Source organism: Miscanthus floridulus, chromosome 4 (genome assembly GCF_019320115.1).
Source record: "Miscanthus floridulus cultivar M001 chromosome 4, ASM1932011v1, whole genome shotgun sequence".
NCBI lineage: Eukaryota > Viridiplantae > Streptophyta > Magnoliopsida > Poales > Poaceae > Miscanthus > Miscanthus floridulus.
In genome coordinates, this window is record NC_089583.1 from 85,565,055 (window position 1) to 85,637,143 (window position 72,089).

General features: G+C 45.2%; 3 protein-coding genes and 1 pseudogene across 5 annotated transcripts; 3 read left to right on the forward strand and 1 right to left on the reverse strand.

Annotated features, from left to right (window-relative positions):
- Positions 1–7,835: 7,835 nt before the first annotated feature.
- LOC136549913 (protein MIZU-KUSSEI 1-like) lies at positions 7,836–9,004 on the forward strand. Its single transcript, XM_066541346.1, has one exon. The coding sequence runs from the start codon at positions 7,944–7,946 to the stop codon at positions 8,727–8,729; it is 786 nt and encodes a 261-aa protein (XP_066397443.1). The 5' UTR covers positions 7,836–7,943; the 3' UTR covers positions 8,730–9,004.
- Positions 9,005–17,590: 8,586 nt separating this feature from the next.
- Positions 17,591–22,015, forward strand: LOC136549912 (uncharacterized). Of its 3 annotated transcripts, none has more exons than XM_066541343.1 (2): positions 17,591–19,301; positions 20,932–22,015. In XM_066541343.1, exon 1 carries the CDS (start codon positions 17,669–17,671, stop codon positions 19,025–19,027), a length of 1,359 nt encoding a protein of 452 aa, XP_066397440.1. In that variant the 5' UTR covers positions 17,591–17,668; the 3' UTR covers positions 19,028–19,301; positions 20,932–22,015. The 3 variants fall into 3 exon arrangements, with proteins under 3 accessions (XP_066397440.1, XP_066397441.1, XP_066397442.1); XM_066541344.1 differs by lacking the exon at positions 20,932–22,015 and adding an exon at positions 20,171–20,523; XM_066541345.1 differs by lacking the exon at positions 20,932–22,015 and adding an exon at positions 19,967–20,157.
- A 1,998-nt stretch (positions 22,016–24,013) lies between these two features.
- Positions 24,014–25,076, forward strand: LOC136551947 (transcription factor bHLH106-like). Its single transcript, XM_066543472.1, has 2 exons — positions 24,014–24,324; positions 24,441–25,076. The coding sequence occupies exons 1-2, from the start codon at positions 24,142–24,144 to the stop codon at positions 24,939–24,941; spliced, it is 684 nt and encodes a 227-aa protein (XP_066399569.1). The 5' UTR covers positions 24,014–24,141; the 3' UTR covers positions 24,942–25,076.
- A 102-nt stretch (positions 25,077–25,178) lies between these two features.
- On the reverse strand, positions 25,179–28,760 carry LOC136551946 (beta carbonic anhydrase 5, chloroplastic-like; annotated as a pseudogene).
- Between the last annotated feature and the right edge of the window lie 43,329 nt (positions 28,761–72,089).

The following is a 72,089-nucleotide window of genomic DNA, read 5'->3' on the forward strand; positions in this document are numbered from 1 at the left end:
CATCAAGTTGTTGGCACTTAGTAGTAACATGTTCACAAGCTCAAGCAACACAAGTGGATCACAAATACTCAATGGAAAGATAGATCGAGACACACAATGTGTTTTACCGAACGTCGAAACCTACTCTCCGTTGAGGGGGCTGCGAGTGACCCAGCAAAGGTCAGCTCTAGAGGACCATGAAGGTCACTCTAGCAGGAGTATTTTTCAACTCCTTTTTCCTTCTTTCACTAGCTTGATTCCTTCCATTGTGGCGGTGGAATCGAACCGTTACAAACTTTCCGAGGCACACCACAATGTCTTGAGTGCTCTCCGACGACGCCTAACCATCTAGGACCAAAGAGTCAAGAGTAACAAATGCAAACCACAAGATCAACAATATGCACAAGTGTTTAAGGGTGGCTTGCTCTCAAATTTGAATCTCTCTTAACTCACAAGATGGATTTTGCAAGATTGAATCAATCACTCACTAAGAGAGGGTTGGAGAGTGTTCTCAAGGCTAAAAAACGTGTGAGAGAGTAAAATCAGCAGCCTCTAAAGGTGAAGGCTAAGGGGTATTTATAGCCCATTTGAAAAAAACTAGCCGTTATGTGACCATTGGGCAATATCGGACACGTCCGGTATGAATACCATATAGCCCCAACAGTCACTTTGTCAGTGACGCACGAGACGTCGAAACTCCCGAGGATCGCCGAAACTCCCGACCCCCGAAACTCCCGACTCACGTCGGAACTCCCGACGAGCCAAGCCGAGACAACGAAGGAATTGTTGTGACTGGGCAAACACCGGACACGTTCGGTATCCGGTATTGCCAGCCCAGCAGAAAAAAAAGTTAGCTCTTTTGTCTCTCAAACACTCAGATCTCACATGGGTTGACTTGAGCACTCATGAATGATTATCTATCAACATGATGCATCCCTCTTAATAGTACGACATACCTATTAACTCAAGATCAAATGAAAATGGAGTTTGAAGCACTTGAGTTGAATTGCCTTAAACCAAAACGCCATAGTCTTCAACCTTCATCAAGTGAAGGTGTTAACATGTTGATTTTGATTTTATCCTTGAGCATTGCCATCTTGAGCATTTGACTTGATTGTATTCAACATATGAGAGTTGCTTCAAAGATATCAAGTCATCCCTTTATAAAGTCATCTAGGATTTGATTCTTCACTTCAATATGACCAACATGATTTGATTGGTGCCTTGACTAAATACAAGTACTTGCTTTTTCACCATAGCTAGGTTCCTCGGTCATCAAGTCGTCGCTTGCTCTTCACCCTTGCTTAGTACCTCAAAGCCTTTCCTTGCTATCTTCACCATCTCAAGCCATCTAGTCACACTTGGTGTCGAATCATTCATTAAGTTCATTTGTATACTTGACTTTCATATAGCAAGCTTGAGACCATTCCATATGCAATCCTACTTGTCTCATTAATTATTTTTCAACGTGACTGCTTTCATATGAGTTATCGAAATCCCACAATGAATAAGCCTTACATGAATTACATTTGCATTGTTGTCTTGTGTTTGAACTAGATTGTTTCTAACAATATATTATTTTGGCTTTCATTAAATATATGTGAGATAACATATTTCCTGTTCACACTTAGCAAATGGGTTAGACCTTTAATCACGTTGTCATTCAATCATCCAAAACCCACTAAAGGGACAAACAGAAGTAAATATGGGACAAGAGACCCTGTTACTTTGCAAATATGCAGCTGCATTGCATACACATGTATTGTGCAACCAGTTTAAAAGGTAACACACATGCCATCACTGGTTTGCATTTCATGTTTCCTACCTTCTTTGTCAACAAATTTAACCGGCGCCGGCTAAAGGACAGGTTAGAAGGTAAATTCACATATAGTGTTGGATGATTTCACAGAAAGAAAAATTCACATATAGTGTTGGATGATTTCACACCCCAAGTAAACTCTTAACTACTAGCACATCTCGCTCAGATCACAAATCCGGGAGCATAGGAGCAGTCGATGGGAGATATCGAACTTGTGTACTCCAAAGAGGCATCAACCTTGAGCCCAGGTGTACCCCTCGCTCCAATCGCCGCAACAAGGCCAAGCGCAGAAGGGCTAGGCTCTTGCCGCCACTCGTATCTCGGCCCCTCTGCCGCAGCCGGCAATTTGGAGCAGCATTGAGTCCTTAGACCCACGCAGGAGACACCAGCCATAGGAAGACAGCGACTCTTGGCAGCCAAGCGCCGACGACCCCTTGGAAAACAGCCGGCGGCAAGGAGAGCTGATATCTGCCGCCGGTTTGGAGCAGTAGGCGGGCGGTGGCGGCCCTAGGGAGGCGCGTGGTGGTGGTAAGGGCGGCGGCGATGCGATTAGCGGCGACCCAGAGAGGTGGCGAGGGGGGCAGCGACCCTATCACCCTATGGAGGCGCGTGGTGGCAGTGATGGCGGCGGCGACGCGATTAGCGGTGACCGAGAGAGGCGGCAAGGCGGCGACCAGTGAGCCGCCGACCTGAGAGGTGGCGACGCAGGGAGCAGCAAGATCACGCGACCTAAGCAGCAGCAAGCCCCGTTCGTGGGATTGGGTTAGGGAGTTAGAGATTGTGTAAAGAGAGGAAAAGTACTAAATTGCCCTTAAACATAATTAATTAATTTTCTTAATTAATAGCAGCGGTAAATAATTTTCAAGAGAGGAACCACCAGTTTTTCTTTTTCTTTTTTTTGCGAAGGGAAAAGAGAATTATATTAAAACTTGGCACAACACATCCCAAATTACATGTGGAAAAATCTAAAATAAAAAAGGTATCAAAAACTCTATTGATAATAATATTTTACTTGGAATAGTTTAGGAACTTAAATTCTTAGATTTTGAAATTCCAAATTTTGAATTTTCAAACCATCGGCATCATTGCTTCGCTCGTCACCAACCTGGCGTCAACTCCGAGCCGCAGGCACGGACCACGGTAACTGCGAAAGGAAAGTTGTAAAGGCGGAAAGGGTCGATTGATACTACACTATCGTCCCTTCCATAATGGCGCACCACGAAGCTGTAGCATCGAGCAACAACTGAAAGCTGCTGGCAACAACGACATGAACACTGCACGCTCGCATCGCTATCTGCATGGTGCATGCCTCTCTCTCTCTCTCTCTCTCTCTCTCTCTCTCTCTCTCTCTCTCTCTCCAGAAGTTACAGTTGTGTTGCCAGGTACTGATTTTACGTGTATTTGTTCCAGAAAAAAAATCTGCTGCAAAAATCAAGAGGAAAGGAAGGCTCCTGGAAGCAGCGACGGGGGTCCAGTCCAGTGTTGCCCCAGTTGCTGCTCTGTCCACTACTGTTCCAATTCCAATCAGTGGTGTTGCGTGGACGCACGCAGCGGAAGCAAGGGCAGCCGGTTCTCAACGGTCCCGTCCGGGACGGCGGCCATGGGGCACGGCAAAAGCAGAAAATTCGAGTCTGCTAGTTCCATGATTTGACAATGTGATGCTACAGTGAATATGTGCTAATGGCGGATTACTTAGGCTTAATAAATTCGTCTCATAAATTAGTCGCCATCTATGTAATTAGTTTTATAATTAACTCATATTTAGTTCTCCTAAATAGCATCTGAACATCCGATGTGACATGGACTAAAATTTAGTACATGGAACCAAACACCCTCTAAGCGAGCCCACTGATGACAAGAGGGATCGAGCTACTAGGCAGCTAGAGCCTCTAGCTAGCCATACCTTGCATGCGGCGGCAGCGGTACCTGAAAACGACGCCGGGGCAGGCAGCTTCCCCAGGCCGTCGATTTTCAGCACCTGGGGCTGGATCAACCTGCGTGGGCGGGGCTCCCAAGGCGAGGCCGCGATCCCAACAAGCCAGGCAGAGGGCGGGGCATGCATGCGCTCGGCGCTCATTAAAAGAAGACCGCGAGGCAGAGGGCATGCACAGGACGGCAGATGCGCGGGGCGCCGGCCGGCCGGCACGAGCATATGCACGCACAGGACGCAGGCCCTTGGATGATGGACCGTGGACGAAGGGACTGGGAAGCAGGCACACGCAGCGTCACATGGCTGCTTCTTGGATGGACCAGCAGCTCGTGAATGATCGATCGCTCGTCGATTCGGTTTGGGTTTTGCTAGACGTGATCCGTCGCTTTCGCCCCTTCCCCGGCCTCACACCAAACATGGACCTCTCGCTGTCTTGCTGTGTTTCCTCATCGATCTCTGATCGATCTGATGCGTTTATATATCGGAAACCTATGCTCCATTGCCAGTTTAATATAAATTGTTGGGCAGCCTAACATAGCTACTAACATTGTTGAACTGCATGCGTTAATATGTTAGTCCTCGAGGATGAGATATAGTAGTGGCGGACCTAGGATTTTTGCATATGGTATGTCACACACAAAAATTTTCACAGGCAGTTCGGTAAAAACCTTTTACCAATCCGGTAAACAATTGTAAATTGACAACATAATTCGTTATGTAGGCACTTAATAACATAATAAATCTTAAATTTACCAAATTACAATATAAATATTTCAAATGCAATATTGATAGTTTGAAATAAAGACATAAAAGAGACTTAATCATCCAAGTTTTTAGTCGCTCTTTCTAAAGGACATGAGTGTCTCGATTATATCATATTCATCCACCTCTAAGAAAATATTCCGCTCAATAAACGTGACTTGAGATAGTGACATCTACATGAACAATTCCAATGAAATGTTCACATGGTCTTACCAATTTATTAACATAACGCAAGCAAAGAGTTAGTTGTTATTTTGTGTGATATGTCTTCTAATATTAATCTTGGGCAAACTAGGAACCGATCTCTAATCTAGTGATGAGTGATCTTGCCTAATCTCCCTGATAAACAAACAAATAATTATTGACAAACAATTATGTACGTAAATTTTTATCTGCAAAATTAGATGATTCAAACACAGCGCAGCAAGGCAACAAACCTGATGGCATGTGGCTTAGTCTACGACTCCGTGGCTCTACGCAATTGATTCGTTCCTCATGCCGTGAGACTGTTTTTTGGTTGACTAAAACAGTTTTAGCTCTGTCGAGAGAGCTGTTTTTTTGGGCTAAAGCCAAAAAAAAAAACCCCTACTTTATCGGTGAAGCTGAGTCATATAAGTTGACCCTGCTTATGCACGCTGTGAGGCACTGCTATTCACTTCGAGACGCAGGATATGTGGTTGCGAGGCACGGTTCGATCGAAGGAATGAATGAATATATAATGAGATGGATAGCCAATGAGGTAGCTTATGAGTCTTTATTACCAAAGCTAAGCTATAGTATGTATCTTGGTGGGGACCCAGCTAGGTCTGTAGGCACACCATTATACAGGAAAAGATGAGCTGAGGTGCCAAGAGTGATCGAGTATATGTATATAAATGTTTCCTCCTTTTTTCATTATTCATTATTATTGCATTTGATCAGGCTGGGACGCTGGGTATTTGTTGAACAGTGCAAAGTACGTATAATAAGCTGGCGATACCACAGAAGACACACCCAGCTGTTCTCGCCCGCTCGATCGGTCTCACTCTCACCATGCATGCATGGATGAATGGATCTATCTATCCTCCCCAACTGCAGGATCGAACACCAAGCTTAACAAACTGACAGCCCGAAACAACGTGCGCATCCTCGCACAGGCAGAGCTATCGATCCGTATCCATCCATGGAGAACAGAACACGCCATGTGCATGCGGCATGCACACCCAAACCCACAGCCGCGCCGGCCCAGTGGTACTCCCCCAACCCCAATAAATTTGGGCGTGTTTAGATGCGAAAATTTTTGGATTTTGGTTACTGTAGCATTTTCGTTTGTATTTAGAAAAAATTGTCCAATTATGGACTATTTAGGCTTAAAAGATTCGTCTCGTCAATTACGGGCAAACTGTGCAATTAGTTATTCTTTGTACCTACATTTAATGCTCCATGCATGTGCCGCAAGATTTGATGTGACGAAGAATCTTAAAAAATTTTGGATTTTGGCTTGCATCTAAACGAGGCCTTTGCCTGCTCACTGTACGGGAGAAAAGACTTGTCCCGCGGCGGACGTACGGCGCGCCGCCACGGATCGGCGAAGCCATATATCCGCGGCCTGTGCGTGATATCTGCATCACCCCGAGGCCCGAGCATGCTAAATCACTACGCAACGTGATGCCTCGCTAACAAAGCAACAGATCATCATCAAATTATTGTAGTACGTGAAGGGAATTATGCATGCATGATGTAGTTTCTGTGTACATTCCGTGCGTGATTTAACTATTAGGAGACACAATAAGCTATTTTCTTTAGTTTTACAAAATATACAGATCATACTTGATTTCAAATGTATGGATATATTTAAGTTGCAAATAGAGTACTTCATATATAGTTTAAGTGAAAATATGAACATCTTTTAAAGTACTCTATCGACTAATAATAATTTATAAAACACAGTACCTACTATAGGCTGCTTGAGATGAGGTGAACCGAACAGAGCCCATGACGGCAACATTCAGGGGCAATCTAGTATGAATGGAGGGACACTTGCCGAATGAGAAAAGCAACCATGTTCTTCTATCCTGCCAGCAGCACCCCAAGTGGCCCTTCGCCTCTCTTCGATCGTATCACCATCGATCCTATCGGCTATCGTCCTGACATCAACTTGAATGTCCTTGTTGATAACAAATCTCCATCGAAGTGTGTAGTAGTCCAACACGCAACCAGGCACTATATATATACTCCTACTACCATTCACAGTTTCTTAACATGACGTACGTGTTTCCATGCTTTACATGAGTTAACTCAAAATTTTCAGTGCGGTTGTGGCCTGTGGGTGGGGGAGAGGGGTTGTGAGGAAGTACTGCATGCATGCAACTAGCCAGCTTGAATTTTTTGACACGAAGAACACCGCATAATCCAGCCACTTCAGTCCTCCCCAGCCTTGGCTTCAGTGATAAGATAGAGTGAGATTCGTCAAATGGAAGCGGCTTGGGTTTGACATCATCATATATCATGGGACGAGAATAACTGTACTTTCGGAACAATTTCTTTTTATTTGGTCTACACCATCAGCACTGTCATTTATCTCCATATTCCAACCTATAGATATAGGTCATTTCAATTTTGTTCCAAGTCAAACTCTTTTAACTTTGGATCAAATTTACAGAAAAAATACACCAATATCTGTAGCATCAAATTAGTTTTGTTAGATTCACAATGAAATATTTCTTGACAATGCAATTCTTGGTATTGTAATACATTTTTGTGTAGAAGCTTAGTTAAAGAAAGAATATGACTTAGGGCATGTTTGGCATAGCTCACAACAGTTTCATAAGCTGTCGTGAGCTGTTTTTTTTTCGAACACTCATTTCCAAAACAGCTTTATAGGTGAAGCTGTTTTTCTCCTCCTCTCACAAAGATATAAGTTGGGATGAAGCTGAAAAAAGTAACTTATCCCAGCTTCATCTCCTATATTATAGTCATTCTATTCATTGTTCCATCATGTGAAGCTGTTTTGCCTGTTCCAAAACAACCCAGCTTCAACAAAAAAGTTGCTCATAAAGCTATTTTGCAAAAAAAAAACTTATACAGTGAAGCTAAGTTGTGCAAAACAGGGCCTTAGTACGTTTTGGAATGGAGGGAATACTGTACTTTTTAGTGAAGGCAGCTTTAGGCGGCACGGATGAAACTGTGGAAGTCTATTGTCAGGTGACACGCACATGATCCATCGTATAACAATCCAAAGCAAAGCAGAAGCAGGCAAATGATTATGGGTATCGATGTACCAAGCAAGTCCCAAACAGTCAATATATGAACAGCCGAACAACGACCATCCATCCAACTTCTTTCCCCGGCTCGTCGTTCCCGTGACGTAGTATGTCTATATATCCCCACCAGAGGCCCCTTTGCTTCAGAGAAAAGTAACAAGACTGTGCTGCGCAGCACCAGCACCAACTCGATTGATAATCTCCCTCTCCAATGCCGTCTTTCATCGACGGCCCCACTTTCCGGGCACTGCTCCGGCCGTCCACCAATGGGCGCCGGACGACCAAGATCTCCAACAGCGGTGGCGGCGGCGGCGGCAGCGGCGGCGGGATCTTCAAGATGTTCAAGCTCATGCCCATGCTCTCGTCCGGCTGCAAGATGGTGGCGCTGCTCGGCAAGCACAACAACCGGGCGCTGCTGGCCGACCACGCCACGACGGTGACGCTGTTCGGCCACCGCCGGGGCCGCGTGAGCCTGGCCATCCACGAGGACACGCGCGCGCCGCCGCTGTTCCTCATCGAGCTGCCCATGCTGACGAGCGCGCTGCACCGGGAGATCTCGTCGGGGACCGTCAAGCTGGCGCTCGAGAGCGACACCCGCAGCGCGCGCCGCCGGCTCGTGGAGGAGTACGTCTGGGCCGTCTACTGCAACGGCCGCAAGGCCGGGTACGCCATCCGGAGGAAGGAGGCCTCCGACGACGAGTGCCACGTGCTGCGCCTGCTGCGCGGCGTGTCCATGGGCGCCGGCGTGCTCCCGCCGCCGGCGGCAGGGCCACCCAAGAAGGAGGGCGGCGGCGGCGGCGTCGTGCCCGCGGGGGCGGGGCCCGACGGGGAGCTCACCTACGTGCGCGCCCGCGTCGAGCGCGTCGTCGGCTCCAAGGACTCGGAGGCCTTCTACATGATCAACCCCGAGGAGGGTGGAAACGGCGGCGACAATAATGGGGGTGGTGGAGGAGGCGGCGCGCCGGAGCTGAGCATTTTCCTAGTAAGGATGAAATGAGTAAACCATCATGCATATTACTACTGCTACAACATACATATATATAAATATATAATAGGGTACTACGTATATTGTTTTCACTTTGTGAATCTGAACATGCATATACACACACTCCTGTTGCACAGATGTGTTGTATGAAACTGATCGAGAGTGTGTATAGTTTGTAATCTAACTCATGTATATCTCCATGTTAGATAATCGATTTTGTGAATCCTGCTGGGATCAAATCCCGGAGTGCATATTGTTATTAGCGGAGTAATAAGAACATTATATGTTTTTACCATTTCCATTCTTTCTCGTTCTTTCTAACGAAATGTGGATGAACAAGAACCTGTTTGGATGGACTAGGACCAGTCCTATTAGCTCATATTTGAGGATTAATAGACTAATAACTAGTGCATGACCAGTGGACTAGCAATTAGTCTAGCTATTTTAGATACTTAAGAACTAAAAAATAGTCAACTAATTGCTAGTTCTATGATCCAAACATGACCTTCTTCACAAGCATAGTTGTACGTGATTTTGGCTATATAATTGTGATTTAAAAGAAGTGTTAGGGTCTGTCTTGTCATGGATCATGTGTACGTTACGTACTATATACCATAATAATTCTCTTTTAAGATGCATGTGGAATCTGGTAGCTAGGGGCAGTGGTCATAAGTTTGTAATAGCTAATCAGCTAGGCAGCCTTTGGCACTCTGGAGTACCTCTTCCTTCACCTTTTAAGTTTGGCACAAAGGCCAGGCAGCCTTTGGCAAACAATTTCATACGAATAAAATCTGTAGTATATATGAAAGAGAGTGATGCTTCATTGGATACACTGTTGATTTCTATGTTCAAAGAAACAAGTGCTCAAGCTTCATGTGTTCTAGAAAAGAGAATATAATGTAGATGCACCGCCGCTTTATCTTTGACACGTAACGATCTTCATCTTTATCCATTCACACAACTAGGTGATAAGATAATTAAAGTTTACATAAGCCAATATTCTCAAGCCATATGTGGCAGAACCGTTCAAAATAACACCCTTCCGGAGGCGCTCGTCTTCCACTAGACACTCAGCAGCTCGAAAGGGAGCTACATCGGACAGTTCCGTCGAGCACACCGCAAGGGAGAACTCGAAACAATCCACGTTTTACATCCAGAATCCAATAATGAGTACGAACTTATAATACTTAGTCCATTTCATACAACAAGAGTTCTTGCAAATTATTTATTACAATACCAGAATTCAAAGTGCGATAATTAAACAGCGAAATAAAAATAAACATATAGCGGAAACGATATAAGGATCCGTCTGTGCCCACCAGAAGAATCCTCCACATAAGAGCTACTCCTCAAGCTGCACCTACAACAGGGGTAAAATAAACCCTGAGTACACAATGTACTCGCAAGACTTACTCGACTAGTGGGAATAGTTTTTCGACTCCAAAGAGTATATGATATGTAATATGGGTTTGCTATTTTCTTTTTGTTTGTGAAAAGCATTACTAAAAGTTCATCCTTGCAGTCAAGTTTTATTAGCAGTCATGATTACTTCATTAGCTAATCATTCTAGGTAAGCACATGTTCTACTTTCAAGCAAGGGTTGAGCAATCAGAACCATTTTATCATCTTTTATCTTCCCGTTCTTACTATGGTGCTAGACCATAGCCAAGTCGTACCATCTTACGGAAACGGTGATTTGCGAACCAATGTATCCCAGCTAGGTACCCCAAAACACACGCCCCGTTTGTACCCTAGGCACAAATAAGACCAACCCATTCCACTACTGTCACGGGGTCCAGGTCTTCGTCTAAACTTGGACTCCAAGCCCCCACACTTGAGACCCGGTCTCAGTATAGTGCTTAGGCCTCCACATTTCTCCACCTCCAATTAGTAAGTCCGAAAAGAGCCAAAATCCACGATAAGAGCTTAACGAGTCTTTCCGTTCCCATAAGAAAGTATGTGCTCAGGATAATAAGTCTGTGACCTAACTACCATCCACAGCAACAGACGGTTCTTAATCGACACAAATAGGAAAAACAATGTAACCAAGCTAAGCCCCAATGACCGTGGGACATAACCTATTATACCCACCAATATTCATACAATATCCTTGCCCTGTCTTTATTTTTTCTTTCATCATTTTATCATGAGAGTAATTATAGTAATCACCTATTATGAGTAACGGTAGGTTACTCACGCTACCGAAAACCTAAACATAACAGCTACTCGAATTTGTACTAGTATGACTCATAGGACAATTATATCTATGCATGTGGTTTTCATAAAATTCCTATAACGTAAATGCACATCACATATATATATTCAGTGATTATAAAAAATAAGGGTTATGCGCCGGGGCTTGCCTTAGGCAGGCATGGTGTCAGCTGAGTCAGTCAGTTGCGGCTCCGGGACCTCCTACACGAGAATCTCCTCCTCGTACTCCTCGACGATCTTCTCGAACTCGTGATCATCGATGGTCACGATCTCTGCCAACTCGTTCTCTACATGCATGCGACGATGATGCAACACTTAGCATTTATGCCACAACAACTCTTAAAATAAGAATATACATACTAAGCTACTAAGTTAGCTCTAATGACTAAGATACTAAGCTAACTATCATCTTCATCAAGCAAAGTGTTGGGTTCAACTAACAAACACATAGCTTTACAAATCAAGGATATATCTTTATTTCTACTAATGATTTAATGTATATTGAAACAAAGAGCATTTAACTACCCTAATGCTTAGTCTATTCTAAAGCTACAAAAATTATAGTGAACACATAATAATACAATGAAGCTACCATAAAAATTTTAGGATTAAAGCTATTACCAATTTACCACAAAAATTCCTACAATATTTAATCTATTAATATTAAGCACTCTCAAATAATTTAATAGCTCCTGGTATCAATATGTATATATATGAAATAAATACACTAACAGATAGAGCATAATTTTAGAAATCTAACAATATTTATTTCACAATTTTTGGACACCTACATAATTTTATATGATTTATCAAAGATCAGCTAAAAATTAAATTAGAAAACTATTTCTAATTCCTTACGAAAAAAGAAAAATGAATTCTCTCACGTGGCCCACACGCACGGCCCACGCGACGCCGGCCCACGCGGAGACGGCCTGCGGCGGGGAAATCCCACGCGCGCCGATGACTTTGCAAAAGAGATCTCAAACTTCTCCTGAATTACGACTAAGTACTAACACTATTTCTCCCTCTCTCAAACCTTCTCACTTAACCCCCTGATTTTTCCCTAATTCACTCGCGCGCACCCCCGGCAACTCAGTGCATGGCAGCGCGACGAGTGGCGACACTGAGTGCCTATGTCGACCACCTGGTATCTACGCGGACACACCTAACGGGTCTATCACCATCTTTAATCCAAGCGGCTACGCTAAGCAGCAGTGCAGGGTGACACGACTGGTTGGGGAAGTGTGCAGCGGCGCACGGCCATCTGCGACGGTGGCGCCACTGTTCCCATGAGCTAGGGTAGCTACATGTCTAATTGGTTAGCTTGTGAGCATTAGGAGGCTACCATGGACCAGTCCGAGGTGACGGTTGGGGCGGAGGATGACGGAGGAAGGCTGGCCATGTGTGGCCGAGCCGTGCGATGGCGCACTGCGATGACACGGTCACGTCAGCGACAACGGGGAGACGGTAGCGGTACGGCTAAGGCGTGTAGGGTGGAGAGGGAGTCAAGGTGATACTAGTGGTGCAGGCGAATTGGCTTGGGAGGGACGGTGGGAGGGCTGCCCACATCCGCGACCGAATGCGGCCTTATCGGCACGGTGGCGGAAGAAACTCTAAATTAGAGCTTGGCCATGCTCGCTTCAAAGCTGGGTGGGGTCGGGCAGTGAGAGGATGTGATGGCAAAACCATGGATGCACTGAATTGAATGGAGGTGATCGTTCACTGGTTAAATTGAATGGCGCGGCTCGTGGCGATCGTAGAGGGAGAAAGAGAGAAAGAGAGGGAGACCGGACATGGTAGGTGGGCTCGGCTCGTCCTCGTCTTGGCGGGATGCGGTTAGCGTGAACGTAGAGGCACGCGCGCAGACGCTACGGACAAGCATGCGCGTCCCCGATCGGCATGGCCCACACGGCGCAGCACCATAAATGGCAAGGCGACGGTGAGCTCGGCCACATGCGCGTGGCAGAGGTGGCATCGCACTGGCCAGTAACGACGCAGGGGGTACAACAGACAGGCGCGGACACGACAACGATGCGACAGCAGTGGCAGCGTCACGGTGTGAGGTGGGTCGGCAGCGCGATGAGACAGTAGTGCGCGGACGCGACGGCGAGGTGATAGCGCCGGCAGTGGCTTCGTTGTGGCGCGGGGAGGGCGACAACAGCTCTGCGCGGCTGGCCAACGGCAGTCGGGCCACATCCATGGCCCGTCGTGGGCGGCAGAGCTCGCATGCGCGACCAACGCGGCGACACCAAGCGCCCGAGCGTGGTGACTGCACCCACGCGGCCAACCAGCCCAAGACTGAGTCGTGCACGAATTTTAAAGCCTACAAAACAACTAAACGGTTGCTTCAGGAGCCAAACCATCTTCACCATGCTTAAGATGGCATATGAGACTACCAAATCCAGCCATAACACTACATCACCCCTTAACCCAATCTCTCAAAATAATTTTCTAAACATAGCAATGTCTAGCTGTTGACAGACTTGAAAATTTTCTAAGTTTTTGAGCTGAACTTGATTTAAATTTGCAATTTCTAGGCTAGTAGAAATATTAGCTAGTAATATCATTTTTCGACAGCAAGTATTTTACTGTCATCTACAAAGTTTGTACTTCAAACTTTATTAAAGTATCACACACATGTTCTATAGTATTTTTGCTTAATAAAAATTGCTTTTTAACCCTACTTGATATACATAGCTATTGAATTAACTTTCATTTAACATTTTTATTGATCATTTTCAGTTAAAAAAATGTATCTACACATTCTATCACATGCATTAACACATAAACATAATACTTATGACATGTTTTAGTAAATGATTTAGGGTGTAACACCGAGGGTGTTACACCATATAATAGAAGCGATAATTAAATTTATAGATGCACACAACTATGTGTGAAATTCATTTGAAAAACAATAGACCAGACATTATCATTATGTGTGAAATTCATTTCTAGAGGTCATAGCTTACGTGGACCATTTCTGAGAATTACTTTCAGACCTTGTTTGGATTCTTGAAATTAAATTTATTTTAATAATCATAATTTAGATATATATTAATTATGCTAATATGGTTGTATATGGATTATATTTGTATATTATTGTTGGCTATATGAGAGAGGTACTTATATGTCGTATGTCTACCGTAGGGGAGCGAGTTGAAGATCGTGTTACAAGTAGCAAAGTAGAAACATAGAATGTTGATCTATAGAATTAATTTTCATCTCTCACCCTTGAAATTTGACATAGGCTTATATGGGAACTTTGAAAAGTGGCGGAATATCAAATTCCAAGCCAAATAGTCTGATTTATTAAGTAGATTACAACTCGAGGATCCAAACGGCACCTCACAATAATGTTCGAAAGAAAAGGTTACGCTACTCCTATCAACAGTAAATGTGCATGGTGTCACATGAGCATAAAGGTTGTGGACTTGAATTCCACAAATGGCACACATCTAGAAAATGCATGACGTCTAACTTGCGACCGGTGGTTGCATACTGGCACAGCGGCACTAACTCAGATAAAAAAGGGCATGTCGCCCAATGCTTCGAAGCACTATTTGCTAGCTCTCTTTGGATATAAAAAATAGATGAAAATTAGGGGCCTAAAAATCTTATGATTTCAAATCTAGTATTTGCTAGCTCTCTTTGGATATAAAAAATAGATGAAAATTAAGGGCTTAAAAATCTTATGACTTCAAATCTAGTTTGCTTAAGGTTTAGCCCAAATATACCGATGATTTTCGATCCGGATGATGACTTCGGTGATTGCCAGAACGAGATCACTGTTGTAGGTGTCAATTTCATTGGTAGAGGCCAGTTTGTGGTCATTATCTGTAATACAAGGGGTGCTTCTCGGCACTCCCCCAAAGAACAGTAACTTTGGGTATCTTTTTTTGCCTTTTTTTATTTCTCTCAAGGGAATCAATTTCATTGTCAATGGTCGATGGAGAAGAAATCAACCATACATGACGAACTAAGGGTGAGAGGTGATAAACCTACTTTGGCCTCGATGTTCTATAACGCTCTATTGTGCATCGAGAAAAGCTCCTAGGGAAGATGATGATGAAAGAATATGAATAGAGTATTGTTTTTATTTCAGATTTTTTTAATTCATATAACATGGGGATATACTGTGCCAAATTTTAATACAATTCTCCTTCCTCTTCAGAAAAAAATATATAGTCAGAACGTTAACAGTGCTTGCCTGCTTGATTATGTGAATACCAAGAATTGCCAACAGCTTCCCCAAGCAGGCAAGTATACCATGCATGCATGAACGGTTTACAGTTTCCAGAGCAGCTTCAGGTACTGCACGTTTACAAAAATGAAGGGTCTCATCTCATCAGAGGAAATAAAACAAATTGGGTGGGGTGCACTGTTCGCTTCGTTGAAAAGACACTCATCAGAACAGTGATGTCGTGTGAAAAACTTCTGAATCTGAAACAGATAGGTCTACTTGGAGTTGGAGTACAATCTCCCAATTAATCTGTATTATCGTCCTTACTTTTCTTTGACCACTGGATAAAGTGTAAAGCTTGTTCTCCATGAACTCTTGCTTAAAATGGTCGGTCCATCAAGAATCAGAGACGTACTACCAAAATTGTGCAAAGTTCTCCCAGTGTCTTTAGGTAGTATTAAAACACTACCACTAGTCATAGCACATGAAAATCTCACTAGGAGGCATTTAGTAGGAAAAATTTATACTAAATTTTGAATGCTAAAATATTAGGAGAACCCAAGTCACTCGGAGAAAAATTAAATTCTGGTCACGATTGAGAGACACAGAGATCTGCTTAAAAACCGCAATACAAAAATCTCCGACACTTGTGAAGACTTCGCTGGGAAACGATCAAACGTACTTTCGCGATCTACTGTATGTCCACTGCTAGGGAGTGCGTGATGATGTCCTCTTGTTCAGCAGGTAGCCATCATCCTTTTATTTTATATATAGTTCTATATTTGGATTTTCTTTTGGAAGAAAATGGTACCTATCATCCTAGAAGATGGCAGAATTCATATGAGCAGTGATGGAAGAGCTGTCGATCAGCTGCTGCGTCAACACAGCATGGCCGATGCACGCCCCTTGGGCAGGATCTGGTCCTGGAAAATTAAGTTGATTCATATTCAGTGGGGCTGCTTCGTCTTTCGATCAAGATGGGCAACTATACGTAGGGTGTATAGAGTCCATGCTGGGCCACAATGATCTGTTCGGGTCCATATGAATAATTTGTCTCTGAATTAATGCTTTGATTCTCTTAATTTTTTTTCTTTTCTGCTATACATTTTCATTAGACCTTCGCTCCCTTTTCTTTTTCTTTTTTGAAAAAAGGGGTGAACTTACAAACGAGATGGATCATGGATGCTCAAGGGGCTTAGAGCTCAGAAAAGGACGTGTTATTCAGCAAACAAAATGAGCCGGGGAAGCACTCATTTGGCCCAGCATGTGTCCCAAGCGCACCGCTGTGGTACGGGTCAGGCCCAAGAAGATAAAAGCAAGAGTGAATTAACTCGGAAGGTATTTTGTCTATACTATACTAGCAGATTATTACTCTCTTCATAGATATTTAGATACATAGTAAAAATGGTACATCCAGGATAAATGCTTAGGGTGGAGGCTGAGTATATGGCACGTTTTCCCATGCCGTCACTCAGCGGGAAGGGATGCGCCTGCCGCGGACCATGCCTCCGATGAACAGTTTTACCCTTGGTCTCATTTATGTTATGCTCTCCCTGATCGGCGAGGAATCTCACTGGCACCATGAGCGCTACCCACACATGGCTGTTGCCCAGGCTTAATCTCACGCATCGCCACTACCCACCTCCTGACAACCGTCGCAGCTACAAGCAAGTAGATGCTTGGTCGGGCTATAGTCAGCCATCATGCAAGGGAGGTAGCAACACATGATAGTGGCACCGAAGAGGATGTAGTGTTAGAGGCACCTCTGTTCTTTATCCTCCCCCACCCCACCAAAAAATATCAAAGCAATGACAGCGACATCAGCGAGGATGTAGAGTCACAGGAGTTCCCAACATCATTGCCAGCGCCCGCATCCCTCCCAATGGTGACAAAGGGGGAAAGCGGGGACGGTGGCACGGAGGGGCAAACCCGAACGAGTGATGGGAGCGAGACTGAGATAGAGAGCAATAATGCGTAGTGGGGAGCTGAGAGGGAGGGAGGGGGCGGCGCAGAGTGGCGAGCAAGGGCGGGAACGGGAGTGGTGGCACGCAGTGAGGAGCCATGGCGGTGGCGGCGCGCAGCCAAAGAGAGAGAAGGGTGGAGTCGCGAGGAGAATAAGACGAGCACATGAACATAATGATTCACTAGCCTTTCACTGACAGTAGAAATAAATAATTTAATAGCTACGGTGTTAAATGGTAAAAGAATATTTTATAATGATACCGAACAAATTTTAGAGTTAACGACGTGCATCAATAAATAAATACCATATAATAGCCTGTTCTTTTGGCCGGTTCGTATCGTTGCTGGTTCGTAAAGAAGTACTGTTGGCTGGTTTATGTGAGAGAAAAATACTACTTCAACTGAAAATTTATGATCGTTTACGACAAGCCACGGCCAAACGAACATGCTAAATTTGCTAGTTTTAAACATGTCTTGAATTACCCGGGGTTAGGTGGCTGTAAACCTGGGAGCATTGCTACGTCCACTCAGTTGTTTCCACCCATCTACGAGTACCCCCAGAAACCCCAGTCCAGCATCTTCTACCCACCCGATGGATCCGTCCGCCGCCGGCGCCGGCGCCTCGCGGCGGAAGGCGGAGCAGTGGTTGAACGTGGCTGAGAAGCTCCTGGTGGCGCGCGACCTTGAAGGGTGCAAGCAGTTCGCCTCGCAGGCCCTGGCCGCCGATCCCCACACCCCGGGCGCCGACGACCTCCACGCCGCCGCCGGCTCCCTCCTGGCAGCCCAGCGGCGCCGCCTCCCCAACGGTCAGCCTGATCCCTACGGCGTCCTTGGTCTGGATCCCGCAAACCCCGCATCACGCCGACCGGATGCCATCCACTCACAATACCGCCGCCTCTCTTTCCTCCTCAATCGCTCCCACCCCGACCGCCCCTCCTCGTTTGCCTTCGCCGAAGCCGCACGCCTCGTCGCTGATGCCTGGGCTTTCCTCTCTGATCCCGTTCATAAATCGGCCCTCGACGCGGACCTCGATGCCGCCGCCGCAGCTCGCGCGTACCAATCTCCTCCAAATCTACCGCAGCTGCACTCGCAGCCACCTCTGCCTGCACGGCTAACTCCGCCGGTGGCTGCTCCCTCTCCACGCCAAACTCCACTGCCTGCTGCTCCCTCCCCGCGGTCGACTCCGCCGCTAGTTTCTCCCTCTCCGCGGGCAACATCACCGCCGGTTGCTTCCCCTGCACGGCAAACTCAGCGGCCGGTTGCCCCCCAAACACGGTCAGCACCGCCGCCGGCTGCTTCTGCTCCACGGTCTACTCCACCACCACCGGTTGCTCCTCAAACACGGTCAACACCGCCGCCAGCTGCTCCCGCTCCACGGCCTACTCCACCACCACCTGTTGTTCCCCAAACACGGTCAAGTACACTGCAGCCGAGTACTCCCCAAACGCCGGTGGCTGCAACTGTCCCAGCAGTGAAGTCTGGTGCGGCACCTTCATCAACGTTCTGGACAGTGTGCTCGGCCTGCTGCCACATTCACCAGTTCGACTGCCAATATGAGACGCGCAAGTTGCTGTGCCCTAGCTGCCGTCAGCCATTTGTGGCCAAGGCAATGGCTGAGCCACCGCCTATTGTGCCGGGCACCGACATGTATTACTGCACTTGGGGCTTCTTCCCCGTTGGGTTCCCTGGGTGTCCTGGCTTTGAAAGAATGGTCAATGCACAGCCATCGGGACTAGATCAGCTGAATGCGCCATGGCTTGGAAGCACAGGTGGTGTGAAAGGTAATGCTCAGAATGGGGTGCCACCAGTTAGTGCCCCAGTAGTAGAGGTACCAGTCGAGGTTTCTGTAGAAGTGCCGGCAGTGACACCGCCGGCGAAGCCGATGCGAGTGAAGGTGGGTGCGAAGAAGCGTGGTCGCCCGAAGGGTAGCAAGAACAAGAAGAAATTATGAATGCTAATGATGAACATGATGGTTATCATCATAGATCAGATGGATTAACTGAGATATGCATTCAATCACACTGCCATTGTAGTCAACTGAAGCACTCGTCTGCAGGTTGAATTCTCACTTGCTGTTGCCAGGATCTCTAATGTGGAGCAAGCAATTTTATTGTTGAAAGACTTCTTTTTCAATGGAAGAATTCTTTCGTTTCCAGATTATAATGTTAATCTGCCACTAACACCCTTCCCCAGACCCCGCATAGAGTGGGAGCTCTCTGCACTGGGTACGTCCTTTTTCTGGTTTGTCCCCACCGCCTTACTTGCCATTATGCTTTAGCTGTAGCTATTGTATTTGCATATTTGTCTAATTTCACTGCTGCCCTGAAGACAGTTGTATTGATCTAAAATGATAAGGTGTCTAGATACTGTTTATTGTACATTTGAGTTTGGTGCTACTGTAAGATCTGCTCTGTGTAGGAATGCTGCAATAAATGGAATGATTTAAATCTCTATTTTTTATGCGAATTCTGCTTATGAAACTTTTCAGTACCAAAATTTTGCACTTTGGCTGTCCTTATCGCAATGTCGTTTGATCAAAATCTATTTTTCCTTTTCTAAGTTTTGTAGTTATTAATTTCACTCATTGTGATACTTGTTCTGCTCCTGTTTATTAGTTTACTTGTTCAAGAAAATCCTAGCGAACTGTTATAAAAGACTAAAAGTGCACGCTCTTATCATGGTTGTATCTTCTCCATTGAACCTTTTTTTCCCTTTCTTTTTGCTTTGTTGATAGGCTGTTCTGAATCAAGTATGTCTGCAGATTATTCATGCTTTCTTCTTTAATATTTAGTTTCTCTGTTAAATTGTTTGTGCAAGGTTGGCCTTTCCATTTTGTTTGAATATAAGAGTCACTTTTCATTTATATTCTGAGTTCTTATGTATCAACTAGGGAATACAAATTATTTAGAGATATGTGAGTGACATGATATGTGGAGGCTGGAGGCCTGTGTAGTATTCAGATTGTGAGTGACATGATCTGCCTGCAATTACTTTGAGTGAAGTAATGATTTCGATTACTGGGTTTTTGTGGATAAAAAATGCTGCCCAACTTTTGGTCCAAAGAATGAAGGAAATACTGCACCTGCATGCTCAGCAGGTGCTGCATCATAATAGTCAGTCGATGGCGAGTTAGTGGGGATCGGAGTTACAGATCTACAAGTGCCCCTGTGCTATGGAAGATGAAGAACAATGAGCGAGGGTTAGTTCTAGCTGACGAATGCCCATAGCTACTCAGATGCTATAGTGCTTGTATTTCCCCTTGATAGTGGCTATAGTGCTTGTATTGAAGCGGTGCAGAAACAGAGTCAGGTCATTGCAGTTTTATACCTGCTTGAATTCACTGATTCTACTGTAACAAGTGTGTTGTCAACAGTGCTCTCTTCCGTGTTTCAGTGTGGTTCATGATATTTCTGCTTATTTAAGGAATAATAATAAAGCGAACCATAGAATTGGTTGGCCTGAATTGTTCAAAAGGGGTGTATGGCTCGTCGGAATTATAGCAAATGAACTGAGGGACATGTGGTGAGGTTGTATTAGATGTGAAATAGCTTAGGGCCTCTAGAGGTTGGGCCTCATGTTAGATTTTCTATGATATTCCTATGTATTGAGCCATTCTATAGGAATTTTCTAGGATTTCAGGATGACCAATCCTTTTTCTAAAGGACCGCATAGGAAAAATCACTATAGGTTTATAATCCTATAGAATTGCTTCATAAATCCTATATCCTATGTTCCAAATGGGGCTTGAATGTTTGATTATTGCAGTAGCATCACACGATGCATTTTCCTGGGCATTTGTCCATTGACCCTCTTAATAATGTTTTAATCCAAATCCATGAACTGGTGGTCTTTCAGGTCCTCCGTATACCGTTACAGCGATAACTTCATGCCGATTCGGCGGGTCAATTCGCACCCAATGGCAGTACACTTGAGAAGCCAAAATTGCTCAGAATCAGGCACTTGTAAAACTTCTGCCGTGCTGCGACATGCTCAAAACCTCCCACCACCAGCAGCGGTTCATGTCCGAGGATCAATCGGCCGGGACCCCCAACGACGTGGGACGACGACTCGCTGATCGTCCTTGCGGACCCAGCGTCGCCACAGGCTGTGTTCTCCGACGACCGACGGACGCGATCGATGCCTGCAACCAACGACGACGTACTCGTACTCCGTACTCGCGACCGCCCCGGCCTGTCGGCAAGCAATGACGCGATGCCTCCTCCGGAGAGGACCCCTGCACTGCACGCCATTGACGGCAGCAGGATTGCTTCGCTGCACACCCCCTGTTGGCTACACTGCGTCGTGCCAGCCCAAGACGGAGCAAAAGGGATTGAAGGCCAGGCGTCCGTGTCCCCCTCACGTACGTGCACGATGTCAGCTTCCTGCTGGCTGCCCGGGTTAGTCTCGAGATGCGCGCATGATGCCGCCCGACGATGACCGGCCCGGACCCCGGCAAGGCAAGACCGCCGGAGACGTGAGTGAGGCCACACTGTGCACACATCATGATGTGGTTGCGCCGGCGACGGCGTGGTGCACTAGCAACTTTTCACCTCTCTTTTGTTACTTCGGCCGCTCGCTTTCTGTAAACCTAAAGCGGGGGCGCTCGTAGTTACAGTGCGTCGTCGGGGCCATGGAGGACACGGTGAAAGCGAGTGGTCATCTCTTGTCGTCCACACCGCTTTTGTTCATCGTTTTGCCGGCCGGGGTGAAAAAGCTGGGCCTCGACATTTTACTGGATCTTGGGAAGCAACGGCAAAAGCTCGAGGAGTTTTGACCACTGTTGGGGATTTACGTGCAGGCAGTGCTCTTGGACGGGGCCCGTTTTCGTGCACCAGTGCTTCGCCTTCAGAACGCACGCAAGCCAGGCCAGAACAGGGCTCATATGGGACAGCCGAAACAAATGAACTCGTAGCCGTAAGTTCTCCCCTTTAGCTCGAGAAATTCTTGACGCGGTGGCAAATGTTAAGTGCCCTGTGCCGTACGAATGGATGGACAGACGGCAAATCACAAAGATACATCGTGCAGAAAATGCCACTTGCATAGGACCGATCGTGGAGCAAGGGTATGTACACTGGTATGCTCCGAGAAGGCGAGAACCGAGAACCGGCATTCGTATCAGATGGTTTAACACGATCAGTTAAAAACAAAAGAAGCAACTGTCGCGGCGCGGCGCCGTGTCGGCCGACGCTTTTTTTCACTGCCGGCAAACCACGCTTCAGATTCAGAGGCCCTTGAGACGAAGCAGCTATCACGGCGGAAACTCGGGCTGGTGATCACCCCCCACACACAGGAGTTTAGTCGTTTACTCGCCCCGGCGATTATAGATGGCCAACGGACCGGTCCGACCCAACACGGCACGGGCCCGTGCCAGCCACGGCCTGAAGGTGGTCGGGCCGGCACGGCACGGCGTGCCACCCGGGCCGTGCCTAGCCGGGCGTCGTGCCTGACCAAGGGCCCAGGCACGGCCTGCTGAGCCGTTTTTCGGGGCGGGCTGGCCCGAGAAGGCACGGCCTGCCAAGCGTGCCAGACTGGCCTGAGGCCCACAGAGAGAGGGAAGGGGAGAGCAGGAGGCAAGGGCAGCTACGGGAAGCGGCAGCCGCCACCGGCGCACTCGCCTTGGAGGCTGGAGGTGGGGTCGCGCGGGGGTGGGGGGGGGGGGGGGGCAAGGAGGCGGCGGTTGCTGGCATGCTTGAATCTGCCCGTCACCGCTCGAATCTGGCCGCGGATGTCGTGCCGCGCGCGCGGGAGACGGCCATGCGTGCGAGGGAGACGCTGTCGCGCGCGGGGAAGGCGGAAGAGGCGCATGGGAAGCGGTGGCCGCCGCCGGCGCACTCGCCCTGGAGGCCGGAGGTGGGGCCGCGCGGGGGGGGGGGGGGGGGGGGGGTTGGCAAGGAGGCGGTGGTTGCTGGCGCGCTTGAATCCGCCCGTCGCCGCTCGAATCTGGCCGCGGATGTCGTGCCGCGCACGAGGGAGACGACCATGCGTGCGAGGGAGATGCCGCCGCGCGCGGGGAAGGCGGAAGAGGCGCACGGGAAGCGGCCATCGCCGCCGGCGCGCTCGCCCTGGAGGCTGGAGGTGGGGCCGCGCGCGGGGGGTGGGGGGTGGGGGGCAAGGAGGCGGCAGATGCTGGCGCGCTTGAATCCGCCCGTCACCGTTCGAATCTGGCCGCGGATGTCGTGCCGCGCGCGCGAGGGAGACGCCACCGCGCGCGGGGAAGGCGGAAGAGGCGAGAGGGAAGCGCGAGCTGTGACGTGAGAAGGGAGGAGCTGCAACGTGAGGAGGCAAGCGGGGCGACTAAGAATGCGGCGCTGGGAGGGGGCTGCGCCTGCACGAGAGGGGTGAGAGAGCGAGAGGGTGTGGCCAGGGAGAGTCACCGCGGCGTGTGTTTATATATGAGGCGGGGACGGTGGGCCGCGCTAGGCCGTGGGGAGGGAGGAGTGAGGAGGGGGAGGGGGGAGGCCAGGCCACTGCCGGACCGACCGTCGCAGGTCGGGCCGTGCCAGCCCACAGGCCTAAGCAGCGGCCCAGACACGGCCTGCTCCCTCGGGCCAAGCCAGTCTGGGCTCGCTGACCATCGAGCCGTGCCGTGCTTAGTCCGGATCAAAATTACATGCTTCATGTTGGACCGCCGTGTCTCGAGCTACATTGGACATCTATACCTACGATAGACGTGAAGCCGCTGCAGTAGCCGCTGCCGGCCGATCGCCTTTCGCCCCGCGAGAAAAGTCGACGCAGACCGCATGCACCTTTTCTCCTCCCGACCCGACCACGCCGCAGACCGATGCGCCAACACAGCCGCTGCCGCTGCCGTGTGCCGGTGCCTGCGCCGCGGCTCGCAGTCGCAGCCAACGCCAAGCCGTGTCGGCAGCCGCGCCGCGGGCCTCCCTTATTTAACAGCTCCATCGATCGATCGATCGGCACTCCGGCACCCGGAAACGAGAGCCTGACGTGTGAGCTAGAGCTAGCTTGTTGCCGGCCGTGTTCGCACGTACCCGAGCCAACGGCTTCCCGCCTCTTTTCCTTTCAAAAGAAAAGGAGTAAACCAGCTTAGGCTCAAGCAACACGATGGTGCCTGTCGGGAGTGACCAAGCAGCGGAGGTGGCGATGGACGGGGAGTGCTCACCGCCGGCAGCGACGACGACGCGGAGCGGGACGAGCAGGAGCCACAGCGAGGCGGAGCGGAAGCGGCGGCAGCGCATCAACGCTCACCTCACCACGCTCCGCACCCTTCTCCCTGCGGCGTCGCGGGTAAGACCGACGTCGTCCTTGCTCTTCAGAGCTAACCGTGTCAGTTCATCCAATCCAACGCATGCGCCGCGGGCAGCGAACACGGTTACGTACGTGTGCACGGATCATGCATGCAGATGGACAAGGCGGCGCTGCTCGGGGAGGTAGTGCGGCACGTGCGGGAGCTGCGGGGCGAGGCGGACGCTGCGGCGGCGGGCGCGGCCGTGGCCGTCCCGGGGGAAGGCGACGAGGTCGGTGTCGAGGAGGGCCAGCACTGCTTCTGCCACGGCGGCGAGAAGGAGAGGGAGAGGGAGAGGGCCGCCGCCAGCGCCAACACCAGGCGCGTCAGGGCGTGGGTGTGCTGCGCCGACCGCCCGGGGCTCATGTCCGAGCTGGGCCGCGCCGTGCGGTCCGTCAGCGCGAGGGCCGTTCGCGCGGAGATAGCCACCGTCGGCGGGAGGACGCGGAGCGTCCTGGAGCTGGACGTTGCCGGGCACCACGACGGCGAGGGCACGTCGACGTCGTCACGCCCGGCGCTGCAGGCGGCGCTCCGGGCCGTGCTGCTCAGCCGAGAGGAGATGCTCGGCGCCGAGTGCTACAAGCGGCAGCGCTTCTCGGCAAACCTCGCCAGGGTTTAGTAGGACAGTGGCTGAAAGCCAAAACATTATTCCGGCTAATTTATTGCGAGAGAAAAATACTATTTCGACTAAAAAACCAAGCTAAAAAAGAACGGATTATAAGAGAAACTAACTGGGCCAGAAAGGAAAGGGAAGGACTGTGTAGCATGTCTGCTACGGTGCTACTCGTACCTTTTTAGTTGGAACATGTAGAATATCACAGAGTTTCCATTGCCGACTCTTTCCAACACTCTGTCATCAAGAAAATTTGGCGAGGCCGTATAATATTTGTATCTCCCAGTTACAATGTTACAACAAATGGTACACGTTACAATAACAAGGTAACACCAAATGTGGCGACGATTACATGCACTATGACTGATCCTGCAGCTTATTCTTATGTTCTCATTGGTTTCAACCGGAAAACATTGGATAAAATTCACTTTGCCCCCGGCAGTTCCACAGACTTTCACTCTGCTACCATATTGTTCATTGCGTTGCACCTCACTCCATTGTGGTTTTGTCCTTCTACAGTAGAGAATTCCTGTATCAAATAAGTGCCACAATGCCAATGCACCTGCCCATGTGTATGCAATACGACAACACACAGTTCAAGCTGACATGCTAGTAGCATTGTGCCATGCATGGCAATCGACGATGCCAACAGCCTTGCAACAGTTATTTGATACAGGGGCTATCTTCTGTACAACATCAAACCACAATGGAGCAAGGTGCAATGGAAATGAACAACGTAGAGGCAAAGCAAAACCATGATGAACTGCAGGGGACAGAGTGAAATTTACCCAAGTAAACAAAGCCTTCATTGGTCAAGACCAGGTGGACCTATTCTTTATAGAATACTTGCTTCCACCTTCCAACCCTTCAAGGTACAATAATGTCCATTTCTCAAATGTGCAATCAACAAAGTTGTAGTAGCCTCCATGAAGATTCAAAGTACCTTCATTCACCCTCTCCTCTATCCATGGGTAGGTTAACAAGTTTAACAGAGAGCTATTTATTGATTCCTGTAACAAAAAAGAAGAAATCAATACATGTCAGGCAACGTGAGTGGTTGTGCTTAGTAATATCATACTATGACTAAACCTTGAACAAAAGTAAACCAACATATTTGCCAAGATAAATTTGAATTGTATAACTATTATGAGACATCCAAATCTAATCCTAGTGTTGATACAAACAACGAACAGGGAAGAACAATAGGTACAGCAGCCAAAATCTTGAGATGAATCGGAATTAGTAACAGCCATGTAATTGACTGATCCTGTGCACTACACTGGGCAATATTTTGTAAAAAAATTAAGGCTCGTGATCACACATCACCCAAGAATCACCTTTTCACAATGTTTGCACTGCATGTCAAAACTCAAATTTCCAGCTGCAGCTTTCGTGCTTTACCTTGCGCTCTTCCCAATTGAAACCCAGTTTTTAATGAAGCTTCTGTGTCAATAAAATAAATAAAAGAAGAAATTCAGAACCTAGTCTAAACACACACCAAAAGAACATGTAATGAAGAAATGGCTATAACTTTTACCCAGAGGTCGAATCATCTTTCATGCTCATTAGTGCCTGGATGCCCCCACACCTACTGTGGCCTACCACCAGTACATTTTCTACCTGAGCAAATGAAGGTAAATGTCTCAGTCTCAAGAATGCTTTTATGTTCCTCCAGCAAGAAGGGAGAAATAGAAGAAAACAGACAAATCATTAGTGAAAACACAACAGTAAACTCATACCTGGAGTGTATTGACAGCAAACTCCAGTGCTGCACTAGTCTCTGACCCCCAATGCTGGTATTGCAACATTTTGTTTACTGTCAGTACTTCCACAAAGGAATTGCATTGCTTAAAGCGTTCAATCACAACCTAAAGATGCGCAAAATTTATAATACCTCATATGGTGGTACCAAATTTGCCACATTACGAACTGTAAATGCTTCCCCAGGCTGAAACCCCAAAACAGCGGTAGGGCAGACCCTGGAGTCAGCACAAGCAATCACCATGAACTGCACACAAGAATAGAAAACCAAAAGTAATCCCATAAGGCTCGTAATGCCAATATTAAAATGTTTTGCTATCAAAGTCATTATCATGTACCTTTGGTGTTTGCTACTGAGCAAGACTTTGGTAATTTGAAATTTTTTCCCTGTCCGCAGTTCCAGGTATACCAATGTCAACAAACCAAAAGAAAAAATTGTGAAATATTAATGTGAATGATATGTTTTGTACTTCATGATCCACTTACACATAGTTTCTGTGTTTGAAGTCCATGAATCTCGCTTTCAAATCCACGAATGGATCGTGTTCTGCACCTGCCTCATCCATTGTATCATGTTGAAAATCCAGAAGTTGTCGGGTCAAGTGTGATCTCTGGCGGCCATTGTGACAGATAATAACTCTCTCCTGTAGAAGAAAATCTTATTAAATAATTTTCTGCCCAAATATATTAAGAACTGGCCGGACTGGAGGCCATGGTGATCTCTGGAGGATGACACCGATGTTTTTCTGGTAGTAAGTTTATTCAGCATACAAGAAAATGGAAAATCCTGACTGGCAAAATCCATGTAAGTTTATCTAATATCTGGAGATCACAACACTATACAACTATGACTTTGACAAAAGGTAATTAATGGTCTACAGACAGTTGGTGTAAATTTGATGTGAAACCCCAAAAACATGTTAGCATTTCTGCTTGGAGAATGTCATCGCACTGTTGTTCTAATTCACCATTCACCAACTATCTAAGGACACCAGCAGAAAACCACTAACTAGCTGATAATACTAAATAAATAGTTATGTGAAAGAGATGTTTTAGGATAGGCTTAAATTGGAACCGATCGTGAGTACATTAACAATAAAAAAAATCAAGTCCATCTGTACCAAGCACCAACTTAACGAGCAGTTACAATATGTCAATCCACACAGGGGAAAACAAATATATCCCATCTACCATTAGCGTTTCCATCCGACAACAGTGTACTACAGGCTACTGCAAATTCAAACCCAAATCCAAATCGTAAGAAAGTGGAACGTTGATCTAAATTGCAGAACCAAATAGTTGGCTAAGCTAAACGCCCCCAAGAAATACAATTTCCCAATTCGGATCTCATTTCTTGCGCAGCAGAAATCACCAAGCTAAGCTACAGACTACAGCCACCGAGGAGGCTAGCTTAGCCCATAGAAAGTTAGAAACATACATCAAGCAAACCGACCAAGCTACAGGCAACTGGAGTTCCACCCAAAAAGTTCAGATAACAGTTTAGATAAGGATTCAGGGAAGGTTGCGCCAAATGGAAGCATGAAGACAAACAGGTTGCGTGACCTGATCGCTCATCCAAACTTGAAAGCTGCAGAAATTATAGGCGGGATCGACTCGACTCACCGGGTAGATCCTCCCAGCCGCAGAGCAGCACCGCGCTGCGTCCTCGAATCACCGATCTGCGGGCACCCCAGAAAACCCAGAGATCAACAAAGAGGAATCCCAGAGAATCGGAAACCCCAAGAAATGGGGGAAGGCGAGCGGGGAGCAGCTCACCATCACCGCGCCGTGGCCCCTGCCGGAGCCGGCGGCGGCTGGCTCGGCGGCGGGGCGGAGACATAGGGAGGCGGAGCGGTGGAGGACGCCGCTAGCCATGTGAGCACGGGGGTGGGCGTCGTCGTGTCCGGGTCTGTGGCATTCGAGGAAGCTTGGCGCGGCAATGGCCGGGGGGGTTTTAGGGGAGGTGGGGAGCGGACAGACAGGAGGCGGAGGAGACGACGGCGATGCGGGCGGCGGAGGAAACGAGGTCGAGGCGGTGGTTTTTTTAACTAATTTATTAATTATTTTCGGCGAATGAAATTAATTAGCGTGATTGTCTGATTGAACTGTCTGGGGGCTGAAATTTCAATGGTTCAAGTGTGGGCCTGGGGGCGACCGACGGACCGCGCCGGACGTGCGGATGGCGTTTCCGCCGTCGGATTGGAGGTGTGGTGGAAGGATCCTCACCGTCGAATTCCCTAGTTATTGGAGCGGTTATGGTGGGACCACAGGTCCTTAATTAGGCCCGCAATAATCAATTGTGCTAGCGTGGCAACTGGCCACCCATCACGGTAGAGTGATTGGATTTGCTTGTGCCCATACGCATGTGTCCTTTTGCAATGCACGGGTCACTGTACCGACGTAGTGCCATTGATTAGAAGAAGAATGCGGCCGCCATGACCTGCCCGATTGATTAGAAGAAGAATGCGGCCGCCATGACCTGCCGTTCAGCCTGTTTGGTGGTGGGTTTCTACGCTAATAAGTTTAGCTGATATTAATTTATTGTGAGAAAAAAATATTATTGACTGACTGATAAGTCATGACTGAAACCAATAAGCGAACAGGCTGATTGAATAATGAGCATGATCGATGATGCTCTTGCACGCGAAAACAAAGATGATCGCAGTGGCGAGACAAATAAAAAAGAAGGAACACGGGTATTCATTTGTGTTCGAAAAAACGGGGTATTCCCGTGTGCAGAAGTACTCAAATAGTCGAATGCAAAGCTTTTTACTATCTATCCATGCTCATCGATGCTCTCCACGGCGAGGATGCAGCCGCCGTTCATCGGTGTACTCCGACCTGTGGGGCGGCGGGAGAAGCTCATCCTCTCGAGTGGTCGCCGTGTGCTCCTCGCTTCCGCCGTCTGAGGACGGGTACAGCCGCCGCGCCGCGGAAGCCGAGGATGCGCGCGTCGAAGTAGCAGCGAGGCGAAGCAATGTCGCGACAACCTTGACGTGCGGACGCATGCGCGCTTGGGCGGGCTTATTACCGGCTAGCCAGGTTCCCTGTAGGCTGCGGCATGGCAAAATTTGGTGGTGCGTTTGGTTTGTTGGCGAGCGCATGCCGCATGCAGGCCCGCTTCGGCCAGGTTACGGTGATACAGGTGCCGCTTGTTTAGATGCCTGGTTGAGCAGAGCCTAGCGATATGCAGCATTTGTTTGGTTAGCTGTTTGAGCACACCTGGATAGACTCGCTCTCTCTGGATTGAACCACAAGACACGCGCTCAGGAGCCCGGCCCGCCGCCAAATTTTCTTTTTTTAGCCCTTTTTTTGAAAATTTTCACAAATATGCCTCTAGAGGTAAGATTTCAAAATCTAGACCCTTAGCTCAGCGCCATCGTTGCTGGCGCCGAGGTCTTGGGCTCGACACAGACGTGGCGGTGACTTAGCAGGCAACTCAGCACCGTAGATCCTGGCGCCGACCTTGGTGTCGTAGATCCTGGCACCGAGCTTGGTGCCGTAGATCTTGGCGTCGAGCTTGGCGCCAGGATCTATGGCACCAAGGTGATGTTTTAACCCCACCCCCCCCACCTTCCTGCCCGAGTCTTCTTCCTCTTTGTTCTCCTCCCTCTCGGGTTTTTTCTCTCCTCACTTCGCTCTACCTTACGAATCGGCATATTGAACCTTAAAAACTTTGATTTGATCCGTCGATCTTCGAGAGCAAGGTATCCTCGCTCTCCTCCTAGTTTTTTTCGCATCAATTCGATATATATTAGTCAGATTTTCAACCTAAGAGTAGTTATTACTTAGGGTTTCGTGCAATTTTTAATATTTGTCTTATACAACCGCAGGATGCCAATGTGTGGAAAAGCTACCAAACCAAGGTAACATCAGCGCATGTTGTTATGTTATGCTTCATTGTTGTGCATCAAATGGGAAACCCTAGGTTTAGGGTTTAATGTTAATTGCTTTTGGTTCTTAGAACGAAATTGGTTGAATTATAGTTATGGCCAGATGACCGAAAATGCATTCGACCCATTGCCTCTGCCTAGTGGTGTTCCAGTGCCCATGTGCTTTTGTGGCGATCCTTGCAAGGTAGCCAAGTCCGATAAAGAGGACACGTATAGGCAGAGGTATTGGATGTGTTCCAATTTTGCGTTTGAGCCTAGACTTCGTCAGCGCCGCATTAACAAGATGGTGAGGAATTGATTATTGTGTCATATGACATCTTGCATGATTTTTTTGTTTTGTAACAATTGTATTTTTTGTAGACCCCTCTACCGCTCTGTGATTTTGAGCAATGGATCGACACTGAGATCAAGCCTGAAGACAAGGAATGGATGCAGAAACTATTGCGGTGGGAGGTAGATGATAAGGAGATGATGGAGAAGAGACGCGGAGAGGAGGCTGCAAAAAAGGAGCACAAGGAAGAGGAGGAGAGGAGGCATGTTGCTACGTACAGGGAGGAGAGGGAGAAGAAGCTTGAGCGTGCACGCCGAGAGAAAGAAGTGATGGAGGAGAATCCCGATGCCCTGAGGAACGAAAAGTGGCCTTGTTGCGCTCAATAGTCTCCATGACTTGCTAGTTCTATGGTTTATTCATGGACAATGTTGTCTACTATCGGCACGTACTTCTAGTATTATTGTATTGTTTAATGTGGCATAGTATTGGACTTTTCATTATGTATGTAAGGAAAATGGACCCTTGGCCCATTTAATTTAGATTTTGGTGTTTGATGACCAACACAACCAAATTGGACTAATGAATTTGCAAGTGATTGTTTTGTAGTTTAATAGGATGCAAGATGTGACTTGAACAAAGGCGATGTGATGATCCGATGATCAACACCATAAGCAAGACCTTAGAAGCATAAGAGAATACCCAAGATATCAAGCAAAGTCCAAGCACGAAGATAGGAACCAAGCCGGACGCAAGATCAAGAAGAAACGAGCTCACATAAGCGACCGGACGCTGGACCAGACGCTGGACAAAAAGCGACTAGACACTCCGGTCAGAGGCTCGGCAACAGCAGCAGCGACCAAACGTTGGATCGGACGCTGACGGCAAACCGATCGGACGCAGGGCAGCAGCGTCCGATCGAGTATAGAGAGGTTCCAGAGCGGCGGCCTTGCGACTGGACGCGTCCGGTGGCAAGTGACCGGACGCTGGCAGCATCCGATTAGTTGTTCATGGCTCCAACGGCCGGGACGACCAAACGAGTCCGATCAGGACAACTCCAGCATCCGGTCAGTAGCAGAAAAGCGAGATTTCATCCCCAACGGCTACTTTCTCAGTGGGGCTTATAAATATAACCTCCAACCAGCCATTTGGCATGTGTGGAGCTGAGGAAACATATTAAGGATGTTGATACATCATTTTAGTGATCTCCACTTGCATAGTGCTTAGTGATTCATTAGGTGATTAGCGTAGGTGCTTTGCGAAGTGCTTAGGTTGATTAGACCACTGCTTATATGCTTGCTCTAGGTTTAGGCCTAGTGTTTAATGAGGTTTGCATACCTCTTACCACTCGGTGCTTGCATACACCATTGTTGTACATTGGAGGGGCTTGTAGTCTTGCGAGATCACACCAACCACGTTTTGTGGTATGGCCACCACCGTGTATCGGAGGGAACAAGGCCCGCGGCATTTTGGCCGGAAGCTTGATAGTGAAGATAGCGGGGAGCATCTGGGAGAGGCTTGCCGGAAGGCACGTCGAAGACTCACTTGCGCGTGGGGATGGCCCGAGGCTATCCACGGAGTTACCCGATAGGGAGCTTGGCCCTTGCGAGGGATTCCTTGCGAGGGACTCCAACGAGGACTAGGGGAAAGCTTGCGCGCTTCTCGATACCTCGGTAAAAATACCAGTCATCGATGAGAGTTTGCATATCTCTACCTTACTCTTTAGCTTCCGCATTTTCATTGATCGTATTACTTCTTTTGCGGTAGAGATAGCAACACACTAGCAAAACCGTAGTTACACATTTAGATAGTTTATCTCCTGCATAGGTTTTGCTAGGGTTAGAAAAAGAGGTCATAGTTTAGAGTTAGAATTTTAAGTTGCCTAATTCACCCCCCCTCTTAGGCGTCACGGTCCCCTACAATGTAGTTGTTTTCATTATTTGTGCTCATAATATTCAGTATAATATTGCGGACATGGTGAAATGTGATCACGTGCTGCAAAACAAAACCTAATGAAGTAGGGCATTATATAATTCAACGCACAAAACACATGAAATGGCATGTGAGAACATGTACCGAACTAGGGTACAGAGTTCCTTTGACTAAACCTAACATGCCTTAGGTAATTAAACAAAGCAACAAACACATGGATGTGCCATGTGAATAAGATAGGGTCGTCCTAGTAGTGTGGCCACATAGCAAATTGTGTTGCATCTTCTCCATAGTAGCCTCCCATTATTGGTGGTGGTGGCGGGGGGGGGGGGGGGGTGACGGCGGAGGCCCCTTGTTCTTATGGTTAGGGTAGGTGCAATATGGATCATTGTAGAGCGCCTCCTATAAATCGGCACTATTGTTGTTGTCGTCCTTTTCATCGTCCTTATAACCGCTACTAACTTTCCTTTCTAGATTGAAGATACGGTCCTGTAGGTAGTAGATGTACCCCACATGCGGATAAATAGGTCGAGGATTGACCCACCTAGTGAATCCATAGTTTTCTTCGACCAAGGAAGACTACAATAAGTATGTCATGTAAGTTGTATAGAAGAGGAATATATTGACGAAATAAATAGTAATAGCAATTACCCATGCTCGCGGATATTTGAAGAAACGATGACCTCCATCTATTCCCTCGGTGAACATCTGCATTAGGCAGTCCTCACCATGCATGTATTTTGACCACTCTTCTTTTCGTTCATCGTATCCTCTTAGTGGTGCCTCTTTGGTGAAATCACTTTTGCTCTCAACTGGGAACCTCTCATAAAGAGCTTCCTCAAAGAAATCGGGACCAAGAGAACCCTCCCACATAATGGTAGTTCCCTTCCCATTTCCTCTCCCTTTGGATGACCCTCCAGACATTGGTACTATAATGAAAGAAAAATACTATGGAGTGCTCTTCTTCCTTGTTGTGTGTATGAATGAGAGGGAGTGAGGGGTTATTTATAGGTTGAGAGGAAGAATGAAGGCCTCTCAATGTGCCATGTCAGTGATCCATTGAAAGGTCCTTGTGTGGTTTTGGTAATTGAGTGACAACCTAGGTGAACTAATTGTGTTTATGTGAGATACACAGGTGATTAGTCTATAGGTACATGTGTGTGAGCAACATATGCCATGAAGGTGAAAATGGCTTAGAGATGTTGCAAAGCTAACACATGTGATGATGAAGGAGCTTAAATGCACATGAGACATGACATTGAGTTATGTGATCAAGGTGAAGATCAAGACAAGATTTGGCTTGATGGACCGGTTGTAAGCGTGAAGGGCAAGTCGAAGGCTTTGGAGTGATGGACCACGTGATGATGAAGCTTGAGCAAGACTTGGCGCCGATGGACGATGGCAATGGTGAAGAGCAAGTGAAGTCAAGATCGATGAACCAATATGATCACATGATGATATGAAGTGGATCATATCATTGTTGATCATGTTGGTGCATGTGTTGCATCGACATTGAAGGAGATGAAATGGAATGCGCAAGGCAAAGGTATAACCTAGGGCATTTCATTTCACCGGTCATAGGTGTGTAGAGAAGTTTATGACCGGGTTTAGGATAGATGGTTGTACTATCAAGAGGGGCAACTTATTTGCATATCGGTCATCTAGTGCCACTCGAGTGATCTAACTTTGTATCATCGCTAGGATCGACTGGCGTGGCAAGTTGAGTGGCTAATCCTTTGAAAAATAATTGTGAAAATGCTAACACACATACACATGATGGTGTACACTTGGTGGTGTTGGCACATTTGTAAAGGAGAAGAAGTTGGTGATGAAAATGAGTGAGTCGCGCTGGTTATAGAGTGACCAGACGTGTCCGGTATGGTGACCGGACACGTCCGGTATTTGGCGGCATACTCAGTGATCGGACGCATCTGGTCGCCACACCGGATGAGTCCGGTGTGAATCAGAAAAGGCAGTGTTTGGCAGTGTAGTCGATCGGACGCTGGCAGCGTCCGATCTGGTGTGACCGGATGCGTTCGGTCATCGGTGGGTGCTTACTGTACTCGACCGGATGAGGCTCAGCGTCCGGTCAGTTTCTAACAGTCACGTCCGGTCGGCCCTGGAGGCTTACTGGACTCGACCGGACGCAGCGGCTGAGCGTTCGGTCGTTTCGTGCTGAGCGTCCGGTCGTCTTGTTAGAGAGCCGTTGAAGGCAACAGTTGGACACATGGCGGTCAGACAGCTACCGGACACGTCTGGTATAGTGACCAGACAAGTCCGGTATAGTGACCGGACACGTCCGGTATTCGCGATCGTTGCGTCCGGTGCAGCGTCCGGTGCTGCATCCGGTCGACCCGAAAAACACCCAGTGAATGGGGTAACGGCTAGTTTAGCCCATGGGGTTATAAATAGAAGCCGTGGTCGGCCTTTGGCTGGCAGCTTGGAAGCTGAGCACCTCGGGGGACTTTGTGTCCATACTTGAGAGTGCTTAGGAGCCCTCCATCTAACACATACTTGATAGTGATCATCCGATTGTGTGAGTGAGCGATTCTAGTGCAATTGCATCGTGAGGTTGCATAGAGTGGCACTAGGTGATCGAGTTGCAAGCCGGTGGTGCTTGTTACTCTTGGAGGTTGCCACCTCCTAGATGGCTTGGTGGTGGTCTCCGTCGAAGCCTGCAAGAAGCTTATGCGGCGCTCCGGAGAAGAGCTTGTGAGGGGCACTGTGCTCGCCCCGTGGGAGTCGTGAAGAGCAACTTCAGTAAAGCATGTCATTGAGCTACCCTCACTTCTAGGGTAGGTTCTTGCGGTGCCTGATGTGCGGGCTTGGTGGGTGATGCTAATTAGCCGCCGAACCACTAAGCGAGCGGTTGACACAACAGGAACTAGCGTGTTGGCAAACACGTGAACCTCGGGAGAAAAATCATTGTGTCAACCTTGTTCTTCCCATTGGTTTGCATCCCTGTTACACAAGCTTGCGATTATTTTCATATACATTAAGCTTGTGTTGTTGCTCTTGTAATTAGTTAGCTTGTGTAGCTTACTAGTTACCTTCTTGCTTGTGTAGCATAGAAGTAGCTCCCTTGCGTGGCTAATTTGGTTTGTGTAACCTTGTTAGTCACATTGCTTAGTTTGTGTAGCTAAGTATTTGTGCTATCTAATTTGACATTGGTTGCCTTGTTATTGAGCATTGCTAGTGAGTATTAGGTGGCTTTGTGCTTTTGCTTACTAGCATGTGTAGGAGCTCCCTTGTTGCTTAAAGTACTAGTGGCATAGGTTTGTGTGACCTTGCTCCTAGAATTGGTTAGGTGAGCTCTAGCTAGCTCGACACCTTTGTTGCTTAATTAGTATCTTTGGAAGGTGCTAGAGGACATAGATAGAGGGGTGTAGTCTTGGCTAGACCGATCGTCTTAATTCCACACTTATTTCGGTTAGCCGACACGTTTAATTTTAGAAAAAACTATTCACCCCCTCTAGTCCGCCATCTCGACCCTTACAAGTGGTATCAGAGCTCGATCTCTTATTTGTGGTCTTTACCGACCCGAGAGGATGGCGTCTAATGGGCTAGATGTTTGTGAGGCTCATATTTTTTATGGCACAAACTTTGCACTTTGGAAAAATCACATGCTTGATCATTTTTGTGCAAAGGGACCTAAATTTTGGTGGGTTGTCACAAGTGGTCTCCCCCATGTCTTGGACCATAGAAATCTCACCAAAGCTCAAAGAGTTCTCTATGAATTTGATGCACATGCTTGTTGTTTTCTAATGGATGCTTTAAGCTTTGATTTGATGAAATAAGTGAACATCAAGGGAACCGCTCGTGAGATATGGGAGTCCATCAAGGAAACCTTCGGTGATTCCTCCACATGGGATGATAGCAAATTCAAGAAGGAGGATGAGCCCAAAAAGAAGGTGCATGAGTGTGTTGAGCTTAAACATAATTTGGTGATTGTGAAAGATTGCTCCACCTCATGGTCAAGTGATGATGATGATCGATCCACTACAAGTTCACTTGACAAGGTTGATGATGATGCCACAAGTGTTGCAAGTGATGATGCTACCCCATGCACACTTGATGGTGATGATGGTTCATGCTCAAGCCATGATGATGCTACTACAAGCCCATCCACTACACCACATTGTCTCATGTCACAAGGTGACACCAAGGTATCAAATGATGATGTGGTTGATCATATTGATTCATATGATGAGCTTGTTAGTAGACTTGCTAGCATGACCATGTCTTTAGAAAATGAGAAAGCTAAAACATTAAAATTAGAAAATGAAAACTCATTTCTAAAGAACTCTTGTGAAGAACATAAGAAATTATATAATGCTTATAAATCTTCACTTGATGAGCTAAAATTGAATCATGAGACACTACTTGCATCTCATGATGAATTATTAGAACAACATGCTTCTCTCATTAAAGTGTTTACAAAGAAACTTAAAAATAATGAGAGTTCATCACATGGGTCAATTGATCAATCACATATTATTGCTAACCCTTGTGATGTAGGCAAGAAGCATGTATCCACCTCTTGTGATGATTTATTAGATATGCCATGCTCTTCACATATAGATGCTTATTCTACTTCTATGTCTTATGAGACTAACCTTTTGAAGGAGAGGTACTACAACTCTCAAGTCACCTTTGAGCATATGTTGAAGACTCAAAGAAACTTTGGTGACAAGAGTAGAGTTAGCTTCAAGACTAGCAAAGTCAATCATCAAGAAAGCCGCAATGACATAAGTGGCATTGGCTTCAACAAGAGCAAGATCAAGGGCAAAAGATGGGGCAAGAGAAGATATGAAAGAGAGATGAAGAAGCAAGAACGAGAGAAGCTCTCTCATTTCATGTGCTTCAAGTGCCATGAAGTGGGACATCTTACAAATGGTTGCCCCAATGAAGAAAAGCTTAAGTTGGAGAAAGAAGAAGAGAGGCTAAGGCATGTGAAGTGCTTCAAGTGCCGCACTTGGGGTCATCTTACCTCAATGTGCCCAACCAAGCAATTGGTGAAGCAACAAGTGAAGCCTCAACCAAAGCCATAAGTTGAGCAAGAGAAGATACCCCAAGAACAAATCAAGACCAATCATGAAGATGGTGGTGACTTGATGATAAAGAATAAGAAAACAAGAAGGGGTGGAAAGGCAAGGCATCCAATATAAACTCAAGATGCCAAGATGATGAGCAAGAATGAAGATGAGAAGAAAGATCATGCTCACATCAAATGCTTCAAGTGTGGAAGTACGAGACACTTTGCCTCTAAGTGTCCTACCAAGCTTGAGAAGAAGGCTCAAGCAATTCATGAGAGGCAAGGCAATGAGAAGCACCACATGAGCAAGGAAGAAAAGACTCAAGCAAAGAGAAAGTGCTACTCATGCCGAGAAAGGGGACACATGGCACATTCATATCCCCTAGGTGATATTTCTAAGCCTATTTCAATTGTTGATAATAATGTGCTTAGAAAGGATGGAAATGGTACCTCTATGGTTGCTATTGTAAAACATCCCGCTACTCATACTAAGGCATTGCCTAAGTATGTTGCTCCTAACTTGAGAGGACCCAAACTTGTTTGGGTACAATCAAAAAGTGGATGATTAATTGTAGGTACCATCGGCATTGGAGGCTTGGTTCAAATGATATTCATCTTGTTGATCATGAAGTTGAGCCAAGTATTGCTAAGTGATGATCATTATCCCAATGCCATGACAATTGAATGAAGTCCAAGTGCTATCAATATACAAGTGCTATAATTCAAGTTGTTGGTAATTCATTGGAAATATTTGATGACTTGCAAATAATTGAGTTAAAGATTGCTAGTTGGATGATCATGAGCTAACCAAGGTATATCTCTTGTTGATCATTTCATTTGGGTGCATATGAGTTGATTGAATTGGATAAATATGCAAAGTGCTATGAGATGATTGAATGGATAATGGATTAATAGTCAAGTTTGGATTGATTTGTGTTGGATAAGTTCATAATATAACATTTAGTAAGTGGTTTGAATGGATTTATGTCTTATGAAAGTATTCAAACAAGTTAGTTTCAAGTTTGATTCATATTTGATGAAGTATAGCTCAATTGTTGAAATCTGTCCTATATTGAGAATCTGAGTTAATTGTGATCTTAGCCATGTTTGAGTAATCAAAACTTATTGGATTGGCATGAAAATTGGTGTACATGCTCTAGACTTATGGTATAAGATGTTGTAAAATGTTCATGAGAATTGGATAAGAAATGCTTCTGTTTTGGAGTGGATCTTGTCAGCTATAGTGCAGCAGTTTTCAGCATGTAGCAGTGGTGGAAGAATTGAAATATAGCAGCAATCTAGAAGTCAAATGAAGCTCAAATTTTTACAGCTGCTAGATAACTTAGTAAAGAACATCTCCACAAAATTTCGTAGTATTTGGATTTGTACTTTGGGAGATATGCTTATTTCTTTGAAGGGTACAAAATTTGTCAAAAAAGTGACAAATGTTGGATTGATCTAGAGTCACTTTGATTGAAAGGTCCTCAAGTTGAAAATATGTTTACAAGTGTTTGAGATACCTAAGTTTGGTTTTGAGATGATCTAGAAGCATGACAAGCAAAGAGTACAAGGCTATTTGATTGTGGAGTGTACTTTGCACACATTCGGTACTCAAATTGAAAGATCAAGATCAAACTCAAGATGAAGTTAAAGTTTAAGTTCTAGTGACTATTGGAAATCATTTGGTAGAAAGAAAAGAACTTAAACAAGAAGAAAGAAAAGAACTTAAAGAAGGAATTAAGGTTACTCATCAAGTTAAGTCCATCAATTGGATCAATCAATCAAGTTATTTCAAGTGAGTGTCAACAATGGTTCTTGGAGAAAGGTCACTTCTCCCTAGTGTAGGGGCTTGCCGCCTATGTGTAGGTGAACCAAGTATGGTACTTGGAAGGCTAACATGGAAGTGGTAATCCGAGGAACATTTAAGATGCTTAGTTGAAGCAATCAAAAGGGTTGATCAAGAAAAGCAAGCAACACCCAAAAGAGAGCTAATCGTGATATTTCAAGTGGTATTCTCAAGTTAATGCTCTCATGCAAGCAAAGATCAAAAGATAAAGCAAGCCAACCACAACAAGAAAGTGCACTTGATCATAAGTGGTATCTATTTCATATGGGTGAAGAATGAAATTGGAGTATCTATTGGTCTTCACCAAGCTTATAATTGAACTTCACATTGCTATTGGAGTAATGAATTGGAATCTATGTGACTATCCTCTACTCCAACATAGCAAAGGGATCATTGTAATGTGCATGATCATTTCATCCCTTACTAGTATGCGGTTAGTGCATATAGTACATGCTTTATAGGATCATGCATAACAAATGAAATGTTTAAATTCATAGCCTACCACTATTGTTTGAATGAGTACTTGATCTAGTGGTTAGTACATAAATTTATTCATGAGCTAGTGAACCCAAGTACTTGACTTAATTTGGATTGCTAACAAGTGATAAGTACAACATTAGCAAGATAACCCTTGCAAGAGGTGTGAAGAAGCTTGTCATTGGTTCAAACCAGACTTGGAAGCTTAGGCAAATCAATTTAGTTCAAGTCAACATTAGAAACTCATGATAGTGATAAGAGTACAAGCACAAGACAACAATGCAAATGGATATCTAGTTTGTTTGTTTCAAATAGTATCTAGACTCAAGTATTAAGAATCTACAAGTGATGTCTAGATCAACTCACAAGTGATGTCCTATAAGTGGTACTCATGAAGATATCAAATGTTCAAGAAATGGTCTTTATTGATAAATCAAATAAGTGGTTCCATACTAGAAGATTCTTTCAAATGATATTCACTTCCTACAAGTGGTATATATACATAGTATCAATAATGCAAGACGATGGTTCCACAAGTGATCCTCAACTTTAAGTGATCATCAAATGAAGAATGCATCCCTCACCTACAAGAGCTCAAATGTATCAATTGGATGACCCATGCTATCACAAAGGGGAGTTGTCACACAAATTGATAACAAGATCAAAGAATCTAAGTGTGGTATCTCAAGAAGCCCTACACAAGTTACAAGTGATATCTACAAATGGTGTCATTTCAACAATCAAGTGATGTCCATAAAAAATACAAGACTCAAGCCTCAACCATCTACCCCAAAATGCATACCCTTGCATCAATAAGAAGCTCACCTTTTATAAAAATTGATGACAAAGGGGGAGAGATTGTACAAAGATATGAAAGCTTTTGTAAGGGGGAGAGATAAGATATGAAAGCTTAAGAGGTTGGACATGGACATGGATAAAGAGGGAGCAACATTGAAGAAAAGAGATGGATCAAAATTCTTGGACAAGAGAAGCACACAAGTAGGGGGAGCAAGCTCATGAACTTTGATTGATTGCATTTGATATGTGCATATTCATGTGCTTGCTTGCATTGCATAAACTTTCAAACTCAATATGCATACTTGTGTGGTGTATGCTAGTTGTAGAACTTGAATGATGATTTGATAACTAGCATGCATAGGATGATAGCTAGACACTTGGTATGTTTTTCAAAGTAATGCTATTACCTTGCTTCTAATGTTGATCTCATGAGGTATCTAGTGCTTTTATGTCCAAGTGATATCTAGCTAACCATGGTGCTAAGGATGAACTTAAAGGTACAACTCCAATTGGTACACGCTTCAAAGGTTTATTCTGTACACCTTAGCATCATTCGGTAGTAATTACTCTCCCACAATTTTAATCTATGCATATGTGCGAGTTTCAAATCAAACACTCTAGCACATATGTAGGGGGAGCTAATACTACCATCTCGGGTTTGTGGTACTTGTCCAAAATAATTTTCACATGGTAAAATTGCTTGGGCAAGCAACATAAATCCAAAAGAGCTTAATTTCCATATCTTTGTAGAGTTGTCATCAATTACCAAAAAGGGGGAGATTGAAAGGTCCTTGTTTGGTTTTGGTAATTGAGTGACAACCTAGGTGGACTAATTATGTTTATGTGAGATATACAGGTGATTAGTCCACAGGTACATGTGTGTGAGCAACATATGCCATAAAGGTGAAAATGGCTTGGAGATGTTGCAAAGCTCACACATGTGATGATGAAGGAGCTTAAATGCACATGAGACATAACATTGAGTCATGTGATCAAGGTGGAGAAGATTAAGACAAGATTTGGCTTGATGGACCGGTTGCAAGCGTGAAGGGCAAGTCGAAGGCTTTGGAGTGATGGACCACGTGGTGATGAAGCTTGAGCAAGACTTGGCGCCAATGGACGATGGCAATGGTGAAGAGCAAGTGAAGTCAAGATTGATGAAACAATTTGATCACGTGATGATATGAAGTGGATCATATTATTGTTGATCGTGTTGGTGCATGTGCTGCATCGATATTGAAGGAGATGGAATGGAATGCGCAAGGCAAATGTATAACCTAGGGCATTTCATTTCACTGGTCATATGTGTGTAGAGAAGTTTATGACCGGGTTTAGGATAGATGGCCGTACTATTAAGAAGGGCAAACTTGTTTGCATATCGGTCATCTAGTGCCACTCGAGTGATCTAACTTTGCATCATCGCTAGGATCGACTGGCATGGCAAGTTGAGTGGCTAATCCTTTGAAAAATGATTGTGAAAATGCTAACACATATACACATGATGGTATACACTTGGTGGTGTTGGCACATTTGCAAAGGAGAAGAAGTTGGTGATGAAAACGAGTGAGTCGCGCTGGTTACAGAGTGACCGGACACGTCTGGTATGGTGACCGGACACGTCCGGTATTTGGTGGCGTACTCAGCGATCGGACGTGTCCGGTGTGAATCAGAAAAAGTAGTGTTCGGCAGTGCAGTCGATCGGACGCTGGCAGTGTCTGGTCCAGTGTGACCGGACGTGTCTGGTCGATGGTGGGTGCTTACTATACTCGACCGAACGCTAAGGCTCAGCGTCTGGTTAGTTTCTAACAGTCGTGTTCGGTCGGCCCTAGAGGCTTACTAGACTCGACCGGACGCAGCGGCAGAGCGTCCGGTTGTTTCGTGCTGAGCGTCCGGTCGTCTTGTCAGAGAGCCATTAAAGGCAATGGTTGGACACGTGGCGGTCAGACAGCTACTAGACACGTTCGGTATAGCGACCAGACACGTCCGGTATTTGTGATCAGTGCGTCTGGTGCAGCGTCCGGTCGACCCGAAAAACGCCCAGTGAAGGGGTAATGGCTAGTTTAGCCCATGTGGTTATAAATAAAAGCCATGGTCGGCCTTTGGCCGGTAGCTTGGAAGCTAAGCACCTTGGGGGACTTTGTGTCCATGCTTGAGAATGCTTAGGAGCCCTCCATCTCACACATACTTGATAGTGATCATTCGATTGTGTGAGTGAGCGATTCTAGTGCGATTGTATCGTGAGGTTGCATAGAGTGGCACTAGGTGATCGAGTTGTAAGCCGGTGGTGCTTGTTACTCTTGGAGGTTGCCACCTCCTAGACGGCTTGGTGGTGGTCTCCGTCGAAGCCCGCAAGAAGCTTATGTGGTGATGAGGACATCACTTCTTCAGAGGTACCTGCTGATCCTCCAATCGTCATGCAAGGTCCAATGACCCAGGCTCGAAAGCGACAACTCAATTTAGAGGTGAGCTCGTTCTTAAGCGATACTTTTCATACTTTTGAGAATAGACTACTATCTAATGATGTTATCTTTTTTAGGAACATTGGAGAGGGTCATGAAGGACTTAGAGGAAGTGGTGGAGGTGATGATGACCAGCAAGGACGTCCAATACAAGCCGGAGGCCCAGTCCAATAAGAATTCGAGTCTGTCTCAGCCTCCAGGACCAGTCTGTCTTAAACTAGTCGCCCAGGATGCATCCAGACTCTGTTTTCGATGATCCACATATGGATGGAAAGCTAATTTGATAAGAAAGCCAATCCAAGTGGTTTTACATAAAGCACTATTCAGAATCAACGGGAATCATTGAAACAAGTCAGTGTCTAGAATCTGCCAGGGTGCTGCGACACCTTTTTTTGGTCCGTTGGACCATGTATCGAGTTTGGGCCCATTAGGGGCGCGTCCAGGGGTCTTGCACAACCCTAGAGTCTTCATAAACAGCCGCCACCCCTCCATTAGGGTTTGAGTTTTGCTTAGATTATTCTATCAAGAACAGTTTCGTCGTTCATCGGTTTGTGAGACTCCAACTTCGTGAGTTTAATCATTCATCTGCAATTTGGTTGCGTTCTTTCTTGTTCTTGCTTGTGTTCTTCATTGCATAGGCAGGGATTAGCCTTCTTGGTGAGGTCAACCTAGTTCATGACTCGGTTGATAACCAGAGAAGCTGTGGTGCTAAGATTGCAGGGTTCGATCTTTCGATCTAAAGCCGGATCGGTGTGTCATTCTCCGCCACAACGATAGTTACCATCACCTGATGGAAGATCGGGATCCCCGTCTCCATTAAGTGGTAATCAGAGCTATGGTATACCGTTAGGTTCACTTTTATTCTCTAGTTTTGAGTGTTTCGCATTTGTCCTATAGTCTAGTGCCATACTCGGTTTTCCTGTCCTTGAACCTTCCGCGCCATAGCCTTTGCATATTTCAGTTTCAAAGTCCGTCGTGTTGAGTTTGTGTCCGGGTTGAGGTCTTGTTGATGGTTAGGTCATGTTAGAGTCTAGTTCGTGTGTTTTTCCCATTGTTTCCATCAAATCTTGGCTGCTGTGACCAATTTTGCACACATTATTCCCGTTTTGTCCTCTAATTCGGAGCCAATTCTTAAAACTAGTCTAGTTTTCGCATACGAATTCCGTTTTCGATGTTCCATATATGCAAATCGATCAAAAATTTTTTCGGATCCATCCATCCCCTGCTATTGCAGGGTCAGAGATTTTTAAATTGGTCAAAAAGTGGTCACAAGATCACCTTTCGTGGTCACAAGGTTTTTGTCGATTTTGATCTAGTTTTCTGAAAATTCCATAGGCCACGTCTTTTACTTGTTTGAGCTCATATTTTCTATGGTTACTTCTTTTGTGCTCCTAAGTAAAGAAAAAATATCAAAAAAATAAAATAAAAAAGTTGAAATTTCCCAAAAAAACAACGACAGCCCAAAAAATAGAAAAAAGAGAGGGACAAAAGAGGAACAATATTTAGAGGAGCACATAGAGAAGACCAAAGTGAGCTGTGTTAGCATGTGTTGTCTGGTTCCTTATTTGTGTTGTTGTTTCCATCCATCATACTTGTTTTTCTCACATCTATCACCTTTGTTATCCACCATACTTTTGTCACACACACCTGATACTTGCAACACTTTAGACCAACAACGAGAACAAGTACTTTAGACTATAATTCAACATTACTTTCTGTTACTAACTTGTGTGCTAGATATACATATTACTCTTTGTTTGCCCTCTAAGCTCCACAAATTCTTCAGATCAGTACAGACAAAGGGCTTTGCAATCTCGGTACCACTGCCTCACAGGTATCATGAACCAGCCGCCGGTTGTACCGTCCACTGCTTGTGTTGGTAAGAACTTTGTAAGAGCTTGGTAAGATGCTTCCACTTGCTGTGAAAAGTGACACCACTACAACCACATAGTCATTTGGTAGGGATAACTGTCACCATTTGTTCCTGTTTTTGTGTTTTCAATGGCAGGAGATGAACAAACTAGAGATAACAATCCTAAGGGTTTCAATGAGTGTGTCAGTCAAGAGCAACTACAAGCTATTGTAGAGGATGCTAAAAAAGGATGAATGAGGCCGTCAGGAAGGCCATCACTGACGCACTCATTGAACTCAACATTGGCAATAGCATGGAGAGATTGGACAAGCGAATTTCCACGCTAACCGACAAGGTTACTAAGTTGAAAACCTTTGTGGCGAGCAACAACGACGTCTTCAGCAGCAACACCGATGGTCAAGACACGGTGTATGATGCCAACGGGAACATAGGTCGAGCAGCTGTCCGACAAGAGAGATTACGACAATGTCTTCACCGCAACATGACAGGTATGGGTGGTGTCCACCACCACCACCGTCAAGGTAATAATCACCGTGTGCCCGATGATCCTTATGCTAAAATTAAGTTCACAATACCATCTTTTTCGGGTCATTATGATGCTGAGGGATATCTTAATTGGGAGATGACGGTAGAACAAAAGTTTAGTGCCCACCTTGTACCTGAGCAGCATAGAGTTAGACAAGCTACTAGTGAGTTTAAGGATTTTGCCATTATTTAGTGGAATGGGCTAGCTGCACAGAATGATTTACCTGGTACGTGGGAAGAACTTAAGGTAGCTATGCATGATCATTTTGTTCCTCCTTCTTATCATAGAGACTTACGTAAGAAATTGATGCATTTAGAACAAGGAGATAAATCTATACAGGATTACTATGGTGAGCTCCAAAAGGGATTGATGCGCTATAGTGTTGTGGAGGGAAACGAAGATGCCATTTGTCGTTTTTATTCGGGTTTGAGGCATGAGATTTAGGACATTGTTGATTATAAAGAATTTAACACTGTCAACTAGTTGTTTCGGTTTGCTATGATTGCAGAAAAGGAATTGCAGGGGCGTGAACAATAGGGCAAGAGCAAGGTCAGCACCAACATGTACACGCCACGCTCGGCACCATCTTCGGGGCTGACCAAGCCAACCACTTTTTGGGTGCCTCCACCAGCGAGCAAGCGACCAACAACCTCTGGAGTTTCTGCTACACCTAAGGCACCTCCCGCAAGACCTTCAGATTCAGGTAAAAATTCTTTGTAGGTGCCTACCAAGAGTTCCTCATCCGTTGCATCGATGGGACACACTTCGGGTATTCAGTGCCACCGCTGCCATGGCAATGGCCATGTGCAGAAGGACTGCCCAAGTCAGCAGGCATATATTGCTATAGAAGATGGTTACATTAGCACCTCTGACATTGAGGACGAAGAAGACCAAGATGCAGATGAGAAGGACGGCGAAGTCCTTGGTGATGAGGCCACGACGTCCTATAGGAGCATCATTGTATAGTGGGTACTCAGCTCACAAGTCTAGCAACCTGAGAAGCTACAACGCCATAACTTGTTTTAGATTTTCTTCGTCATCAACGATCATCGAGCACGTGTCATTATTGATGGAGGTAGCTACAACAATTTGGTGAGTTCTGATTTGGTCAAGAAGCTTGGCTTGACCATATGCCCACATCCACGTCCATACCATATTCAGTGGCTAAATGATTCTGGTAAAGCAAAGGTAACACAAACTTGCAGAGTTTCATTTTCCATTGGTTCTTATGCTGATTCTGTTGATTGTGATGTGGTACCTATGCAAGCTTGTTCACTCTTACTTGGGTCGTCCTTGGGAACATGATAATGATGCTACACACCATGGTAGAAGTAATAAATACACTTTTGTGCATAAAGGAAAGAAAATTACTTTGGTACCTTTGACCCCTGCTCAAATTGTACAAGCTGATAGAGAACGCGCTGCTAGTTTGAATGATGTTCAATCTAAAAATCAGCAAGTTGCCAATTCTATTTTCCCACCTAAAAAGGATAAGTCTACATCTATTTCTAAGGCTGAGGGGATTAAATTGAAGGGTGGTGTTATGCTTGCAACAAAATGTGACTTTGCTAAATTTCTGATGATGATATTTGCTATGCTTTGGTATGCAAACAAGCTATGTTTTCGCTTGATGATATTGTTAGCTCAGTACCTCCTGCTATCACTAACCTTTTGCAGGAGTATGAGGATATTTTTCCAGCTGAGATACCCCTAGGGCTGCCACCTATGAGAGGGATAGAGCATCAAATCAATTTGATACCGGGAGCGACCTTGCCCAATTGAGCTGCCTATCGAACCAATCCTGAGGAGACTAAAGAAATTCAGCAGCAAGTCCAAGATCTTTTAGACCACGGGTATATACATGAAAGCCTTAGTCCTTGTGTTGTTCCTATACTTTTAGTTCCTAAGAAAGATGGAACTTGACGTATGTGTGTTGATTGTAGAGCCATCAATAATATTACTATTCGGTATCGTCATTCTATTCCTAGGCTAGACGACATGCTTGATGAGTTGTGTGGTTCTATAATTTTTACTAAGATTGACTTGTGAAGTGGCTACCACCAGATTAGAATGAAACTTGAAGATGAATGGAAAACTGCGTTTAAAACCAAATTCAGGTTATATGAGTGGTTAGTTATGCCTTTTGGTTTGACAAATGCACCTAGCACTTTCATGCGCTTAATGAATGAGGTTTTAAGAGCTTTTATTGGACATTTTGTGGTAGTTTACTTTGATGATATATTGATTTATAGCAAGTCTTTTGATGAACATATGGTTCACTTACGTGCTGTTTTAATGCTTTACGTGATGCACATTTATTTGGTAACCTTGAGAAGTGCATCTTTTGCACAGATCGAGTTTTTTTTCTTGGCTATGTTGTAACTCCACAGGGAATTGAGGTGGATGAGATGAAAATTGAAGCCATAAAGAGCTGGCCGGTTCCCCAAACCATCACATAGGTGAGGAGTTTTCTTGGTCTTGCAGGATTCTACCAGCCGCTTCGTCAAATATTTCAGCACCATTGTTGCCCCTATTGCATGAGTTGACGAAGAAAGGAGTGGTGTTCCATTGGGGAAGGGCACATGAGGAGTCATTTGACACTTTGAAGGACAAGCTTACACATGCACCATTGCTAGCAACTTCTAAACTTTGGTAAGACTTTTGAGCTAGAATATGATGCTAGTGAAGTTGGCATTAGAGGTGTTTTGATGCAAGATGGTAAACCCATTGCTTACTTTAGTGAAAAATTGCATGGCCCTGTTCTTAATTATTCCACATATGATAAGGAATTGCATGCACTTATTCGTTCTTTAGAGACGTGGCAGTCATTATTTGTGGCCTAAAGAATTTGTTATTCATTCTGATCATGAATCGCTTAAGTACCTTCGTTCTCAAAATAATCTGAATCTTAGGCACGCTAAATGGGTTGAATTTATTGAATCTTTTCCTTATATTATCAAATACAAGAAAGGGAAGGATAATGTGATTGCTGATGCTTTGTCTAGAAGATATACATTGCTGTCCCAACTTGATTGCCGGATTTTTGGTCTTCAATCCATTAAAGAACAATATGCGCTTGATCCTGATTTTAAGGATGTGTTGCTTAATTATAGAGAGAGACGCACATGGAATAAGTTTAATGATCAGCGATGGGTTTTTGTTTAGAGCTAACCGCCTATGCATTCCAGTTGGTTTCCGTTCGTCTTTTGTTATTGCAGGAGGCACATGAAGACGGATTGATGAGACATTTTGGTGCCATGAAGACGGAGGAGGTGCTATCCACATATTTTTTTTGGCCAAGGATGAGGCGAGATGTAGAGCGGTACGTGGCTCGGTGTGCCACATGTCAAAAAGCTAAGTCACGGTTGAACCCACATGGTTTGTATATGCCTCTTCCTGTTCCTTCTACTCCTTGGGCAGATATATCTATAGATTTTGTGTTGGGATTGCCAAGGACTAAGAGGGGGAGGGATAGTATTTTTGTGGTGGTTGATCGTTTTTCTAAGATGACACATTTTATTCCTTGTCATAAGAGCGACGATGTTGTTCATATTGCTGACCTTTTCTTTCAAGAAATCGTTCGCTTGCATAGTATGCCTTCTACAATTATTTTAGATCGCTGATGCAAAATTCTTGAGTCATTTTTGGCGCACGTTGTGGAATAAATTAGGGACCAAACTGCTGTTTTCTACAACATGTCATCCCCAAACTGATGGGCAAACTGATGTTGTGAATCGAACATTGTCCACCATGTTGAGAGCCATTTTGAAGCGCAATTTGAAGATGTGGGAAGAGTGTTTGCCGCATGTGGAGTTTGCATATAACGGGGCAGAACATTCCACCACCAAGGTAAGTCCTTTCAGGTAGTGTATGGTTTTAACCCCCGTGCTCCTATTGATCTTTTGCCTTTACCTATCACTGAGAGAATACATAGTGATGCTAGAGAGCGTGCCTTTACCTATTGATCTTTTGCCTTTACCTACCACTGAGAGCCATTCTTAAGTTGCATGAAACAACTAAAGCAAATATTGAAAGAATGAATGAAAAGTATAGAATTGCTGGTAGTAAAGGTAGAAAAGAGATTAAACTTGAACCGGGTGATTTGGTTTGGTTACATTTGAGAAAAGATAGATTCCCTGAGCTGCTGTAAGTCTAAATTAATGTCAAGAGCAGCTGGTCCTTATAAGATCAATATGAAAATAAATGATAATGCCTACAAACTTGAATTGCCATCCTGAGTTCGAGGTTAGTCCCACCTTTAACATTGCAGATTTGAAACCTTATTTGGGAGAAGAAGATGAGCTTGAGTTCGAGGACTGACTCCAATTCAAGAGGGGGAGAATGATGAGGACATCACTTCTTCAGAGGTACCCGCTGATCCTCCAATCGTCATGCAAGGTCCTAATGACCCGGGCTCGAAAGCGACAACTCAATTTAGAGGTAAGCTCGTTCTTAGGCGATACTTTTCATACTTTTGAGAATAGACTACTACCTAATGATGTTATCTTGCTTAGGAACATTGGAGATGGTTATGAAGGACTTAGAGGAAGTGGTAGAGGTGATGATGACCTAGCAAGGACTGTCCAACACAAGCCGGAGGCCCAGTCCAACAAGAATTCGAGTCTGTCTCGGCCTCCAGGACCAGTCTACCTTAAACTGGTCGCCCAGGATGCATCCGAACTCCGTTTTCGATGATCCACATATGGATGGAAATCTAATTTGATAAGGAAGCCAATCCAAGTGGTTTCATATAAAAATCTATTTGGAATCAACAGGAATCATCAAAACAAGTCAGCATCCAGAATCTGCCAGGGTGCTGCGACACTGTCTTTTGGTCCGTTGGACCATGTATCGAGTTTGGGCCCATTAGGGGCGCGTCTAGGGGTCTTGCATGACCCTAGAGTCTTCATAAACAGCCACCACCCCTCCATTAGGGTTTGGGTTTTGCTTAGATTATTCTATCAAGAATAGTTTCACCGTTCATCGGTTTGTGAGACCCCAACTTCGTGAGTTTAATCATTCATCTGCAATTTGGTTGCGTTCTTTCTTGTTCTTGCTTATGTTCTTCGTTGTGCAGGCAGGGATTAGCCTTCTTGGTGAGGCCAACCTGGTCTGTGACTCAGTTGATAACTAGAGGAGCTGTGATGCTAAGATTGCAGGGTTCGATCTTTCGATCTAAAGCCGGATCGGTGTGTCATTCTCCTGCCACAACGATAGTTACCATCACCTGACGAAAGATCAGGATCCCTGTCTCCATTATATGGTGCTCTAGAGAAGAGCTTGTGAGGGGCATTGTGCTCACCCCATGGGAGTCGCGAAGAGCAACTTTAGTAAAACGTGTCATTGAGCTACCCTCACTTCCAGGGGTAGGTTCTTGCGGTGCCCGACATGCGGGCTTGGCGGGTGATGCCAATTAGCCGCCTGAACCACCAAGTGAGCTGATCGACACAACAGGGACTAGTGTGTTGGCAAACATGTGAACCTCAGGAGAAAAATCATCGTGTCAACCTTGTTCTTCCCATTGGTTTGCATCCCCGTTACACAAGCTTGCGATTATTTTCATATACATTAAGCTTGTGTTGTTGCTCTTGTAATTAGTTAGCTTGTGTAGCTTACTAGTTACCTTCTTGCTTGTGTAGCATAGAAGTAGCTCCCTTGCAGTGGACTAATTTGGTTTCTGTAACCTTGTTAGTCACATTGCTTAGTTTGTGTAGCTAAGTATTTGTGCTCTCTAATTTGGCATTGGCTGCCTTGTTATTGAGCATTGCTAGTGAGCATTAGGTGGCTTTGTGCTTTTGCTTACTAGCATGTGTAGGAGCTTCCCTTGTTGCTTAAAGTACTAGTGGCATAGGTTTGTGTGACCTTGCTCCTAGAATTGGTTAGGTGAGCTCTAGCTAGCCCGGCACCTTTGTTGCTTAATTAGTATCTTTGGAAGGTGCTAGAGGACATAGATAGAGGGGTGTAGTCTTGGCTAGACCGATCATCTTAATTCCGCACTTGTTTCGGTTAGCCGACGCGTTTAATTTTAGAAAAGGCTATTCACCCCCCCTCTTGTTCGCCATCTCGACCCTTACATCCATGTGTCCTCTTCACCTTAGCCCTTGGATCAAACATTCATAAGATGGATGGCTGGAGATGGAGTGGAGTTGTGCTTCCTTGCATGCCTTCCTATCTTGAGCAAACCACCATTCCTCTGTACAATTCTTCTAGAATACACATGCCATGGACGTTAGAGAGTCGGTAAGAAGCACCTGGTCAATGTTGGGCCCAAGGAGAGCCAATAGGGGGGCGGGCGACCCCAGGAGTTGGTCAACCCCTAGAGACACCATCCTATAGGTGTACTATGTAAGTGAAGTGATAAATCGCTGCTGTTATCGTACTCCTCGTTCTTGTAACTGAAAAGACTATTTTTATTGTCTAAAAAACCTAGATTCGTTCGCTGTTACTGAAAAGCCTAGATGCTATAGGTGTACTATATAAGTGAAGTGATAAATCGCTGCTGTCATCGTACTCCTTGTCCTTGTAACTGAAAAATCTATTTTCATTGTCTAAAAAGCCTAGATTCATTCACTATTACTGAAAAGCTTAGATTTATCTACAAAGCGTTTGTACGATATGATTGGACTATACATGTTCTAATGAATTTACATTTAATATATGTACTACATTTGTTTCTTTTTAGCAGTGTAGTATAATTAATGATTCACAGAAAAAAAAAATCGTAAGAGTTTTCCTTGTTTCAGGAGCATCCACAGTTACAAATAGAGACATCATTATATAATCCAAACATTTAATCTTCCAAAGAGCACAATATAACAACATCGAACATCACAATCAACATAACATGTCCTGCATAGTCCAAATAGTCCACAATATCCATACAGTCCCAAATAGTTATAGGAAAGTGACTATAAAATCCATAATAGTATGTACTAACATCTACCACAAACCCTCACTGTCTTCTAGTCTTACCCTTACCCTTGTGACCAAGAGCGCTGGTATTTGGAGTGTAAGGGTCAGGTGGATGGCATCGCATAGTGCCTAGAGGCTGTGTCGGTTGAGTCGAGGGAGCATCCTAGAGCTGAGAGGGGCCAAGCTCCTTGTGCCTCTGGTCCATGTCATCGTCGTTATCGTCATCCTCATCCTCGTCCCCTATAGGTGCATGGCTAGAGGAACCTAAGCCTCCTCTGCCTATGGAAGGAACATACACATCTTGTGTCGTGTCTGTCCTGCAACCACAACGAGCAGCCACACGGACGTGACAGCCTCTGTTGTACAAAATTATGTTAACTGAAAGAATCTAATGTATTAATAATATGTTTGAAAGAATATTTGCAATCTTACATCTAGGAAGCTACGCGTGTCATCGTCCCTGACTCTCGAAAGAAAGCGCTCAATATCTTCAACGGAGCATTTGAGGGTATTGCCTCTGCAACAAAGTTCTCAGTAATAATACTTCTGAACAGATAGCAACATGTTTTGTTTTCTTTTGTACAAGAATCTAACGTATTATAAGGATGCTACTACTTGAAGGTGACACTAACTAAAATAGATATCTCTAACGCATAATGTATTGGTATGCAACTTAACGTAGAAAAATAAGGCAATTGACTTACCACTCTGTCCAAGATTGGTCCTGCCTCCACTTGCCTTCCTGCACGAGTAGATTGGTCGTACATCGTGTCTTCATTGTCAGAGGACTCAATGTTAGCGTCATCATCTTCTATCCACTGTAGCCTCAGCCTGCAACGTGTTGCACGTTGGTACCAAGCTTGGTACCACCTAAACTCATGGTTTGTGTGCGGCTCGTTGTTCTTATCCACGTTATCGTGCATCTGCTCCCATTGCTCAATGTAGTACTGGTGGTGCTTCTCCTAGTCAAAAATCTTTCTATTCTTTTAGCGATCCAACCTGCATGTATGTCTTCATTACTTGAATCCATGTACATGTCACCATATTAATGGAAATGGACCATCACGAGACATTTGAAATAGCAAAACACTTACTTGTGTAAGTCAACGCTAGTCGAGAATAGAGCCATTGGCCAAAGCTGTCTCACTCCAAATTGGTGTGCAACTCTATCTGGCAGGTGGAACTCGACAACATAGAAACAGATTAGAGGGCACCTTATCCTATAGAAGTCATCGTTGTACCCACACATGTTGCTCAAATGAAAAGGAAGTGCCCCCTCTCCATCGTACGACTCCCATGACACCTACAACATGTCCAAACAAGATGTTAGATGGTTGTAAGGAAAATGGACCCTATGCCCATTTATTTTGGATTTTGGTGTTTGATGACCAACACAACCAAATTAGACTAATGAATTTGCAAGTGATTGTTTTGTAGTTCAATAGGATGCAAGACGTGACTTGGACAAAGGTGATGTGATGATCCAATGATCAACACTTCAAGCAAGACCTTAGGAGCACAAGAGAAGACCCAAGATATCAAGCAAAGTCCAAGCATGAAGATAGAAACCAAGCTATACGTAAGATCGTGAAGAAACGAGCTCACAGAGGTGACCGGACGCTGGTCTGAACGCTGGAAGAAAGTAACCGGACACTCTGATCAGTAGCTCGGCAACAGCAGGCATCAGTAGCAGCGACTGGACGCTGAACAAGTGAATCGACCTGATGCACCGATGGCACTGTTCATCAGTCCGGCAACACATTCAGCAAGTGACCGGACACTGGCGGCAAACCGACTGAACGCAGGACAGCAGCGTCCGATCGAGTATAAAGAAGTTTCAGAGCGACGAACTTGCGACCGGACGTATCCGGTGGCATGTGACCGGACGTTGGCAGCGTCTGATCAGTTGATCGTAGCTCTAACGGTCGGGATGACCGGATGCGTCCGATCAGTAGCAGAAAAGCGTGATTTCATCCCCAACGGCTACTTTCTCAGTGGGGCTTATAAATACAACCCCCAACCAGCCAAATGAAGAGTGTGGAGCTAAGGAAACATATCAAGGGTGTTGATACACCATTTTAGTGATCTCCACTTACATAGTGCTTAGTGTTTCATTGGGTGATTAGCATAGGTGATTTGCAAAGTGCTTAGGTTAATTAGACCACCGCTTATGCGCTTGCTCTAGGTTTAGGCCTAGTGTTTAGTGAGGTTTGCATACCTCTTACCATTCAGTGCTTGCGCGCACCATTGTTGTACATCAAAGGGGCTTGTAGTCTTGTGAGATCATACCAACCATGTTTGTGGTGTGGCCGCCACCGTGTACCGGAGGGAACAAGGCCTGCGGCATTTTGGCCAGAAGCTTGATAGTGAAGATGGCGGGGAGCATCTGGGAGAGGTTTGTCCAGAAGGCACATCGAAGACCCACTTGCGCATGGGGAAGGTCCGAGGTTATCCACGGAGTTACCCGAACCAGAAGCTTGGCCCTTGTGAGGGGCTCCAACGAGGACTAGGGGGAAGCTTGCACGCTTCTCGATACCTCAGTAAAAATACCGAAGTTGTCGATGGGAGTTTGCATATCTCTACCTTGCTCTTTAGCTTCCACATTTACATTGATTGTATTACTCCTTTTGCGGTAGAGATAGTAACACACTAGCAAAACCTATAGTTACACATTTAGATAGTTTATCTATTGCATAGGTTTTGCTAGGGTTAGAAAAAGAGGCTGTAGTTTAGAAGTAGAATTTTAAGTTGCCTAATTCACCCCCCCCCCCCATGCTTTTAGGCAGTCACGGTCCCCTACAAGTGGTATTAAAGCTGGTTGGCTCAATTTGGACCTTTGGCTTAACCGTCATTGAGCCAACGCTATTTAGAGTGGTTGGGATGGATACCTTTAGGCCTTCGCACTTTGACAGCACTAACTTCCCCTATTATAGAGCTAGAATGGCTTGCTACCTTGAGGCAGTTTGATTTGGGAGTTTGGAGAGTCACTCGTGATGGGATAAAACCCATTAAGAATCCCAATAAACCTACAAATAGTGATGAAAAGGAAATTCATTTTAATGCTAAAGCTAAGAATTGATTGTTTGAATCTTTTAGCATTGATGTATTTAACCAAGTATTCACTTTAAATTCGGCACATGAAATATGGTTAAAACTCCAAGAGCTCCATGACGGCACATCTAATGTCCTGTGAGCAAAAACATTGTCTAGCTAAACAAAATTATGATTCCTTCGAAATGAATGAAGATGAGTTTGTTCGTGATATGTATTCTTGTTTGAATCTAATTATCAATGAGCTCCATTCTATAGGATTAATAAAGCTAGATGATGCAGACATCATGAGGAAGATCATCTCCATGCTACCACAAAAGAAATATGCAAGTATCATCACCATCCTTCACAACATGGAGGACTTGAGCACCATGACCCCTGCCATAGTCATTGGCAAGATAGTGGCATTTGAAATGTTATGAAAGATGGGTCAAGAAGAAGCCTCTTCATCAAGCAAAGGCAAAGCTCTCGCATGTAGTGAGAAAAAGAAGATGAAGGGCAAGCAAGTTGAGACAAGCTCAAGCTCAAGCTCCTCAAGTAAAGTTGAAGAAGAAGATGAGGATGATGATGATGATGATGATGAAGATTCAAGTGATGATGATCAATCTTCCTCCTCCACCTTCGACCTTGATGAAGAATCAATCAAACTAGTCAACAAGGTGGAGAATATGATCCAAAAGCTCAATATCAAGGGTGTGCCCATCCAAATACAAGATCTCATTTTCACAAATCAAAGAAATAAGCAAAGAAAGAGAGGATGTTATAGATGTGGCGAGTTGGGGCACTTTGTGGAAGTTTGTCAAAACAGGCCCACACCCAAGACAAAGAAGAAGGCATGCAAGAACCAAGCCCTCACATCAATAAGGTCATGTGATGATTCTTCAAGTGAAGAAGAACACCATCACAAGAGACGAGGGCGCAAGCACTCATCATCATGCTCTTCTCGTGTGTGCCTTATGGCACGAGGTAACGAAAGCTCATCTTCTAGTGAGAGTGATAGTGATGATGAAATACCTTCTTATGAAGAAATTGTGCAACAAAATCTTAATTATGCTAAAGTTTGCACTAATCAACAAAAGAAGCTCGGAAAAATAAAAGAAAAGCTAGATAGTTCATAAGAAGCATACAAAACTTTGCTTGAACAATATGAGAACTTTGCTAATCTAAATGTTGAACTATCTATCAAAATTGAGCGACTTGAGGCTAGTGCAACAACAAATACATGCACAATCAATGATGAGCAACTTGTAAAGAAAAATGAAAAATTAAAAGAAAAGTTAGCTAGCTCACAAGATGCTTATAAAACTTTGCTTGCTAAAATGGAAACCTATGTGCAAACATTGTGATGAGCTAACTAATAAAGTTGCTAATCTTGAAGCCGTTAGTACAACGCCCACCAAGGCATCTAAAAAGAAAAGTTCTAACATGTCTAAAAAGGATGCCTCTACTTCTTGTAATGATTTATGTTTAGACTCATCCTTGTGCAACCAAGTTTGTGTTGAGAAAGTTATTGTAGATACATACACACAAGAGGTTGCAAAGGAGAATGAGCAACTCAAGCAAGAAGTAGCTCGTCTCACCAAGGACTTGACTCAAGTGAAAGGCAAGGACAAGCAAGCCCAACTTCATCAAGATAACACCGTCAAGAGAGTGAAGAAGCTTTATGAAGGAGAAACCATAGTTTGCTACGTGTGCCACAAGGAAGGTCACAAGTCCTATGAGTGCAAGGTGAAGAATGGGGGAGGAGCAAAGAAGAAAGAGAAGAAGCAAACAAGCAAGCTCTCCAACACCTACACCAACAAGGTGGGCAAGAAGGCCTCCACACCATACTTGTTAAAGAAGAAGAAAAATGACAAGGTGGTGGCCATCAAGGTGAACAAGCAAGCCAACAATGGGGTCAAATGCTTTTGGGTGCCAAAGGAAATCATTTCCAACATGAAAAGCACCAAGAAGGTTTGGATCCCAAAAGAGAAGTGAGAAGTCTATTGGACTTTTGGGGAATTTGGAGACTTGACAAAGTATGGATGCATTTCATGGGGTGCATCATGGTGGACAAAATCATTGCCAAGTGGGTTAGTGAATACTAAGGACCCAAATTCCCCTTCCCATGTTAGGTAACTAGATTCAATTTCCTTCAAGTAGTATCAATTTGCATTTCCTACAAGTGGTATTTCTTATAAATTGGTATCTTTAAGCATCTAGTTACTTTTTATGCCTATGTTTGCATTAGCATGCTTATATCTTTTATCATGCATACACTAGGTATATCTTATGGTAGGCTTACTCGGTTTCATTCTTATTCCTTGGAGCAATCCTACATGGTTTAAAATTATTTAGGAGCATGACACATAGCTTGTCTTTCTATTGATTCATCTAATATGTGCCAAAGTCCAAATTGTAGATAATCTCTCCCGAATATCGCCTTCGAAAATGACTCACATTCATGTGATGTCATCTTTCAAGTGGTGTTTTTTATTCTAAAATCAATGTGCATGTTTCCAACAAGTATTCCATACTTGGGTGCACAAATTTAGGGGGAGGTTACTCTACAAGTTGGATGCCTTGAGACTAACACCTTTTCAAGCTTATTATGTGTGTAGTAGTCTCATTGCAAGGAAAATAGGAGTCCCCGGAGTTAAGCATCATACTTCAAATATCCACCACCTATTGCAAGTGGTAGAATTCAAATTGGTTTCCATATGTGGTATTTCTAAACTGATATCATCATGTTGATTTCTTTTTTATATTTACATGCTTTCTCCATGCATTATATAGATTAAATTCCCTTAAGCAATAATTTGCCAAATTATGCATATGCTTTACCTTCTATCATATGTATGCATATATTTAGGGGGAGCTTAATCTATATAATGTGAGAGTCAAATTTTGTGTCCTATTCCACTCTACACACAAAGGATCACAAAGTTTGACCCTCCCTTGTGCTACTAATGCCTTCCTTTTTGGTATTTGATTCCAAAAGGGGAGAATTTAGAGGACCAAAAGCAAGTATTAATAAGTAGGACCAAAAGCTAGATCATTTACAAGTGGTAATGGTCTACAAGTGGTAATGGTCCGAGAAAGGGAGGATAGTGGATTATGTATTAGCTTATGTAATAGGGAGAATTTGTAGGAAGCAAGGCTTAAATCCATAATACCACATGGGGGCATTTGCAAGGGCAAGATAAGTTTTTATATAGTCTTACAAGTAGTATCATTTAGCAACATATAATCTTACCCCTTGCATTGCATCCTAGCAAGTAGGTAGTTTTCAAATTTTAAAATTCTATTATTTGCTTGCTTTGGTCGTGTTGTCATCAATCACCAAAAAGAGGGGGAGATTGTAAGGAAAATGGACCCTACGCCTATATACTTTGGATTTTGGTGTTTGATGACCAACACAACCAAATTAGGACTAATGAATTTGTAAGGTGATTATTTTGTAGTTCAATAGGATACAAGACTGTGACTTGGACAAAGGCGATGTGATGATCCAATGATCAACACTTCAAGCAAGACCTTAGGAGCACAAGAGAAGACCCAAGATATCAAGCAAAGTCTAAGCATGAAGATAGGAACTAAGCCGTACAGTAGGATCGCAAAGAAACTGAACTCATAGAGGTGACCGGACGCTGGACTGGACGCTGAAAGAAAGTGACCGAACGCTCCGATCAGTAGCTCAGGCAACAGCAGGCATCAGCAGCAGTGATCGGATGCTGAACAAGTGAATTGGCCGGATGCACCGATGGCACTATTCATCAGTCTGGCAACATATTCAACAAGTAACCGGATCTTGGCGACAAACCGACCAGACATAGGACAACAGCGTCCGATTGAGTACAGAGAGGTTTCAGAGCGGTGAACTTGCGACCAGACACATCCGGTGGCATGTGACCGGACGCTGGCAGCGTCCGATCAGTTGATCGTAGCTCTAACGATCGGGACGACCAGACACGTCTGGTCAGGACGTGATCAGCGTCCGGTCAGTAGCAGAAAAGCGAGATTTCATTCCCAACGGCTACTTTCTCAGTGGGGCTTATAAATACAACCCCCAATCGGCCAAATAAAGAGTGTGGAGCTAAGGAAACATATCAAGGGTGTTGATACACCATTTTAGTGATCTCCACTTGCATAGTGCTTAGTGTTTCATTAGGTGATTAGCGTAGGTGCTTTGCGAAGTGTTTAGGTTGATTAAACCACCGCTTATGCGCTTGCTCTAGGTTTAGGCCTAGTGTTTAGTGAGGTTTGTATACCTCTTATCACTCGGTGCTTGCGTGCACCATTGTTGTACATCAGAGGGGCTTGTAGTCTTGCGAGATCACACCAACCATATTTGTGGTGTGGCCGCCACCAGTGTACCGGAGGGAACAAGGCCCGCGGTGTTTCGTCCGGATGCTTGATAGTGAAGACGATGGGGAGCATCCGGGAGAGGCTTGCCGGAAGGCACATCGGAGACCCACTTGCGCATGGGGAAGGTTTGAGGCTATCCTATAGAGTTACCCGACCGAGAGCTTGGCCCTTATGAGGGATTCCTTGCGAGGGGCATCCAACGAGGACTAGGGGGAAGCTTACACGTTTCTTGATACCTTGGTAAAAGTACCTGAAGTCAGTCGACGAGAGTTTGCATATCTCTACCTTGCTCTTTAGCTTCCACATTTACATTGATTGTATTACTTCTTTTGTGGTAGAGATAGCAACACAGTAGCAAAACCGTAGTTGCACATTTAGATAGTTTATCTATTGCATAGGTTTTGCTTAGGGTTACAAAAAGAGGCCATAGTTTAGAAGTAGAATTTTAAGTTGCCTAATTCACCCCCCCCTCTTAGGCGTCACGGTCCCCTTACAATGGTATACTAAACCATTTGAAACCATCATGGGAAATAAAATTTACTTACACTAGATGCCATAAGCATGTCTAGCTCGTTCATGAACTCAATGTACGCCCGCTATAACATCACGTGCAGAACCCTAATCTGGTCCCAAAGGTACGCCCATGTCGGCTGTCGACATGGGGGCTGACCTAGGAACCACTCATGAGGAGCCAGAACCTTGGGACAACCAACTAGTAGACGAGCCCACATCCACACCTAGAGCAGGTACACACATCCACCAAGTGACGCTGTGGACAAAGTTCGACGACACCACTCACAAAGTTGGCGGTAAAGAAAACCCAAGACTGCAGAGCCCCAACTGTACTGACCCGCCTAGTCCCAGTCACTGAGGTAGTAGACCCACGTCCATGACATACTATTACTCATGGCATCGGGTAAGAGAACGTAGGCAAACAAGTGTAGGATCCATGCCCTGCAGTAGTACCGAACTGTCTCCTCATCTGCCTCCTCGGGGCACTGTGCGAACTCTTGCCGAAGCCAGGAGATTAGAACTCTAGAAGTGCGAGCCACTTCCTCGCCAACCTCACGCCCAAGGAAGGCCTCTACTCGTGCTCTCTAGCATTCTAACTTGCACTGCCCAGTGACTGCGTTGCCGTGAATCCTCAGGCCTAGCACCTTCTAACAGTCCTGGAGCGTGACTGTCATCTCTCTGAAAGGTAAGTGGAAGCCGTGAGTCTCCGGCCACCACCTACATTTTAGACAAAGCAAGATTACATGTCAAAAAGGCAAGCACATGAACAAATGGCCATGAATGAAGGCAATGATTGAAGATAATACATGTCAACCAATGCAGTTATGGCCGCTGAGTTGAACTTGGGCAACCCACGATGAACCTAAAAAGATATAACATCCAGGCCAGCTCTTTATAGGAAAGGAGTGTACCTGTTGTCGTACTGCATGTCCAAGAACCCATTGTGGGTTCTAGGATGAAGGAGCGAAAGGTCCTGCATGGAATAAAACATAGTCTCCTGTTACTTCACGAACACATGTACGCTCTCACAAAAATTTAAACAAAACGTATAGATTATTACCTGCCCCTCCGCTATGAGACGTCCTCGGTGGGTCGCCTCATACGCCAGGGTCGATCAGGTGGAATTGCGTCATCCTACAAAAAAAGTCAATTCAATAGAAATTCAATATATAATGAAACATGAACTTAGAAATGTATAAGTAATTGACACAATTACATGCATAAATTAAGACATGCATAATTAATTAAATGAATATGACAAATATGAAATAATATAAACAATAAATAGTCACACCTCACTAATCTACCAATGGCAAGTGCAGTGAATTGTGGCCTGGTCTACCACACTTGCCGTAGTCGTACTGCTTGGGGTCAGTAAGAAATGAGGTTCCTTTCCCATGCCTCGTTCTTCCGGGTATCTAATCCATAACCATCCTGTGCCTCGTCCTCTTCCTTGATCCATGCTTGTTCCAATGGTAAGCTAGATTTGCAATATACTTTGGCCCATCATATGGATGCCCCTCTCCAGGGTCCCTGGAAAGGCACGAAGCAGGGGCTCCATGTGTGCACAAGCGTGTCGACACTAAACTCATGAGGTATTCCTGCTCTTGATATTATAGTTGCGATGCCTAGCTGTTGCCACCAAATGGGAACATAGAAAGTGGTACTGCCTTGGTTTATCACAAGTGCATGTGAAATTTTGGAGGATGTCATACCAGACCTCGCCGTCGAACATTGTACCGCCCCTATGCTCGACCTGATAAGTCCCTGTGGAGTGGTCAAAGCTTGTAACCTCATGTGTGCTAGCCCTCTCATTTACCTTCTCTAGGTGTGCCTTTGGTTTCAGAGCCCATATCTCTCCATCACTCCACAACTTCAATACATGGGCGTGTCTATCATTGAACTAGGCAACAAGCTTGTAGAAGGTGAATTGAACGATTGCATTCACGGACTTACCACGTATTCCCAATAGCAACTTATTGAATGACTCCGCCATGTTGTTGCACTGAAACTCGTACCTCCATCCACCGGCGTCGTGAGCTCTTGTCCATTTCTCCAAATCCCTCATTAAATCTATGAGCCATTGTCTACCTTCTGCATTTGATGAGGTTCTGACCTGCTCCAACTTTTTCTAAAAGTACTTGTCCTCAAGCTGTCGAGAAGCCTCCTGGAACAGATCAAAGTTATCCTTCGCACCATCCTTTCAGGGTAGATTCTCGACAAGGTGCCGAGTAAATCAACAATGGTGCAAAGGTGCATAACCCTCTATCTGCTCTTGCACGACATTAGGTATGCCCTGGTGGCTATCAGATATGATGCCAACCTCCCTGCCAGGCCCAACCACATGTATCCAGACTAGCCTCAAGAACCATCCCCAACTATCATTGTTCTCCTTCTCAACCAAAGTAAATACCAAAGGAACCAACTTGTTGTTTGCATAACAGGATATGGCTATAAGAAGTGTGCCCTGGTATTTGCCAATCAAGAACATACCATCAATAGAGAAGACAGGACGACAGTGCCTAAAGGTCTTAACACACTGACGGAAGCGCCAGAAAGCACAGAAGAATATATGCCTCCCATCTTTCCATGCATTTGGTTTTGGGAGGTACTCATAATGCATGCCTGGATTCACTGCTTTAATTGCATTGAAAAGTACTGGCAGCTGCTCATACCCATCCTCCCAGTCCCCATATATCATCTTCCACGCTTGCTGCTTAGCCCTCCAAGCTTTATCATAAGTTATCATATAACCTCCATACAACGCCTCAACGGTCCTAATAATTGTCCTAACCTTCATGTTGGGTTCTCCCTACCATATTCCTATCAATCGCTTGGCAATGAGGGTAGATGTCAATTGCTGATGCTTCAGTGTCAGCACATGCCACATGGTCAGCACAATTATGTGGCCCGATAACTTTTGTGATCTTCCACTTTTCGGTGACCTTTTGCTTCCTTGCATAAACCCTCCATAGGCAACGTTCCTTGTCACACACAACTATGTAACGACGCTCTGCATATAAATGTAAGACCTTGTAAGGTCTCTTTCATATCACTGCAAACGCCTGCAACCACCTCTTCAATGCAGGGAGGTCCTTGAATACCCTTCCATTCTCAATTACCATGTTAGGGCCTGCCTCAGCAGCTTCTAGGAGCTCATCATCATGTCCTTCTACACACGCCTGATCGGAATAAGCAAGATCGCTGAACTCGTGAACTCTAGGATCACGGTGGCCAGGAAAGATATGCCTCAGCTTCTCAACATCACTCTCTGTCAGCTCTCCAATAGGGCGATCATCATTAGAATCAAGAGCCCTTGCCATCTCATATGGCTCTGAATTATTCATAATTTCAACACTATTGAAGCCACGGAATCCATCTTCACAGTGCACTTGTGCAGCAACAGGGGGCACATCCACATTGTTAGGAATATCTCCTACAACATAAGTAGAGAAATGAGGAAAGAATGAAAAAATAGATGTAAGGAAGAGGGTAAGCTCTCAATAACCATGCGGATAAGACACTTGCTCAGATGATTTTGTATCAAAGAGATCTCATGAGGAGGATCTACCACAACAACTTGAGTCTGACAAAGCATCTTCAACTATCCTCATTGGGGGTAGATTGAGCATCGAGAACCATAGGTGCAACCTCCACATCCATATCAGGTTCCGGAACGGGAGCGTCGAAGTGTGTCTGCTGACCCATTGGTCGGGAAAACCCATGAGGGATGGGATCAACTAACACCCGACATACAACCACGTCCAAACATTGTAGCTGGCTCTTCATAGCCTGATCTCACATAGTTCTCCCACTGATCCACACACCCAATTGAGATCATTCGCCTAAGGATGTTGGGAGGAGAACCTAGGTGCAGTACATCCCTCAACTACAATGCCATCTTCATCATCTCCAAGGCAATGCAGCTCCTTCCGAGCCCTTGCAACCATCTCACTAAATGAAGGCCTATCATTGAATAGCACAAGCACGCTTTGCATGTTAAAAAACTCAACATATCCATAGCGATCGCATTCAACGGTGCCTCCATGATATATGGTCACTAGGTTGTCCTATCTAGTTCAAATACATAACGAAACACATGTCCTTTAGTCCAAATTAAACGATAGATAGTACCAAACAAGTACTTTCTAACTACAGACTAAGTAAATAAGATAATAACTATGTATATATATAGTGTACTCACAAAATAGCTATGTCTATGTACCTATATATCTATGTTTCTATCTATCTATATATCTAACTATATCTATGTACCTATGTATCTATGTTTCTATCTATCTGCATATCTATCTCACTAGATCACTAACTAAATCAACTACCTGAGTCATCATATTAACCTAGTAAATAACAAATAATCGAACTACTATATTACAATCAAAGCTAACTAAGCACCTACATTGCATATTCACAATTTTTACCTAGCGCGTCCGGACGCTGCAGGGCCCGAGGACGGCCGCCCAGGGCAGCGGGCACGGCCGGGGACGGCCGGCGCGGCCGCAGGCACGGGTGGGGATGGCCGCCGAGGGCAAGGGCGCGGCCAGGGACGGCCGACGCGGGCGCGCGGGCGGGGACGGTGCAGCGGCAGTGAGAGAGGGCGGCGGTGAGAGAAAGAGAAAGAGAGGAAGAGAGAAAGGAACCTCGGGCCCATACATAAGAGAGGGCTTGACGTCAAGATTGTTGGTGCTGAGCTCGGCGTCAAGATCCACGGTGTCGAGCTGGCTGCCATATCAGTGTCTATGGCGCCAACGTGGCCCCGACCTCGACGCCAACAACAATGACGCCGAGCAGTATAAGCTCGGCGCCAGCGACGATGACGTCGAGCTAAGGGTCCAGATTTTGAAATCATATCTACGAGGACATATTTATTATTTTTTTTAAAAAGAGCTAAAAAAAATAAAAAAATTCGGCCCGCGCGAGCCGGGTTGAGGAGAAACGGAAACGAATCTCGTTTCCCCCGAGCCAGGCCCGGCGGCACTTGAATGCGGCCAGCCAGGCTCCAACGCTCCTCCAGCCAACCAAACGCTCCAACTCTGCAACTCGCGATGCATGTTCGTCGAACCAACGAACCAAACGCGCCCTACGGGTTCGTCGGCGTCCACTTGATCTGGACCCCTACAGAAGTACAGATGGCTCGGCGGCAGTTCTGCGGCTGAGGACCTGGCCACGTGACTGCGAGAGCGGGGATCCAGAGTCCGGACGACGGGACGAAGCTGCCAGAGCAGATGAACCGGCCAGGTTTTTCTCATCACAAAAAGAAAAACATGAGCTGGCCACGTTTTACTGGTCGCGCGCCCCAGAAATTGGGAGGAGCCGCCACCCACACGCGTCCAACGGAACTACGGAAGGTGTAGTAGGTCCAGCCGTGGACCGTGGTAGTGTGCTACTGCGGGCTGTGGCAGCAGCTCGGTCTGGACAACAAGGAATAGAAACCAAATCTCAGAATCATTTTTCATGGAAGTCATTGTTCTCAAGGCATGAGTATCTGGACAACAAGGAAGAGCGAGTTTCATCTTCAAACAACAACCTGTTACTGTTGAGGGATGTAAAAATACCTTCAAGCATGAGTGCATTTTAAAAAGGTTTTGTTTAGAGAACTCATTGGTTACGCTACTAGGTTCAGCACTTCAGCTATAGCGTGAGGACACGAGAGATTGCATCTTCAAGTCTGCCGAGCCCTGGAAACTGCCCGTGTAATTCGCCGATGACAATATATATAGTTAGCGGATTCCGATGAAACTCTACGACGTATTCTACAGCAGTAAAAGGAGAGAAGCCAATGCATGCAAAGTGTGAATGGCAGGGTTGGAGTTGGAGTGGCCACAGAAGGCAAGCCATGTACTGTACCTAGCGAGCTAGCCCACCAGCTCCGAAAGCTCAGTCTCAAGCTTTAGCTTTCCTCAGAGATGCAAGATAAGTACGATCCAGGGCCCGGCCGGCCGCCGCATGCACTACTAAAGTACAAAACACCGAGCAAAGCCATAGCCCAACCACACGCCAAAGGAAAGACCATACGACCACGGAGCGGAGCTGGCGCTGCGCACGCAACAAAAGCCGAGCGCATGCACGCACCTTCTGTGCGGCGCCGGCGCCTCTGGTTCTCTCCTCCAGACACCGGCGGCCGGCGCCGATCGAGTGAAAACAAAGAAACCATCCACCGCATCTCTCCAATGCGCCCCCAGCTTCCTTGTCCCTTGTCCGTGGTGATTCTTCTCTTTTCAGGCCAATCAAGATACAGCTAGCGCAGCCTTTTCAGTCTTCAGTTTTCACCGGCGGAGCTAGGACCGACCTCAACCTGCATGAGTTTGCATAGGAGCACTGGAGCACAGCGCTCCCAAATACTCTCTCCCTTTCAAATTGTAAGTGGTTTTGACTTTTTTTATATTCATATAATTTTTTTCTATATACCTAGACATTGTATCTAATTACATAATAACACTTAACCATGTATTAAAAATCCAAAACAACTTATAATTTAAAGGTAGGAAGTACTTCGCGCGGCTATGGAAGACAGCTATAGCGCACCCTCGCGAATTACATATCATGATCGCTTATATCTTAACCAATTCTAGGGACGGAGACTAAGGGGCCGTTTGGATCACTCATTTTGGAGGAATTAAAATCTGCTTAATGGATCAGACTATTTGGCTTAGAATACGATATTCCACTACTTTTCCAAAGTTCACATTAAGCTTATCTCAAATTCATAAGGTAGGAAGATGGAAATTGATTCTATATATCACCATGCTATGTTTCTACTCTCCAACTCGCTTCCTTATAGGAGAAATACAATATATAAGCATCTCTTTTGTATGGCTAACGATAGTATATAAATATATTTCATATACAATCATATTAGCTCAATTAATATATGCCTAAATTATAATTTATTAGGATGAATTAAATTCTAATGATCTAAACGATGCCTAAAATTAATCATATTTTACAGTAACAACCACGGTCTTCTCATACCCTTGCCATGTAGATTCTCTACTATCATGGCGCGAGCCACATGGTTGCTTAAACCATCGCCTCCCCATGGCTTTAGGAACCATTTTTTCTCTATCCTGACAAAATGAACGTGAAGCCAGGAGAATTGTCAGCGTGAAGCCAGAGCCCCAAAGAGTCCACCCAAACGGTCCTAAGTAATCACTAAAATAGAGATTTTATTATTACTAATTAAAGACTATACATTAATACATATAAGACATGCCAGGAAAGTTATGACCATTTTGCCCTTGAGCGATGCTTAGCGCCTTGTGGAGAATACTCATCGTATGGTAGGGGTACTCGTCTCAAAAACAACATAGAGTAACTACTAAGGTCATATTTGGTTCTAAAGGGATTTTAAGAATCTCATGTGTTTTATTAGATTTTGTGTCTGTGGCCCCGTTCGCTTGGAGGAATCTGGAGAAATCTGGAGGAATTTATGAGAGGAAAACACTGTTCCGGATGAAAAAAAGAAGCGGATCAAGCCGGATTTAAGGGCACGCGAACATGACCTGTATGTCAGAGTCTACTAGAATCTAGCATGTTTGGATGAGATTCTAAGATGTTGAGATTTTTTATGTAGATTCTTAATCTCTTAGGATCCAAACGGGACTTAAATCTTCAACCAAAGTCTAACCTATGCAAAAGCACGGTTCCACGTTCATTTTCGTGAGAAGAATAAACGTTCATATGCGTGGTCTATGGTGGCGGTGGGTGACGGGGCGGCGCAGGCTACGCGCAGCCAGGTACAGCAGGAAGATACCCACGCGGCCTTCTCTCTCTCTCTTCGACCCCCTGGTTGCTACCGTGCTCGGTGCGCGGCTCAGCGGCTGCGCCTCCCCGAACCTTGGCGCTGCCTCTGCACTTCTGCAGGCAGGCGGGGCGCTGGGCTGCAGCCTGCACAGCGCACATGGCCGGGCAAAGCCAAAAGGCGAAGCCGACTTTTGGACCGGGACTACCGAGCGTCCCTGCTTCTTGAATCTTGACGGTGTGGCGTACTGACAAGATAGGCAAGGTACAAGGTACCTGACGGCCAGCACGAGAAAGAGCACGTAGTCCATGTCCGTCATCAAACGCTGGCCGTGTGGGCGCCGGACACCAGTTTTCAAGATCGAAGCACGCACGCGCATACCAACGAGAGAAACAAATCAACCAAGAGGACTTTTTAGCCTGGCTTTTCAACGAAGAACGGGACGATGTTTTCGTGGGCAAGGCCTTTTGTTAATGTCGTGATTTTCTTCCTTTTTGTTATGATGAGTGTCACATATAACCATCTAACACTCCGAGTCTGATCCTCTCTTACCTAGCTCCCTCGCCCTCCTCCCCATGCCTTGTCACGACCAATAGTCACCCGTAGTCACCTTTTAATAGTGTTTTTACCGTAAAACCTCAAGCGCTAATAATGTTTACGCATCTCTCCTACGTTGTGAGAGGCGATACTTAGGCCCCGTTTAGAAGCCAAAAATTTTTGGTTTTGGGTACTGTAGCTCGTTTGTTTTTATTTGTTAATTAGTGTCTAATTATGGACTAATTAGGTTCGAAAGTTTCGTCTCGCGATTTCTCACCCAACTGTGCAATTAGTTTTTTTTCATCTACATTTAGTACTCCATACATGTGCCGCAAGATTCGATGTGACGGGTACTGCGCAAAAATTTTTGGGAACTAAACAGGACCTTAACATGAGTGAGCAGGGGGGGGGGGGATAGGTCAGTCTCATAAGGTAGCTATAGCCATTTACTGCAAATTTACGACACATGTGCACATGTAATCATTCAACGTACTTGACTTCTACATAAAGTTAATAGTAATTAGAAAGAAAAAACTACACATTTCACATGCGTTTGGATGACACGTGTCGTGAATCAACGACAGGGGCGCACAAGGATTGTCTTCACTGAATTGTTTTCCGAGCACAGAAGTTTAGTGGCATGGTGTTTAGGGTTTTTGTGTTCTCCAATGTCAAGCTTAGAAGAGGTTCAGTGGGTTAGGCTGATCTGGCGGTGGCTACAAGAGGCACGGTAAGGCGAAGTACGTGCCATCAGCCGCTGGAAGCGAAGACGGAAGAAACTTGAAGACAACGTTGGAGTCTTCCAATCTGAAATCAGTGGGCAGTGGCCGTGATTCATTCGTTATAGAAAAATGATTCTAAATCGTAGCCTGATGGGATTGAAACAACAGGCTAGCACAATTCTCTTCTTTGCCATCCGCTGCATCTTTTGGTCGTAATTGTAGTAAAAAAAATTCAGATTGCATTAAGTTAGGAAAAACTAGAAATATGAATTGAGCTTAGTTTAGATGGTTGAGTTTTTATTATAGTAGAATCTATTCACTCGGGTCTAATCCTCGACTTGACACTTGGTGCTCGTATTTTTCTCGATTTATTTCACGCAGCCATCAAAACAAAACGTATGTGATCATTTTGTCAATCTCGTATTTCAAAGATGCTCGTAAGACTAGAGAGAGTCAAGAGTATGTCTACAAAATAGCTCCTAGGGGTGAGTGGGTGTATATATGAATGTGTAATGTGATTTATATATATTTTTTTTTGAAAACTAGGAATATGAAATATGTAGAGGTCCCTATCGCTCAAATTTAGATTGTGATATATCAAACCGGATCACACGATTGGGAGATGCATCGGTTTTGACTAGAACAACGGTTTTTATACTAGTACTAGTTAAAATTAAAAAGAAACTACCGTGGGCCGTTACAGCGTCATGCGATGGTCAAAGTTACAGCGTTCACCTAGCAAAGATCAAACGGCCGTAGAGAACGCAGCACTGCCTAGAGTATACAGTACCAACATCAATGTCACATCAGGTCATGTCGTCGCTCATGAGTTCATGTTGTGTGTGTGTGATAGCTTGTGGTCTCTTAAAAATTTAACCTAGTTTCTTAATCAGATATTGATATGTATACATGAAATGTATACACTATAAAAGATATGTATAGAGATAAATGCACTATAAAAGATATGTATAGAGATAAATGCACCAGCATCCTGGGCGCCGAGAGCCACTCGCTGCACTTGCACGGCTACGACTTCTTCGTGGTCGGCCAGGGATTCGGCAACTTCGACCCGGTGAACGACCCGCCCAAGTACAACCTCGCCGACCCCGTGGAGCAGGTCGCAGCCGTAGGCGCCGTCTGTCCCTGAGGCCGCGCTCTGTATTCATGCAATACTACCACAAAAATACACGGAAACATCAATCTTTGTCCCCTTTTAACTCCGAATCCGTTTAGTTTTGGCACAAGAGGTAGTAACAAATGTTGTAGAGCTATGCGAAATCTCCAACTTTGCTTAAAGTGCCAAAGTCTAATTCAACCTGGTTGGAGAGATACAAGCTTTCAAAGTGGAGTGGCGCGGCGCCGTCCATCATCTTCAGACCACCCAGCGCCCCGGCGGCGTCGTCTGAAGATGATGTCTTCCAAGGGAAGGGAGAGGAAGGGGTGGAGAGCGAGGGAATGGAAAGCATTGGGGGCTATCGGTAAAAAAAAAACGAATGGCAAATGATCCTCACGTGCTGCTCACATGACCTAGGGTGCTGTCATGCATTGCCACGTAGGATCTAATTCCTAAACGGACAGATTTGGACCTAAATGGCACAACTTAAAAGTTTATGTACCAAAACCTGCACTTTCAGAGTTAATGGACCTGAATAACACAGTACAAAAGTTGATATACCTACAGTGCATTTATCTCATATGTATATATATATATATGCTTTAGACAAATCTGATAATAGTTTTCTATTATAAAAGTTGGACCAAAAACCGCAACCGACGTAATGGCCTAGCACCCTGTTCGCTCGATCGTATTAGCCATAATACAGTGTTTTTCTCTCACAACAAAACAGTATCAGCCAACTTATAAGTCACAAAAACGATCGAGCGAACAGGGTGTAGATTCTCTGTGATTTCTACGGGTTCCAACCAAACAGTGTCTTGACAATATCAGCCCTTGTTTAGTTCGCACCACAAAACTTTACACCCTGTCACATCGAATGTTTAGACACATACATGCATAGAGTATTAAATATAGACTAAAAAAAATAACTAATTACACAGTTTATGATTAATTTGTGAGACGAATCTTTTAAACCTAATTAGTCCATAATTTAACAACAAAGTGCTACGGTATCCATGTGTTAATGACGACACCTACCTAACATCCGACGTGACAGCCGGAAATTTTCACGCCGGATCTAAACCAGAACTCAGTGTTCTGCGGGCATCGCCCAAGGCCCATACAGAAGAGAAGCACCAATCAGTGGCTCCAGAGAATGGGTTCATGCACCTAGCTGAACAGCTATAAAAGTTAGGCCAGCAACTATGGAGAAGACTGCTGTGCACACGACTATAGATCAAGACCGTGTTACTGATTGCCTGGTTTTAATTCTTTTCTTTGCAGAAATGAATGAAACGAACGAACCATCAAATAGTCGCAAATTCAAA

Coding starts and splice junctions, on each gene's coding strand:
- LOC136549913 (XM_066541346.1), top strand. CDS start 7,944: ATGCCGTCTTTCATCGACGGCCCCACTTTCCGGGCACTGCTCCGGCCG.
- LOC136549912 (XM_066541343.1), top strand. CDS start 17,669: ATGGATCCGTCCGCCGCCGGCGCCGGCGCCTCGCGGCGGAAGGCGGAG.
- LOC136551947 (XM_066543472.1), top strand. CDS start 24,142: ATGGTGCCTGTCGGGAGTGACCAAGCAGCGGAGGTGGCGATGGACGGG. Junction 24,325..24,440: donor TTCTCCCTGCGGCGTCGCGG/GTAAGACCGACG, acceptor TCATGCATGCAG/ATGGACAAGGCGGCGCTGCT.